Source organism: Haliotis rubra, unplaced genomic scaffold (genome assembly GCF_003918875.1).
Source record: "Haliotis rubra isolate DU_JTF1 unplaced genomic scaffold, ASM391887v1 Scf1854, whole genome shotgun sequence".
Classification (NCBI taxonomy): domain Eukaryota; kingdom Metazoa; phylum Mollusca; class Gastropoda; order Lepetellida; family Haliotidae; genus Haliotis; species Haliotis rubra.
In genome coordinates, this window is record NW_025765841.1 from 7,081 (window position 1) to 60,727 (window position 53,647).

Genomic DNA, 53,647 nt, shown 5'->3' on the forward strand with positions numbered 1-53,647 from the left:
ATGTTGTCTCTATTTTCAACTCGATAGTAATAATCGTTGATGACAGGCTGTGCGAGTTCAACACTTAAGGGGTAGTGAATGTGGTGTCATCCCTCGAATGCCTGGGCACTATCATCCACATATCATCCATAGGTATGTACTCTGCCATTATTTAGTATAAAACTTATATATTTCATTTTATATAACACCAATGTACGGTAGAAAACTAGATTTCCTTTCAGAAGGTCGAGAGAGCCTCTAGGCGTCAGAGCCGTGCACTTGATCCGGTGACCATCACCAACAATCCCAACAAGATAGGGCAGATTTAAACGCTGCTGGTTAGATTTCAAAACCTTGGTGAGAAATGACCTCATTGTACCAGACACGGCGTCTCGACTGGCGTTCAACCTCACGTTGGCCTCCACCAGCGACCAAACGCGAAACTAGGTGCGGAACGTAAGGTTGAAACCATTATCCAAAGAAAACCACCATCAGATCCAGCGGTACGCGGGTGCTGAGCATGTCGGCGACTTAATGGCGTAACACTGCTACGGGGATCTCTGGAAAGCCGTGAGGAGAAACGCGTGTGCGTAAGCGTGTACCAGGATATATATCAACAAATGTCGACCGGTTTAGCATTGGATACGGCTTCACGCAAGACCAGCTAGACAAGCTGTCGGACGTTGAAAAGGCCATGTCATGGCGCATTATGGGAACAGGTTCTGCGTGCGTCAGCCGACTTTTGAGTTGCTCGCGGACACGCTACCGCTATTCCAGGCGGCTACTGGGTGATAGGCTTGACTCACGAAGCCTCACGTTTACTCCACTACAACAGTAGTCGCGTCTGCGCCCGAATGGTGATGATGAGGCCAGTATGCATAAAGACATCTCTGGAGTTCGATGATGGTCACTAGCGGAAAGAGCTGGCGAGAGCAGGTTCGAAGCCAGTACTCTGGGAAGATATGGCCATCCTGTACGATCGCATACTGAGGCATAGATCAGTGGAATGCAGAGAAGAGCGACACTGTGTGGAATATCAACCTGAACGTGCCGTACTTGCGATCGTTGAAAGAGCATCCTGGTCGGGTCAGTGGAGGATTCACGAGCCGTTCCAGAGGACAACAGCCAGGAGTTTTCAACCCCGAGATTGAAAAGGTGAAAGTGACCATAGAGGGCGTGCTCCAACCAGCTGCACCAGTCATGGGTATGAGGGGCATACCAGCGGTGGGATGAGATAAAAAAGCTATGCGCCATCCAAACAACAACCCATACATAACCAAGGACCTGGACCTATCACTCCGTTCAGATCGGGTGAATACCTGACCGCGGCACGAAGGCCTGTGGTTGGACATCGATCCACGGATGGCGATAAACTTTACCGTTGGCGATTAGCGACCATGAATAGACGGCGGCAGCCCGAGGGATAACAATCCAGATTACCAAGAAAGAAGGCTCAACCCGGGCTGGGCAAAGTTGAAATACTATCTGTAGCGCGTGATTATGGACGCGCAACTTAATATAGACAATGGGAGATTCATGCAGGCCATCTACTGATTTGCCTACTGATTTACCCCGCGACCCACACTGCGCCATAGTGTGTGGGCAGACTGGTTGTGGGAAGACCGTTTTCGTGTTGGATATGTTGGAGGGTTACTACAAGGATGTGTTCGACAACATCGTTATCATGTGCCCTACTCTGAGCATGAATAAAACGTACACGGAAAGACCTTGGGTGATGACGGACCCGGACGTACACAGAGTCGACCCGGGAACACGCCTGGAGGACTGGTTGAAAGCTTACCATATGAAATTTAAAGGGGAGTCGACGCTGTTCATACTGGATGACTGCAGCGCTAATCGCGCGATAACAAAAAAGAGAGATATGCTATCGTACCTGGCCTTCTCCGGCCGGCATGCAAATCACAAGCGCCTGGGTGCTAACGCGAGAAGTTCAACTCGGTGTTGAAAGACCTCAGGAGCAGACGCGATGGGTGCCTTATTTCACTGCAAGGACAGAGATTCGTTCAAGGAGTGTTTGAGAGAAACGCATGTGATGAGCAAACATGATAGGGAACGTGAAGAAACAGCTCGCTGAAACTAAACACGCTTAAGCTCGTGCTCAAGACCCACCAACCCGTGGCCTATAGGTGTGTTTTAGCTTAGCAATGCTTAGCAATGCTTAGTAAATGCTTAGCAATGCTTAGTAAATGCCTAGCAAAAGCTAAGTAAAGCTTAGCAATGCTTAGTATAAATACTTAGCATTTAGTTATAGCTATGGTATTTGAAGTGTTTGTGCAACTTAACCTTCATTTCTCTGTGTTTAAGCTATATCGGTATATTATATAGTTAAAACTAAAACTTACTTATCACATTATAAGATGGAGTGTGAGGAATTGCTAGAGTTAACTGTTGAGCACACACTCACCACAGGTGAGTGATGACAAGCGAGAGAAACTGGTGGCGCGGCTGTTGGCGGCAAAGCCAAACATTACTTTGGAGACTACACTCGATAAAATTCACAAAATGTCAGCTGCTGAAGAAATCGATAAACTGTACGCTAGATACGAGTCCCGTCTCGGAGCAGAGATGACAAAGACAATAGGATCGGTTATGACTCAGATATACACTGGTATTGCATCATACTTCCTTCCCATCCCCCGGAGCCGAATTTTACCTGTGGAAGACCTTGAGAAAGACCCTTTATCGAACAACATGGCTTGAGCTCTATTAGCTGCGAGCTGCAAACCACAAATATGGTATGTTGTTAGCCCCGGTTACGGCTGCGATTATTACAACAAAGCATTGTCAATTTGAGGAGGAAAATAATAATAATAGTATATAGATGGATGCTGCACAGGAGGAGATTACACCACACCTGGGGAAACCCCAGTGGGAACCCCAACTGGAGGAAACCTCCGGGGAGACTCCACCTTCAGAGGTGAACCCTCCCGAGGTGAACCCACCCACAGCAACCAGGCAGAAGAATCCTAAGAGTAGCTGCCGGTAAAAAAACGGTGGTGTAACCAACATAAAATTATCAGGGTGACTCCACCCGACCGACTTCTTGTTGGCTGTAGGCGTAACTGCTGCCGCGGGTTATCTCGCGGGTTATATACACGCGACACAGGGATCCCAGTGAAACCCTCACCCACAATTAGAGAGTCAACCCACATATCATGTTATAATTTAATATTTTTATATCATATACATAATGTCTGAGGGGAAAACGTTCGTCAACGACGCATACCACGCCACAGTGGTCGCCAGTCTAGCCGTAGGATACGCTCGGTTGACTAAAAATGGTGCTTAAACAACCGACTATCAAGCTTAGATTTCAACCTGCAGGATATGGGTATGCTCATAATGAACCTTGGTATGGCGATGGCTACAAAAAGACATCCTAGTAAAACAAGGTATACTACCTGAAAATATTATGAAGTAAATATAGGATGGCTACGATCGCCATGATGGTTGGTGGGGCGTTAGTAAATGCCCTAGCATTTTCCGGGAGTAATTTCCTCTTCGAGAAACTACGAGAGTCACCGCAGGCTGAAATACAGGAAGAGCCGTAAAAGACGACCACCTCGCCATTGAGAAATTACAGCCCGCCCAATCCGAGTATCGCCAAAAAACGCCTCCAGAGGATCGATTACATTAACGAGCAACTGCGCTCAGGCGTGAAAACCATGCCGCTTCAAACATTTCCACGATCAATCGACGACGCGAGCCGCAGAGAATACTTCTTATTAACAGGTAAACGGTTGCAACCGCTCAATAAACCCACACATCGCTCAGTACTACACACCATCCAAAGGGCAAATGGACCGTGAACTGGTATTCATAAGTAGCTGGGTATAGCAGCTTACCTGCGCTGGTTGCTAAACAATTAGACTAAATACTCATATAAGTATGCTAAACATGAGACCTGCTCCATACCGATGCGAATACATACTTATGGGGAAGAAAGAAGCCTGTGATAGGAGATGCAGGACTCAGGGTACTGTTGGTTCCACATGGGAAGCCCTAACTTCTGGCGTGTTCTGTGTGTAGCATAGGGTTAAAGGGCACTACTGCTATGTAAAGCTCACGGGCTTAACGTAGTCAGACATCACCTCATCTCACGAGAATAAAAGGCCTACATAAAGAAACGAGGGCGACTTCTCAAGATAGACCCCAATTAGAGATTATACACACCTCACGATAGCTATGTTTGTGGAAATTGACCCCAGGAAAGTATACCCGGCATCGAATCTCTGGTTAAAAACATACTCAAGAGGAACTGAGCGACTAGGGGCGCTTCAGATTTCAGGTCATATTGAAGTGGCATGGATTAAGGAGGGTGTTAGTATACTCGCCCCTTCACATGTGAGGGGATATCACGACTCAATACCAAATCAATTGTTTTACAAGTATACAGGAATACATGTACAACTTCAAGAATACTATATCCAACAGTGTAAGTACTGGATTGAAAACGGCCCATCTAGTGATTTTATGATTTTTTTTCCTTTATGGCTGCCCAATTAGAGATTGATCTTCTTAGGTGTGTAATTTACAAGCAACTATGACTACTGTTAGTGAGCTCAAACAAATAACCGGACGCCGTGGTGTTATCGGGTATTCTCGAATGTGGAAGCCAGCCTTGTTGAGATTACTAGGTTTAGAAGCCCCTCCTACGGTAAAACAATTAAAAGCTCAACAAAAACAGCTTGGGCTCAAGGGTTATTCAAACCTGGGGAGAGCTGGGTTAATCGCATTGTTATCACATGCCCCCGTAGCGCAACCTCCCACTGTAAAACAACTGAAAGCCGAGGCACGTAATTTGGGTTTAGGGGATATTCCCCGCGATGATGAAACCACAGCTTGTAGAACTATTACGCAGAATAGAGCTATTGACCTACAGTTCGTGCGCACTGTAGCTTGTAGGTAACTATTTGAGAGGCTGGCGCATGCATGTTGATAGGAACATAGACATTATAGATATCAAGCCTCCCTGATAGCTGATAAAATAAACCAGGAACTAAACAGTCTGGGAGGTATCAAATTTCAGATCACAATGAAAATGTCACTCGATAAGAACGTGGGGGGAGGGGTCACTGAGTACGTTCAGCCTTACTTCAGAGGTAAACAAGAAGTCGTGACCCATATAGAGACCATAGACGCATCAATCGATACTAGTTTTCAGCAGATCTGAGAATACCTAGAGCGCCTACTACACACTTGGGGTCGAGGTGGGCTGTAGATAAAATCGATAATGTCTATCTAGACATAGCTAACTCACGATACCGTTCAGAGGTGGTCATACCTAGACTTGCCCTACTATAGGAAAAAACATGCCATGGTTAACGTCAGAATAGAGGAAGACGATTGCCTGAGGTTAGCTATCAGGTCAGCCTTGTTTCCAGCTGACACTAATTCGAACAGGCCTTCTAGTTATCCCCAAGACAATGGGCTCAACTGGGATGGTATAGATGAGCCCACCCCCATATCCCAGATAACTAAAATAGAAAAACAGAATAATCTAGCTATAAATGTCTTTGGGCACGAAGGTAACACAACAATAGTGCACAGGGTCAGCCCATCGTTGGGGAAACCCCAAAACCCCCCTCGCGTTATCAATATATTCATGATCCAGCGAGGTGACAAGTAGAACTACGCGTGGATAAAACACTTTAGCAGGCTGTTGTATGACCAATCGGCACACAGAGAAAAGACCCACTTCTGCTAACGGTGCCTACATGGCTTCACTACGAGCTGATTTATTAGAATCCCACGGGAGGATTGCCAAGGTGTGGGGCAGGACGGCTGCCTCTGAATCGACATGCCTAAGAAAGGTGACAATATCCTAAAATTCGGTAACCACAAGAACCAAATGTCTGTGCCTTATATCATATATCGCCGACTTTGAAGCCTTGGTCAAACCTGTTGAGGCTGTTGGGGGGTACCCCAACCACACAGAAACACAGGAGCATGAGGCCTGTGGGTTTTGGATCTTTGATGGTTGATCGTTGTGATGGGGAAGCGAAAGCTCCGGTAGTGTATAGGGGTCCCGACGCGCTGAAAGGTTTCTTAAGTGTTTGCGGGAGGAAGAAAAATTATTAGGAACGCATTACTGTATAGAGTCGCTCCCATGCGTATGACCCGAGCCAACAGGCTAGCTCACGCCTGTAGCACTAACTGCCACGTGTGTGACTCACCACTTACACCGGTGATTCGTTGAGAGATCACTGCCACGTAACCGGTAAAGTATAGAGGCTGCCACAGCGCGATGTAACCTCAAGCTTAGAATCATCCCTAAGACAATAAACATCCCGTGGTCTTTCCCTACTTGAGAAGTGCGACTCTCACTTAATCATGCAGGCCATCGCGAAAATCGACGGTAATATAACGCGTGCATCCCCAACAACATGGAGAGATACATCTCCTTCAGCTTAAGCGGCCTTAGGTTCATAGATTCAGTTCAATTCTTACTGTCTAGTCCACTCGACAGTCTGGTCAAACCAGCGATGCCTTCCTATTACCGATCGATACACAGGCGCTTGAGAGACTAGACCCCTGCTGATGAGAAGAGGTGTGTACCCCTATGAGTACATGGATGGCTGGGCCAAGTTAAGCTGAGACCAGACTACCCCCATCAGAGAATTTTACAGCAATCTGACCGACTTCGGAAATATCCCAAGACGATTACTCACACGCTATTAACGTATGGAATAAACTGGGTTGTGAGAATCTGGGTGACTATCACGACCTGTACTTGAGGACAGATGTACTGCTGTTAGCCGACGTGTTTGAGACGTTTAGGCGGACGTGTTTCAAGCAGTATAAACTCGACCCCGCATGGTATTACACCAGCCCAGGTCTGTCGTAGGATGCTTTGCTTAAAAAGAGGGGAGTTAAGTTGGAATTGCTTACAGATTATGACATGCACCTAGTCATTGAGAAAGGCTTGCGAGGTGGGATCTCCATGGCAACCAAACGATACGCGAAAGCAAATAATCAATACGTGAAGGGCTACGACCAACAACCTGTACGGCTGGGCTATGAGCCAGTATCTACCCACAGGGGGATTCGAATGGCCATCACACGAGGTCGATGTTATGAGCATCGCACCAGATTCAAACAAAGGTTATATCCTCGAGGTTGACTTGGAATACCCCAAGGCATTACACACATCACACAACAGCTACCCCCTAGCCCCCGAACGTATAAGGGTTAACCCAGACTGGATGTCTGAGTACCAACATAACTTGTTAGGTTGGCGGGTGGCAGACGTTGAAAAACTCGTGCCCAACTTAATGAATAAGACCAAGTACATAGTTCACTATCGCAACCTACAGCTGTACCTGTCGTTGGGTATGAGGCTGACCAAAATACACAGGGTGCTCATGTTCGACCAGAGCCAATGGATGGAACCCTACATCAGAATGAACACAGACCTCGAAGCTTGCCACCAGTGACTTTGAGAAAAACCTCTATAAGCTCATGAACAACTTGGTGTTGGGTAAGACTATGGAGAACCTGAGGGAAACGCTGCGGACCGTGAAGCTGGTTCGGTGAATGAGGAAGACAAGCTCAGGAGACTGATAGCCAGTCCGCATTCAACCGTGGCAAAATATTCACCGATGACCTAGTTGCCCTACACATGAAGAAAAGCCACATAAAATTCAACCGCCTGTTTACGTGGGGATGAGCATCCTCGATTTATCCAAACACCTGATGTACGACTTTTACTACAACGAGCTTAAGAAACAGTACGATGACAGGTGTGAAGTTCTGTACACTGACACGGATTCCCTGCTGATGGAGATTCGAACCGAGGACGTGTACGAGGACATGAAAAAACACCTCGATTTGTATGACACCAGCGACTACCCTAAGGACCATGCCATACACAGTACGGTAAATAAAAGGTCCTAGGTAAGATGAAGGACGAGTGTGCTGGCACGCCCATAGCCGAAAGTACATAAGGTTTGAGGCCTAAGATGTACTCCATACTGAAGGCCGACAATGGTGAGATTCGGAAGGCGAAGGGTGTTAAGAAGTACGTGGTGAAACAACACATCAAACCACGCCAGATTCAAAGGAAGCCCTGTTCAAGACCCGTACCTTTAGACATAAAATGAACACACTTAGAAGTGATGGCCATAGGATATAATGGATTGACAATAAACAAGACGTCCCTGTCGCCGATGGACACTTAACGTTGGATAGCTATTGATGGGATAAAACACGTACGCTGCATCGGGCATGAGAAAATTGAACCAAGAACATCGATATAAATAAATACCCTGTCGGACGACATGTCACGGAACCAGAGAAAGTTTGAGGCTATTTACTATAGCCCGCGTGGGTACTGGAAAGGAGCTAGCGCTGTAGATAAGCTGGCTAAAATGGCGCGAGTATCCCCGGAGGAAGCCAAAGCGTGGCTTGAAAAACAAGCCCTGTGGCAGATCTATTTGCCGCCACCACGCTACGTGCCTAGAAGGAAGTTTGGAATTAACATACCTAATAACGTTCACCAGGCAGACCTACTGTTCCTACCCCACGACCAAGAGGGTACAAGTATGCCTTAACCGTAGTGGATCGAGCCAGTCGCTACTGAAGGAAGCCAGACCCTCGACCACGAAGATTCTGCCCAGGTAGCCAGAGGATTCGAGCATATACATAACGCAGTCCGCTGACGTGGCCAACAGAGCTGCAAGTTGACCCTGGGCGGGAGTTCATGGGTGTCGTGTCACAACTGCTAGCCAAACACGATACAAAGGTCAGGCGTGGCACGGCTGGAGCCCATCGCAGCCAAGCCATAGTTGAGAGATTCAATTTAACTTTGGCTGAGCACTTATTCCGACATCAGTATGCTAGGGAGATGGCCAACCCGGGGAAAAGATCGACTGAAAGGGTCGTGAGGCTACCCAAGGTGGTGTCGGCAATCAACCATGAAGCCACCCGGCTCACTGATAAGAAACCGGCAGACGCTATCAAACTAAAATCAATAGCGGCAGAGTCGGCTGCTCCATTGCATGGGAAGGAGAAACAGATACCAGATAGGGCCCTAGTTAGGTATCTATACCAGCCGGGGGAACATGAGGGTGATAGCCGTAAGCGAGCCACCGATCCTATATGGTCAGTCAAAACTTACAACATAGATAAAGTGGACATGAAAGCCGACGAGCCTAACTTGTACTACTTGAGGGATGGGCCAGGTAGGGGGTTTGTAAGAGCAGAATTATTGATCGTACCGTACGGCACAGTGTTACCTCCAGTCAACACGGCATAGCGGCACGATGATGCAATCCCAGGATAGACCCGTTAAACCGACATACTTCAACCATGCCCCCGGTAGCTCAGTCGGTTAAGTGGCGCGGCTAGGAGGTGTAACATTGGGCGTTCGCATTCCGCTAGCGTCCCAAACTTTTTCATAGTAGGGGTAATGGCAGCAAGAGCTAAGGATCCGACCAAAGCCTTATTTGGGAAATAAGGCTTTGCAGAGGCTTTTGTTGAAAGTGATCCAAAAACCCCATTGTATATACTACTCTTCTTATGAGACATGTCAAGCTTCATCAGTATGTCAGAAGATCAGAAGAACACATACTTAAATGCATGGTAAACGTACAGAGATGAATAATTGGGAAGGTCCGAGTTTGCGTTTGAGTTAGTATAATTAGTCCATCTCAAGAGACAGACCCATTTTTAACGTGCTGCTTTATGTATAACATTCAGAAGAAGCTGGTGAATTCTTTCACACGACTATTAGGCCATGAGCCAGACAATTTTTCGGAACCGCTCAGTGGGACCAAACACGTTTTTTAAAGTTGTTATGGTCTCTACAAATAAAAAATGTATGATGGCCATATCGGTTTGGTAGCTCAAACTCAAAACGAGGCTAAATCCAAGATGGCCGCCCAAAAAAACCATAAATTATAAAAAATGTCAATTCCAAACTCTAATCGTGAGTAAGGTTCAACAAATAGGTTGGAAATGATAAAAGGGAGGCAAAATAGTGCTAACATGGTTAACATGATTTACTTGATATTAAGTTGTGTTATTTGATACCTTTAAATCATATCTTTCAGAGAACTTTTTTTGAAAACTCACCATTACATTTATTCTGAGGACAGCTCTTTATTTCCAATGAATGAGAGCACCTTCAAGTTCTTTAAATTGGTTAGTGATAGTCACTGTTCCGCATCATAAACATCAGCTGCATCCGCAGTGTCACTCTTTGTTATGGCATGGTCTTTGCATACCATGCTGTCTGGTTCCGACATGTCACAGTGCATTTCAGTCCATTGGTAAGGCATTGATAACTTGGCAGTTTACAGACTGTTGTGCACTTACAAGAAATGAACTCAAGAACAGCATCTGGAGCAAGAAGTCCTGTCATCCAGCAAATCTCTATGTGACCATTTTCTTCCACCCATCCATGACCATCTGTTGCCCGTTGTGTTGGATATTCAGCTTCCAGAAAGTTGTTCCATATTGCAGCTTGGTAGTTTGCTCTCAGGATGTACATAGATAGACAATATAAACAGGGTGGAAATTGTCCTGATTCAATTGCCCCTTTTTTCACTTCAAATAAGTGGTAGCGCCAATGATGGGCATCCCTTATTTAAGAATCTGAGGCAAAGAAGTTTGAATGCATTGACCTTCCCTCTGCCTCCAAAAGAACTGACAGTATCACATACAGTGTATGTGTGTAGTCCAGGAAGGGCCATGCAAACGCTTGGACCAAATGCCGCAGCAACTTTCTTGATATCAATGAATCTTTGTGATTTTTTTTGTACCAGTGTTAATGTAAATATTGGTTGCAATGTCACTGCTCTTTGCTAAGGACAAGACGAAGACATCTGAGTCATCTGAGGAAATGACAACTGATGAGGATTCCAAAGATGCATGTTTAGTATGCAACAGCATCAGTGTGTCTTAGTTGACAAGGATTCATCTTCAGCTGAAGATTCAGAGGCCATTCTGTAGCACTTGCTTCCACATGTCACATACAGTATTCTGTCTTCAAGTTTGGCCCTGGAATGAGGAAGCTGTCAGTCTTGAACAATGAACTGGATGATATTGGTTTTGCTTTATGATGAAGTAAAAAACTGCCTCCACTGTTGTATCTTGTGTCCTGAAGCAATGTTACAGTCGACTAGGCTGTTCTCTGATCCCCGGCTATCTCACTCTGCTGACTTGCTGGAGTTGTTATGGTACACTTGAAATGCCACATTGATGCGGTAGCTTCCTGTTCCAATATGTATTACTGACGTTAGAAGTGACTGCGACAGTTCCCCGAGGGTCTTGTTCTCGCCATGGGTTTTCTGTACTAGATTCATTCCATCTATGATGCATGTTGAGGGTCCAGGAATTACCTCTGGCAATGAAATATATCTTTTAAGATGTCTTGCTAAAGCTGCTTTGTTGACCTTGTTCATTGTCCCATCACAGTTAGCTTGTGCCCATGGTAATAGTCTGAGGGGCAAAGATAGTACATGTACCTTCTGGCTCTCAAGTCTTTTCATCAGAGGCTTGAGAGCCAGACAAAGAAGTTTACGATCGTCTTCCAAAACAAAGTATGAAAACATTTACTCAAGTCAACAACTGCCAAAAGAAGAAGAAAGGGTCCAACACTACAACAATGCTGCAAGCAGATCACAAGGTCTTTGGCTATATGATACTTGTTTCTCAAAGCAGGAAATTGGACATGCAAAGGTACAAGCTTTGCCCCTTGGATAAGGAAGCTACCGCAGGTATGTGGTATTTGAAGCGTATCATAAGAACTTCATCAAGTCAGCAGAGTGAGTTAGTCGCGGATCAAAGAATAGCCTAGTCGACTGTAACATTGCTTCAGGACACAAGATACGGCAGTGGAGACGGCTCCTCACTTCATCAGAAAGCTGTGGCATTTGGTCCAAGCGTTCGCATGACCCTTCCTGGACTAAACACATACACTGTATGTGATACTGTCAGTTCTTTTGGAGGCAGAGGGAAGGTCATTGCATTCAAACTTCTTGTCAACAGCAAAGAATATCAAGAGGCTTTCCAAAAACTTGTGAATGGGTGGACTGTGCCACCAGGTTTGATTGTCTCACTTCAAGCATTCACATGTATTCGCCTGTTTGCCTCAGGTTCTCAATGGCGCTACCAGTTATTTGAAGTGAGAAAAGGGGCAATTGAATCAGGACAATTGCCACCCGGTTTTGATTGTCTATCTATGCACATCCCGAGAGCAAACTATCAAGCTGTAAACTGCCAAGTTGTCAATACTTACTAATGGACTGAAATGCACTGTGACATGTCGGAACCAGACAGCATGGTATGCAAGGACCATGACACGACGAAGAGTGACACTGAGGATGCAGCTGATGTTTATGATGCGGAACAGTGACTATCACTAACCAATTTAAGGAACTTAAAAGGTGCTCTCACTCTTTGGAAATAAAGAGCTGTCCTCAGAATAAATGAAATGATGAGTTTTCGAAAAAGTTCTTTGAACTTACAATTTTGACTCTTACAAAATCAGGAAAAAATATGATTTAAAGGTATCAAATAACACAACTTCATATCAATTAAATCTTGTTTAATCATGTTAGCACTATTTTACTCCCTTTTATCATTTCCAACCTATTGTTGAACCTTACTCACGATTAGAGTTTGGAATTGACATTTTTTTTAAAGTATGGGTTTTTTTTATGCGGCTATCGAGGATTTAGCCTCGTTCTGAATTTGAGCTACTGAACTGACGTGGTGACACGCCATACGTGGATATGGCTATAAAGGTGGTGTCATATACAGTCAAGTCTCATTAATCTGACATCGTCCGTTGAGCAGCAAATTGTCGGATTAATGAGGATGTCAGATTTTCAAATTCTGAGGACAGATCACGATTCATATCAATTATGATTCATATCCCCGAAGTCACTGTAACTTGACTTGTCACCTCATAACAGTTGAGATATTGGTGGATCGGTATTTGCAGGGCCTCAGTGTCATATATCTTGCAAATGCACAAAATATAGTATTATTCCGAACAAAGCGCTTACATAGTTACTCACCTTGATGTGCTTCTGCAGCTCAAGTGACAGTCTTGATGATAATGTAAGGATTCCCCACTGAGATACCTTCAAGGACCTAGAACATATAGAAACATGCACATATTTATATCCCTAATTAGGTAGAATGTATATACGTAAATGAAAAATAACTTAAGTACATATGTCATGTTTTGATATTTACATCCATCACCCAGCAGGGAGTTGAGTGCAGACCACATAGGCTGATACAGACATACTGGTCTGGCATCTTAACCGTTTATACGATGGCGTTCCAGAAGCTCAATATCGAGCAGTGTCGAGATGAGTCGCTCGTCTTGTTTGAACATCAAAGTAGCCCCCAACACCTACTGATTTTGCAAACAAAAACGTTTCTAAATTGTTTCCGAAGTATTTCAAAATTACATAATTTCGAAAAAGTAGCAACAATTGTGTAACTGAGTAGTTTGTTCCATCCCTTGTTTGACTTTATCGCCCTTGTATGCCAAAATTACTTCCGAGTAGGCAACAAACCGTGACTTTTTATCAGAGTGGCGGGTTTAACTGGCATAGCGGGGCATGCATACCCCAATCAGGTGTGGACGAGGTACATTTATCTGTTTTTACCATTAGTTTCATTTTCATGCAGATAATCTAGACGGATAAACGATGGCACTGACGTTTTGTATCTATATACGTCATTATGAATATTACACTACCCAAAATGTGTGTGAGTTTCCAAGAACTCTTCTTTGCCTAGTGCCTTTCAGGACGGCATTACAGAGATATATGGGAACATCGAGATATATCTCTTGCAGTTCACCTGAAATGACTGTGATCTTTGAAGAAATTGTCTTCATCTCCAAGTGCCTCTGTCAAGGACTGGCCCTTCGATATAGCCTCCTGACCTCGACACTTGACAATGATGTAGCCCTTGGACAGACTGAACTCCATGTTGTTCAGGATCCTCATTACACCGTTCTCGGCTCCCTTGTCCAGCAAGTCCGGCTTTGTTAAAACCCCTGTTTAGATTCATTTTACAATATATCGAAATCTTGCTATCATCACACACATAAGTAACCAACGAGATTTGCAAAACAACCAGTATTTACAAACAGACTTGGAAACGATAAACCAAACGGAAAAACGCACCCAGAGTTCTGCGACCTTCTTCATCAAATTCCTTTGCCATTTTGAGCGCTTCACACGTGGCAATATCCACATTACACTGTAGAACAGCAAGGATGATGGTCTCCTGGCGTCTAATATATTTACGGATCATATCTTTAATCTGAAAAAAATATTATTGACTGATTCAATGGCACCGTAATTCATAAGTGATAATTTACACAAAAAACTAGTATTCTGGATTTGTTAGAAAACACTTGACTTGTATTGGTTTCGTATATGTTACTTGCACCTTGTAAATATTATCAAGATCGTGGATAGAACCTTTGCTTGTCGTTAGAGACGACTGGAAGGTTGTTTAGTGCGATGGTATACAACTAACAACCAAACTAAAGTTCTCACGTATACTCCCATCTTTCGACAACACCTGATATCAGATCATGCAAAACGCATGCTAATCTTCATGATGTCAGAATCACACAATGGACCCTTTTTGGACGCGTGATTTCTCTTTATTATGAAATCACCCTATTCGATGTGTGTTTCATAACATTATCTAGGTGCATAGTGCACTTGAAAATATAATGATAATAATTACCTCAGAATGAAACAACTGATATTGTTCCCGCAAACCTGCTTGACATGATTGTCACATCCGATACCTTTCTGTGTTTTAATTAATCACTAAAATAATCTTTTCTGAATTAGTAGTTTTACAAGGTGGTGGCTAGAAATGGATCACAAAAAGGCAAACTCAGGAACACTGCAAATTGTATTCCAAATGTAAAATTAGAATGGAGTGTTTTCAAATGAACAACAGTGTGATGATGTCTTACCCTCTTTTCGATATCAACCGGCTGACCCTTGACGGCGTTTCGTGCTATACCTGGCAGGTCAATGAGAGTAAGGTCAGGGACATCTGATGACGTCACTTCCAGAGTAATGAGATCATCACTAATTCCCTTCTCACAGTCTGTCATTTCATCCTGGGCTGCAAGCATGGTACAGATTATACAACAGCATGTATCAAGAACAGAGCCTTCATTCAGGTTAAATTCATGTTTAAACAAAATGCAAAACTTATCAGTCTGATAGATCAGAAGATAGTTCTTGTGCCTCTTTTCGAAATATATGTTTATAATTATATTCAACTATTTTGCATTACAGGCAATGACAATTCAATATTCTTAATTGTTACATAAATTCCTTTTCAATTTATAATATTACAAGTACACAATCATCTCCGTTTTAATAGTTCACAACCTTTCCGCACAAGGTCTCCGACGCTCTCTCTGTCTTGGATATCTTCCTTATGGAGTTCATCATGCTTGTCCTTATACATTATCTTTCCCTCCCACTTGTCCTCATCCTCTGAGTGCTTCATCCGCATCTCCAACGGGCACCTTGTCACAATACCTACAAACACGAATGCACAACATGCGTTTTTCTTTTTCAATGCTAATATTGTAATATGTAAGATAACAGGCAAATGTCCGATTTTTAAAGGTCACATGCAACCAAAAAATCAAACATAATTAAAACACAATTATCACTTATTCATGACATATAATATACATTGCTGGTTAGGAAAAAACATATAAACAAAATTATAAGCGTACAATCGCAAATCAAAAGTGCAAAATTGTGTACTTCGGTTTACTTCCCAAGAAACGAAGCAGCCGGGATACCGAACCCAGTCAGAGCGGGTGGGTGTGCACTCAAGTGTAACGGCTGGTTCATTTGCAGATGCCGCCCTCACGGGTCATTGTGTGTGTATATATAGAGCTGTTGGGTTTTGTAAATACATGCTCATTTTTTGTGTATAACATTTTGCAATCAACAGATATCATAACATGTCATGTGTTCAAGTATCACACCTGCCTGTCTGTGTAATTACATAATGTGACAGAGACCGAACTCGGGCCATAAATCAATGCATTTTGTTTATGGTGTATAGCCTGATTGGTGTTAAGTTCAAATTGCATGTGGTCAGTGATAGCAGCTGTGTATTGAATATTGTCATTAGCAGACAGGCAGGCAGACACACAGATGTCAATAAAACAAGACACTGAGTTTAGTCTCTGACAACGACATATCTATATCACAGTTGGAAATTCTGTCAACGCTAAATAATGGCATTGCCTTTAAGTATCGAACTGAGAAAGTGACTCGGTAAGAAGAACGTGTGGTGAAATAGACAAATGAAATTATATAAACAGTTAATTTACTGTCATAACATATAAAAAGCTCGCGCCTGTGAGATATCAACAAAACATTAGAAAAATAGCTCACACCAAAGCCTTCACCGAGTATTCACCAAACAACCGCTTCCAAGCTGCGCCAACCTTCTTCACTGCGCACGTGCTATAAGCGCAGCCCAGCTTTTGAAACCCGTTTTCCCCAGAAAAGTCTGGGGAAAATTAGTGAAACGTTTGAACTCCGATTTCGCGCGGTTTTTTTCATCGCGTTATTTTTCAACTTTATAAGTTGAATTTGCATTTTTGACGATTTGTTTCGGTAAGTCCATACCAAAAGGTATCAGAATCTGCAAAGTTGTGTTTTACGTTGCTTGTGACCTTTAAGTGATCTTGTGCAACCCCTGTTTGTCGTAAAAGACAACTAACGTCATCAGAATGTCAAGCTCGCTGTAATGGTACCCAAAGGGTCTAGATAGTTGTTCATTATGTCAGGTACTGATTGTCTGGTTATGCCTTATGCTGTACAGACCACGGTCACCTGGCTGGAATATTGCTCAGTGCAGCGATAAAAAAGGTAATAAACGATCTGAGTGTGGTATTTAGTGATAACCGAGATCATTCATGGATGATAAAACTGTTCGACCTATCCAGAATTCAAGAATGAATATTTGTAAACCAAACATCATGTTATGAACGATATTTCCAAGTGATCTAGTCATCTTTGGGGGGTTCACACAACATAAAACAGTAACATCATATAGGAATCACATGACATTGTTTTAATTAAGCATCGCCTGGCCAAACTGGGTCTTTCATATAAATTGTACAAATGGAGGCAGAAATGACTGCGCAACTGGCAAAGTTTTAAGTCTGTCAGTAAACTGTCCAGAGAATTCTTTAATCACATAAGGCTATTTTATTAGGATTTCAGCTTCATAAATAACGACGTTTCAGATTAGATGTTATAGCACTGAAAGTCGTATAACTAGGTCACAATTCCATAATATGTACCATACTGCGTAGCTGCATAGTTCATAATACTAACTGTCGAAATGGCAGGAATGGTATTTCCATTTGCAACATTTACATCTTGCCATATTTCCAGTTGGATGGCAATTTTGTGAGTCATGTTTGGAGACACCTCAACCAGGATTATTCATGGAAACTCTCCGTTTCAAGAGTCAAGTGGTTTCAGAACTGATATCAAACATGCATCAACACCAGGTATGTGAAGGTTAAAGCTGTCCAAGACTCTCCATATGCCTTAGCAGTAGCATACGCTATTCTACATGTATCGGAATTAATGCATTTCAAATTCTGTGATATGACATATAGTACAAATGAAAACGTTAAATTTGCCACAAGTAAACCACTTGTTAAAATCGCAATTCATTTTTCTCCCAGATTCTAAAAGCATGCTTCATCTAAGACACAAGTACGATGAACACTTGTCGAAGGACGTTCAATACATTTTTTCCATACATTTCCTTGGTCTCATGGTGTGCGTGTTGTTCTGAAAGTATATAATTGCCTGAGAAACGTACCCGTTCCTCTTGGAAGTTGGACGCCAGAGATTGCTTCAAGAACAGAGCTCTTGCCGGCACTCTGGTCCCCGATGACGGCGACGGCTGGAAGGTTGATGTCTCTGTCCAGACCATACCCACGTAGTTTGTCGACCAGGTCTATCAGTGGGCGCACCTCATCATTGAAGGACAAGGTTAGGGATTTCATTTTTCGCTCTGGGGAATGTGAAGTCTTTACTCCTGTAGAAAGGTTGACATGCGTAAGTAAGGAATGTGGATTGTTTTTAGCAGTACTTCAACTATATCATACCTTGATGACAAAAATATATGCACCTCCGGTTTAATGACACTACTTCAGACTTTTGGATGAATGTGTCTAATGCACTATAAGGTTTGAAGCAAATTGCGACCCGTCTGTATCTGCAATAATAACGACATCTTCAATCTATTACTACTTCAAAACTGGAATATGCCATGTCTTCAGTTACTATAACAACAAATTGTAATCACTTCTGATTTAATGTTCATTATTCACGGTTTGGGAGAAAAATGACCAATGTCGTACATGTTAAACACAAGCTACATGCCTTAACTATCAATTTTTAAAGGTTCCATTGACTGCGTGTATGACGCCCTGAGCTTTTATCTTAGCAAATGTAAACACATTGTCAAATAAAATGCCAATATCATCATAATCAAACTCGTAACACCTTCTTCAATATTTGAATGACATTTGAAATCTGTAAGACACTTTAGAACCACTGAAAAAGTGCTACGTATGTGTTATATTAATATACTGAACATTGCTAGGTAATGTATTCCGTTGAATTAACATCATACTCTCGTGTTATAACATTAAGATGTTGTGTCCTACTTCATCATTTGATGGCACACATTGACATCTTATCCAAGCGATGTCTACTTAAGCCTTTTGAGGATGTCCATCTCACATTGAATGGCGCTGAAATTCTTAATGTTTTTCATGAAAGGAAGTTATTTTCCAAATCTGTGCCGATTTCAAATAGACCAGATTATATCTTAGTAATCTCGTTTCTCCTCAACTCTCCTTTAACTCCTTTATCATCCATATGGTGTGGCAATCGTTGACACATTTTATGCACCAGTACTTTAAAGTTACTCAGTACGGGTGTTACCTAATAAATTTCCATATGTATATAAATGTGTCCAAATTTCCCAACCTAACACGAAGCACAGTCCTTAGTTTACTGATATATGGTCCAACTGCGAGCAGGTAATATTGAACGGAATATAAATAATACACCAACATTATAGTTCAAGCGAAGTCCAAAACTATTATTAACGACCATTAATCAATCATGTTTAATAACAACTGTCAAGAAAATAGGGTGATGGACCACGTGATGTGAGATAATCAGCTGTCAAGTGGCATTGTCATTTATACCTGTGACATGAATATGACACCATGCTCAATTATCAATCAGCGGTTTATCATAACATGTTTGAAATGTTTATGTATAAGATATAAATCTAATGATGTTTGAACCATCCTTTTTGTGAACGACATCTCAACGTAGAAACAAATTCCATAAACTATCAATCACAATAATCAATTTTTCCTTACTCTATCTTTATGATACACTGATCATAGTGAGTGTCCGACACCGCCATTGTCATACAATCTTATCTTACCTTCTTGTAAAATACTTTAATTTCATTGGTCAATGACCAATGCTGTTTCTGCATGGGCAGTTAAACAATTTGAGCGAAATTACATTTTTCATCCAAACACTGCTTGAACGTATAGTGACTTGATAGTGTCACCATAAGAGACATTAACCTGTAAACATAGAGCCATATTCCAGGAAATGCATATCGATCATACGGCTATTCTAATGACGACGAAGGTAGCTGCACGTAGCTCTGCATGTTTCACCACGCAGCTTGTTAGACATGTTGTAGACTGTGAATGGAGTGCAGTCTATGTCAATATGACCCCACAGTGCAATACATAGATTGGCGGCCGTTCTGGCCCGATCCCACTATTTTATAGTTGTCTAAGCTGATATTTTAAGCTTATTCTATCCGATATGTCTTGCCTATTATCTTTAGAAGAAATTCACACGAGATTTAACATGACGGGCAATTTACCTAGATTTCATTTAAGTTAACCAAAGTTCACCAAATCTACCCATCGCTTACTTTTTCTGTCCGCCGGGGGTGTCGCCGGACTATCACGGCGACCCTTCGTCTTGTGTCTTGACATCGTATCTACCAGAGTTTCGTCGGGCTGTGTCTCTTGCGCTCAACACCTTTAAGCAGACTGTATATGTATAACTTGAATGTGTTCGCTGCTTCTCGGAAAGAACGTGTCCTACTTTCGTTTTGATCAATGTTCGTTACCTGTCTTCTTGGAAAGGTGAGACGCATTAGTGTCTTTCCGGGAATGCGTTTGTATATGAATGTGAATGCGTTTGTGCATGCCAATATTGTCTTTGTCCGACGTTTCGAAATACAGTACAACAAGCTATGGCGTCCACTAACTTTGTGTAATTCTTTGTCCTTCATTACATTTGAAGACATCTATAATACTCTGTTAATAATGTACCGTGAAATGCCTCTACACAGCAGATAATAAGAACTAAGCTACATACTAGTTGAGGCTATCCATTTGGCTATAAGGTGATTTCTCATGCCGCATGATGTCAACATATCTTGTAATTTGTGATACTGCCATTACGTATCTGTGGATCTGTGTTTTGGGATAGTTTGGTTCAGACTGAACGAAACCTCACGAAAGAATAGTGTCCGTATCCACAGCAACTTTCTCCAAGTGATGCCAAACATTAAAAAAATCGTCGCTCCGTGCTTTTATTTACTGGTTTTTGACGCATAGCAAAATTTCGGACCACACTTCAAACCGCCTAGTATAAGTAATTGGACTTGAATTTATAACATCGGATAGGAAATTTAATACTCAACATTCAAGTGTCATTTCATGGCTACAGGTAGATATAGGGTCGCGCGAGCGCAATTCTCCAGCAACGTTCACCTTTTTATGCCTTACATTAAGTATGAAAATGTGCGCTAGAACACATTCCTTGGCCTATAGGGAGTTCCCGTTGCCGATAAGTCACCTTCTAATGTAAGGGTGACGAAAGGTGCAACGGGCGTAACGTTGTGTCAAGGTCACTAAGTTAATTATTACTAAAGGTTGTAGCCATGTTGATATTACTAGAAGCGCCAACCTTAGCCATACTGAGGTCGGGTCGAGTCGGACCAACCTGAAATTTTCACCTTAACTAAGTCTACCTTAGTGTAAGGTAGATTCATGCAAGTGGACGTCAACCTTAGCAAAAGCCTAAAGTTAAAACCTTAGGGGGAAAAGTGATCTTAGCACTCAGGTTGTTTTGTACAACGGCACCCTGTACGTTTGTCTATCATTCAGTGTTTGTTTGGTCGTTGTTTAACGTCGCACTCAGTAATATTCCAACTTTATGAAATCAGTCTGTAAATAATCGAGTCTGGATCAGAAAATTCAGTGACTGACGTTATGATCATTGATCAAAGCTATTGAAAGTCGTCTACCCAACCCTATTAGCCACCTCTGTAGACAAACTTTCGGGTTCATGACATGATCCAAATAACACCATTGTATTCACAATTGAATATATGATATTCAGACACGCAAAGAAATGTTACTGCGCTGTGTGTAATATACACAAAAGCAGAATACTTGCAAACATAAAATGGTTTTTTTTCACAACTACATGTACATGGCGATAGATTCATTTCTGTTACAGTTATACATTAGGGATTTGTGGTTTTAAATAGTGCCGCGACATATTGTGGCTAACATATTGCAATATGTGAAGGTGAAGAAGGAAGAACGGAACACATAATAAAGCCAGCATGATGAGAAGTAAAGCTACTCGCTTGGTCGGGCAAATGTAAAGAAGAGTAGGCGAAAGTGCATTGTGAATTGTTTTATTTAAATTTAAAAAACCCAAAACAACTAACTCCAGTGTTAAATCCCTCGACTAGCTGAATAATTCGCTATTGTACTATATGCCCGTGTAACCGTGCAGTAAGTAGTGGGATTGTTTCTGTGTGGGTAAATGGTTTGATCCGGTTGCATGATCAAAGAACAAGGTATAATCAAGATCAAAATCAAGACTTCGCATTCAACTACACAACCCCATTATCCGCTATTACCTACACAAATACCACATTTCAAGCCTGATTTGGTGACCACATTATCTGATTCGAACCCTTGGAATTCGTCTAAGTGAAGTCAATCACGTGAAGCTTCGTTGTTCCAAAGGTCTCCGAGAAGAGGATGTTCACACGTCGTCACTGCTGAAGACGGCTCAGCTGACGCTGGTCAAGGAGGTACCGACATCCGCTCACTGAATTAGCATTCGGGTGACCAAAAATGTATATTGGCTTCGTAACTTGTGCTAATTGTTATTACTTACTCTTCCCTCATACAGGCGCTACCTGTTATGAATTATCTGATGTTGTTATTGTTGCTTATAGCATACTATGCATGCATGCATACATACATCACACGCATCCATGAATGCACGCACACACACACACACACACACACACACACACACACAATTTCCAAATAATAAATGGACAGCGAAATAATCCATTCGTATGAGAATAGTTCTATATTTTTCAGGTTGCATCGGTTCAAATATATTTGTAATATACAAATGAACACACTACAGTCAAAACCTTCACACAGTGTACTGAAGCAATGGAAAACGATAAACCTTACCCATTTATCGAATGTAGTGTATTATCTCCACCCTTTTGGCACTTGTAAACATTTGTTACTTTTATACGGGCATAAAGTAAAAGTGCACACACTAATGATAAATATGATGCTATAAATAAGTAGTTTACTAACTTTTATTCAAACATTACAATATAAATCTTGAAAATTCTAGCTTTGGTTTATGCTTAAACAAAAAATGACTAACATTTTAAACTTATTCTATGGCAGGTAGCAGTGCTACTGTGTTGTGCTGTCTAGTCAGACAGTGATAAATGTAGCACCGTACGGGGACGGAATAACAACGGACGAATAACATCAGCACACAGCAATTCTTTCATTTGAGCAGATATTACAAATTTACCATTTTTCATCCGTTATTTGAGAGATTTCGTATTTAAACGAGATACAAACTGCTTTGGCTATACAGACTGTTCTGTTGTTACATGTGATATATTGAACCAGGATTACTCGTCACTGAACAAGCACCAGATACTTCGGATAAATCAGGAAAATAATATGAGAGCTTTTGGCGTTTGTGTGATTCTCAGGCTCCATGGTACTATACGAACATGAACCGGGATTTGGTTGATACATCCCTGATATTTAGGAATTCATAATCCAATGAAGAAAGTTATTAAACAAACACATAAACAACAATTATTATATCCCTTAACGTGAAAAGCAATAAATATCCCAACTGGAATCTGTGTGCTATATGTTGACCAGAACATTTTTCAATTGTACAATGAAAAAACAAGATGTCGTTTCTTGTCATTGTTGTTTGAATAAAGTGCATTGTACGATTCTGTACGATTGCGACTGTATCAAAGCATGTTTTTGAATTAAAGAAATTACAAAGACAATATAAATATGACAGAAACAATGAAAGTGCCAGGAATGACATTGATGAACGCTAGATTTTGTCCAGCTCTTCTTCCGCTAGAACCAGTCTCTCGTGACGAGACTTGCATTCAATCCTCTTATAAGCCATGTCTGCATCTTCCTGGATATTATCCATGGTTCTTTCATCCGAAGCAATTTCCATGAGCTGGATCCGCATTTCCTTGACCTGTTCCCGGAACACGTGCAGCTGTATGATCATGGGGATGACGTCACAGAGACGCCGTGTAGCAACCTGAAACAATTGTACACATGGATTGGTATTTAGAAAACAATCTTCTCTCTCTTTGATTACATGAAATAACTTCATGAAAACTATCAAATGCGTTGAATTTAAAGGAATGCATACGTGTTCCTCAAACTTGACACAAATCTTTGTTGCAGCTGACAGTGTGAAAAGATATTTTGAACTAGTCATCAACGGATACAGGAACATTTTTAAGAAATGTTACACATGGCCTTTTAAAGGAAAGGTATATCGTATGACCTAAACATACGGAAACATATGGAAATAACAGTGACGGTCAGATTACAGCAGACCAAAAGGTATCATGGTGCTGGGGTGGGGGTTGGGTTGTTTGAGATAATAATAATAATTCATTTCATAAATGTCCTCCCATATGTGTGTTGGGAAAATTATTTCAATTCGTCAGCTCCTGTTAGGGTAGAGTATAGTGTGTATCAAATCTGGCGGAACGGATATCCTATCCTGCGATTTACTAAAATATTTAACATATGAATAACGTTGACATTTAACATAACAGGTATTGAAAGAAACGAGAATGCTTCATTTCCAACTGGCAAATCTCTGGCAAATGTTGAAAAAAATACCCAGGGCGATCGAAATCGAAAACCACGTATCAATGTACCAGGTAATAGGAGTTAAGACTCATCAATGCTTTGTCAACACCGTTCACCTCTTCGTCATTTTCAGAAACTGAACCTGAAACATGAAACACTCGTGGGAAAACGAGACGTATATATCCAAAAGTTAAATGAAAGTTATGTCTATATGCATATTCAGTATCATGCTGTGGAACATATTACAAGAGTAGAGTGTTTAAACAAATGCCATATGCTTAAGATGTATTACTGTGACTACATTTACATTTAAATATGTTATAACAACACTGCATGTATTGGTTTGATCAACATGAAAGGGTGAAAGCAGACAACACAGTCTAATGTCTTAAATGAAACCTTCTTTCATGGTAACCCTATCAATACGCTAGTACCTATCTGAATGTGATATTTTGCCGCGTTCTTCTGTTTCCGTTTCTTTTTCCTCTTCTTCTTCCTTTCGTTTCTTCTCCTCCTCTGTTCCTAGAGCGGATAAATATGACTACAGTCAGTTTCATAAATTGTGATGGACCGAATGTGGCTTTCTAAATCGTTGGCTTGCAGACACAAGTACCACAACCAGATATGTGTGTGCGTGTGTACGTGCGGGCGTGCGTGCGCGCGCGCGCGTTTCGCTTTCGGCAGTGACAAAACTGGAAGAGTACGAATATGGCCTTGAATTATACCTTCACATTCCCCATCTTTGAACATAACCATAGATTATGAATGTTATCACAGGAATAGATCCAAAAGCTTCAGAAATAATACGAATGAAGGAATGGTAAAATCATTTGTACCTCATATTATTCGTCTAGAGGCATAAAAAAATTATATAGATTTAGAGATCGTATGTTGTTTTTTATTAATAAGCTCATTTCCTTCATATATTATTCTAAAGAAGGTGAGCAGTGAGAATGTTTAAACACATAGATTTTGATAAGTGATTTATTACTTAATGTATAAATACATGTATGCTCTGATGGGGCTGTTATTGGAACGATTGCATTATTCGATTTGACCACTCACGAAATTCGACGCCATAGGTTTTGTCCTGCGAGTACACCAGATTCTCCATTTTGAAATATCTCTGTATTTCGTCTTTGCACTCACTGTTGGTCTCTTTCCGCGTCTTCATTATAACGTCCTGAAACATGTAAAAATGTAAACATTATATACATTTTACGATATCATATACATGGTATCAAAATCGCATATCTGATAAAATAAACAGCTACATAACAGCTTTGATACGATGAACCAGGGATACAATTCCATCGATATCCTCCGCAGCCAAATTATTGCAAACATCCGTGCATGCAGTTTCGCCTTGCTGAAAACCATCGACAATCATCTACCCCCGAAAGTTGAAAGCAAACTTCTGAATATACAAAGGTGAATCGTATAAACACTGATTCGAACATTCACGAGTCATCTAAAAAAACCTACACACTAAGAGGAAAATAGGCGAAGGGCCCAAAACATTTCTAAGTATGCGTGCGTGTGCATGAGTGTGCACTAGAGGCAAAAGTGGAGAAACGCTGACAACACCAAACAGACCCATGTGTGTGTGTGTGTGCGTGCGTGTATGTGTGCGTGCATGCATGCACTTATGCATCCTTCTATCAATCTGCACACTCACAAACTTGTAAATCATAGTCATCATAATACTGGCATCCAATCAGTCTGTCCATATCAATCACCCATTAGCTCTTCTTATCGTGCTTGTTAAACCCAATTGGGCTTCAATGTACATCAATTAGGCTTCATATTTTATGTGTTTACATTTCACCTTGTATAAGCTTCTACTAATCAAATATAGAGAAAGTTGTATGTCCACGGAATTATCTCACTTGGATATATATGTCTTTGGCGACAAAAATCCAGATAAAATATTGCTGACAGTGACGTAAAATAACAACAAACACACATAATTCGTGCAATGCAGATGGCTCGGTTTAGAGGAACGTTTGCATATTTCAGACACGATTGCTAATGTGACACATGCAGAATCTATGTTGTGAATCTGCATGACAAATTGTAAAGCTAAGTCGAATATGATAGGACAGAAAAACGAAATTGACTGGATGAATATATTCATGATAAAGATTGTACAACATGATGGTTTATATCGCTCACCTCGTGTTTATAGTGTGTGCGTACATTTCATACATTCAACGTATCTCGGTGAACGCAAACCGTCGAGACTCACATTTCATACATTTAACGTACCTCCGTGAAAGCAAACCGATGAGACACACATTTCGTACATTCAACGTAAATGTACCTTTGTGAAGACTATCAATGAGGAACACATTTCGTACACTCAACGTACCTCCGTGAATGCAAACCGAAGAGACACACATTTAATACATTCAACCTACCTCCGTGAAGGCAAACCGATGAGACACACACTTCATACATTCAACGTACTTCCGTAAAGACAGACCGATGAGACATTCATTTCATACATTCAACCTACCTCCGTGAAAGCAGACCGATGAGGCACACATTTCAGTACTCACGATATGGCTGAAATATTGCCGATGTGACTTTAAATCTTAACTCGCTCACTCACTCACACATTTCGTACACTCAACGTACCTCCGTGAAGGCAAACCGATTAGGCACACATTTCGTACATTCAACCTACCTCTGTGAAGGCAAACCGATGAGACACATATTTCGTACATTCGACCTACCTCCGTGAAGGCAAACCGATGAGACACACATTTCGTATATTCAACGTACCTTGGTAAAGGCAAACCGAAGCGATACATATTTAATACATTCAAAGTACCCCCGTGAAGGCAGACCGATGAGACACACACTTCATACATTCAACGTACTTCCGTGAAGGCAAACCGATGAGACACACATTTCATATATTCAACCTACCTCCGTGAAAGCAGACCGATGAGACATACATTTCGTACATTCAACCTACCTCAGTGAAGGCAAACCAATGAGAAACACACGTTATACATTCAACGTTCCTCCGTGTAGGCAAACCGATTAGGCACACATTTCGTACATTCAACGTACCTCTGTGAAGGCAAACCGACGAGACACATATTTCGTACATTCAACCTACCTCCGTGAAGGAAAACTGATGAGACACACACTTCATACATTCAACGTACCTCCGTGAAGGCAAACTGATGAGACACACATTTCATACATTCAACTTACCTCCGTGAAGGCAAACTGATGAGACACACACATTTCATACATTCAACGTACCTCCGTGAAGGCAAACCAATGAGACACACATTTCATACAGTCAACGTACCTCCGTGAAAGCAGACCGATGAGACATACATTTCGTACATTCAACGTACCTCCGTGAAAGCAAACCGATGAGACACACATTTCGTTTATTCAACGTACCTTGGTAAAGGCAAACCGAAGAGATACATATTTAATACATTCAACGTACCCCCGTGAAGGCAAACCGATGAGAAACACACTTCATACATTCAACGTACCTCCGTGAAGGCAAACCAATGAGACACACATTTCATACATTCAACGTACCTCCGTGAAGGCAAACCAATGAGACACACATTTCATACATTCAACGTACCTCCGTGAAAGCAGACCGATGAGACATACATTTCGTACATTCAACCTACCTCCGTGAAGGCAAACCGATGATACACACACTTCATCCATTCAACGTACCTCCGTGAAGGCAAACCGATGAGAGACACACTTCATACATTAAACGTACTTCCGTATAGGCAGACCGATAAGACATTCACTTCGTACATTCAACTTACCTCCTTGAAGGCAAGCCAATGAGACACACACTTCATACATTCAACCTACCTCCGTGAAAGCAGACCGATGAGGCACACATTTCGTACTCACGATATGGCTGAAATATTGCCGATGTGACTTTAAATCTTAGATCACTCACTCACTCACACATTTCGTACATTCAACGTACCTCCGTGAAGGCAAACCGATAAGGCACTCATTTCGTACATTCAACCTACCTCTGTGAAGGCAACCGACGAGACACAAATTTCGTACATTCAACCTACCTCCGTGAAGGAAAACTGATGAGACACACACTTCATACATTCAACGTACCTCCGTGAAGGCAAACCGAAGGGACACACATTTAATACATTCAACGTACCTCCGTGAAGGCAAACTGATGAGACACACACTTCATACATTCAACTTACCTCCGTGAAGACAAACCAATGACAAACACATTTTGTACATTCAACGTACCTCCGTGAAGGCAGACCGATGAGACACACATTTCGTACATTCAACGTACCTCCGTGAAAGCAAACCGATGAGACACACATTTCGTATATTCAAGGTACCTTGGTAAAGGCAAACCGAAGAGATACATATTTAATACATTCAACGTACCCCCGTGAAGGCAAACCGATGAGACACACACTTCATACATTCAACGTACCTCCGTGAAGGCAAACCAATGAGACACACATTTCATACATTCAACCTACCTCCGTGAAAGCAGACCGATGAGACATACATTTCGTACATTCAACGTACCTCCGTGAAGGAAAACCGATCAGACACACACTTCATACATTCAACGTACCTCCGTGCTGGCAAACCGATGAGACACACATTTCGTACATTCAACGTACCTCCTTGAAGGCAGACCGATGAGACATATTTTTCTTACATTCAACGTACCTCCGTGAAGGCAAACCGATGAGACACACATTTCATACATTCAACTTACCTCTGTGAATGCAAACCGAAGAGACACACATTTCATACATTCAGCGTACCTCCGTGAAGGCAAACCAATGAGACACACACTTCATACATTCAACGTTCCTCCGTGAAAGCAGACCGATGAGACATACATTTCGTACATTCAACGTACCTCCGTGAAGGCAAACCAATGAGACACACACTTAATACATTCAGCGTACCTCCGTGAAGGCAAACCAATGAGACACAAACTTCACACATTCAACGTACCTCCGTGAAGGCAAACCGATGAAGCACACATTTCATACATTCCACGTACCTCCGTGAAGGCAGACCGATGAGACATATTTTCCGTACATTCAACGTACCTCCGTGAAGGCAAACCTATGAGACACAAATTACATACATTCAACGTACCTCCGTGAAGGCAAACCGATGAGACACACATTTAATACATTCAACCTACCTCCGTGAAGGCAAACCGATGAGACACACACTTCATACATTCAACCTACCTCCGTGAAAGCAGACCGGTGAGGCAGACATTTCGTACTCACGATATGGCTGAAATATTGCCGATGTGACTTTAAATCTTAACTCACTCACTCACTCACACATTTCGTACATTCAACGTACCTCCGTGAATGCAAACCGATTAGGCACACACTTCGTACATTCAACGTACCTCCGTGAAGGCAAACCAATGAGACACACACTTCATACATTCAACCTACCTCCGTGAAGGCAAACCGAAGAAACACACATTTAATACATTCAACGTACCTCCGTGAAGGCAAACCGATGAGACACACACTTCATACATTCAGCGTACCTCCGTGAAGGCAAACCAATGAGACACACATTTAATACATTCAACGTACCTCCGTGATGGCAAACCAATGAGACACGCATTTCATACATTCAACGAACCTCCGTGAAGGCAAACAGATGAGATACAATTCAGACTGTTCAAACAGAACAAGCATTATTTGGTCAATGAATAGTGAAACATGTCTTGAACATTATTATCAACATGACATTACAACATATGTCTTGTACCAAAAATTAAGCTTACTCGAATATCTTGTAACCATGCGGTAGAGAATGAATTACAATCAATAATGTGTTAAACACCTTAGCTCTCTGTGCAAAATCTGGAAATTTCTCGAAACATTTTTCAGCTACAATCTTCAGGATTTCTGTCGTCATACTATGGACGTCACTGAAGCATTGAAGTGCAGGTTCTTCCAGTTTGGAGATGTATTCCTGAGCACAACTTTCCACCAGCTCAAATTTGCCCAGAAAATTACAAAACTCCCGACCTCGGGAAGCTTCCATCCTCTTTTGAAGGTCGGTCCTCAATTTGTGATTTTTGGTATCTAGAGAACAAATATATATATGCATATGCCTGTCCGTGTATTCCTCTCCGAGGTTAACCTTACCATTTGAATAGACACACGAGAATTTCCTAAACAAATATAATCAAAGGACACATGTTTCGAATGGTCTAGCCAAGTTAATGCAAGATACACAGTGTTTGACTGGTGGGCAAGCGGGCTGCATCGGCGTGATTCACATACACCTCGTGCATGGACGACACCCTTTAAGAAATATATGTATCTGTCTCTTCGAGGAGTAGTTCATTAACTTGTCCGTAACACAGATGTGCCCATGTTGATGAACTTCGGGACAAATATCATACCAAGAGGTTTTTCGACAAACGAAAATCTACTAAATGATACATAAATGCACTCTTACAAAGGCAAGGGCTCTGGTGTGTGTTTTTTCTATTTGTTTACTTAAAAGAACAGATGTGGAATGTATTCATACCTGAGTAACCTTGAACAGGGCCTAGATTTTCGAAGCACTCTTAGTCGTAAGTGCCATACATTATCATTAACTTACGACGATCTTAGCGCTAAGAGAGCTTCGAAAATCTAGGCCCAGGACTTTTATAGAACTCTGCCCGGCTATTATGTAATTGGATGGTCTGTTGATCAACGCCGCACTCAGCAAAATTCCAGCCATATGGCTCTAAATAATGAATCCAGTGATCAACATCATGAACATCATTCTACGCAACTGGGATACAATGATGTGTCAACCAAGTCACCCGATCTCGTAAGTCGCCTTTTACGACAAACATGGGTTACTGAAGACCAATTCTAACCCGTATCTTCACGTGTATGTAAAATATTTTTAAACGTTTTTTTAAACGTCAAATTGTGCAATCTACATACCCGGTTGTATCTCTTCTGCGGTTTTGATCAGCTCTGTGAAAGACCGTCGAGCATCGCTATAGAGATTGTTAATTATTGGTGGAAACTTGGAGTCATCACAGCGTTGTCCAGTCGTCAAGGCAGTGACTATGTTGATAAACTCGGTGACCATCTGTCAAAAGTATCTCCTTCATAAAGGAAATTGTTTTACTGAACAATCTAGTTACACTTATAAGATTACGTATATACATCATTTGAGCTAAATGTAGCAGTAAATCCGACTGTATATGGAACGCCTTCCACAGCATTGTCCCTTTCAGGTGGCTATTTCGTTATTAATATTTGTTTATGTCTATTCCTGAATTACAAAGCTCAATTTATCTTGTATGGCAGGAATATTGTTACGAGTGCAGTTAATCCCCATTTTCTGATGTACCTGCAGAGCCATCTGACGCTTCTCTGAGGCTGTTTGTGGAGGATCTTCTCCGAGATCATGCAACTGCTTCTCAGTCTCAAGGAGTTTGCGGCGCACATCCTCCTTCAGTTCCGGTAACAATTTCTACAACATGTGGTCGCAGAGAAGAAAATGATGAGACAAATGCAGACAACTTCTAAGCACTGTGAAATGAACCTCGAATTGGTTGAATCTCTGGGATCCATTTCATGGAGCCAAGTTTGAGATTCATCGACTTTTGACCTGTGTTGTTGACTTACTGCGACCTACGCATTTCCAGTCTGATGAATAAGTATATCATTAAATCAACAACAACACAAAGAGATTGTTTATGTGTTACTGTGGGGGATTAAGAAAAGTATCAAAATCAAGAATAATCCTTGTTGAATGAATTCCATAGTCCACGTGCAATGTTTGGGTGTGTAAGGTTTGTGTTTCGAAATCCTACGATCACTGGTTGTCCCTTTTCAAAGCTGATCTCATTAACCATATCATTTATATTGAAAGCTCGTGGTCCTCAACTGTCAAGTGAATCTAAAGGCCTGGCAGTGTAGTTATGAGGAACGGTGTGTAAATGCGTGAAGATATATATACCCCTAAAATTATACACACCTTGATGTGTTTCTTCAGCTCACGTGACAGCCGCTCGGATAGGTTGGGGATGCCCCACTGAGAAGGTCGCATTGCGCTGGAAAATATGAAAACATTACAATAGCTCTTTATTCAATCAAATGAATGTTTCAATACGCCAGGTGTTTCTGTAAATGGCAGCGCCCTGAAAATAATCGAGTCTGGACCAGAAAATCCAGTGATCAACAGCATGAGCATCGATCTGCGCAATTGGGAACCGATGACGTGTGTCAAGCTAGCCAGCGAGCCTGACCACCCGATCCTGTTAGTCGCCTCTTACGACAAGCATGGGTTACGAAAGGTTCATTCTTACCCGGACCTTCACCGGTTATACCCGAAATGAAACGGAAGTAGACAATAAAGTGCAGTCACACCAAGTGTGGTATAGGTATAATGGTCTGGCGTCTCTAAGCCGTACATGTGTTTTAATTCTAGATGTACAAAGTCGACATATGTCGCATTTTACTGGTATTAGTACACTACCTGAAATGTCTGTGACTTCTGAAGAAATCTTCTTCTACATCCAGTGCATGTTTCAAAGACTGGCCTTCCGATATAGCCTCCTGACCTCGACACTTGACAATGACGTAGCCCTTGGACAGTGTGAACTCCATGTTGTTCAGGATCCTAATAACACCGGTCTCGGCTCCCTTGTCCAGCAAGTCCGGCTTAGTTAGAACCCCTGAAGAGATTCATTTTACCCGTTTGCTACATATCGAAAGCATGTAATCAGCACTTGTAGACGAAAGTGAGTGAGTGAATGAGTTAGGTTTTACGACGATTTGAGCAATATTCCCGCAATATCAAGGCGGTGGACACCAGAAATGGGCTTCCCACATTGTACCCACGTGGGGAATCGAACCTCCTTGCTTCGGCGTGACGTGCAAACACTTTAACCACTAGGCTACCCCACCGCCCCTGCAGACGAAAGCATCAAGATACACTAAACATAATCAGTTCGTAATTATAGCTCTGAAAACAACCAAAGCTTAAACCCATCATCATCATATTTAAAATATATCAAAGCATATAGTCTAACGTAGACATCAATGTAATTTTAAAAAAATAGATCGGCCTTTTACAAATCAAACCAAACGGCATGACGTACCCAGAGTTCTTCCACCTTCGTCATCAAATTCCTTTGCCATTTTGAGCGCTTCACACGTGGCAATATCCACATTACACTGTAGAACAGCAAGGATGATGGTCTCCTGGCGTTGAATATATTGACGGATCATATTCTTAATCTGAAAAGTAAAAATAACTGAATTATTGTTGCCGTAAATTATTGATAATTTAAACATTGAACTAATTTTGAATGGATATATTCCCTTTTTCTTTTTATTGCTAAGCGGATGTAGATAGAAGACGCGAGGATGGGCAACTATTCATATGAAAATTATTCTGATTGGTTGATTAGATGTTCAAAATGGCAAAAATAATGAAACATCTCATATAATATTCGATTCAGTGGATTACATTGTCACTTCGCCATAAATAGTCACATAGCTTCCCATGTTTTAACAATCCTTTAAATAATATGTTCTCAATCAAATTTCGATAACAGTCGGCAGGAAAATGTGTACACTATAATTCGCCTGATTGAATTAAATGTTTTGAATATGAGTATCACTGTGATGACATCTTACCCTCGCTTCGATATCAAACGGTTGACCCTCGACAGCGTTTCTTGCGATACCTGGCAGGTCTATGACGGTCAGGTCAGGGACATCTGATGACATCACTTCAAGCGTAATGAGTTCATCACTAATTCCCGTGGCACCATCTGTCATTTCCTTTTGAGCTACATGCATGGGACATAATTAAAAGAAGCCTCTAGACACTCTGTAGATTCTCATTTGAACAGACGCAAAGCCAGAAAATCGCAGTTACATAAGCGTTATGTGAAAAATAATGACATCGTGAGTTCAGTCTCAGCTTTTGTTACTGCATTTAATAAATCTAATTTCAATAAATTCAATTAATTTTAAATTAATGCTGTTAAAAACACACTCAGAACAATATGTTTATACAACCTTTCCGCACAAGGTCTCCAACACTCTCTCTGTTCAGGATGACTTCCTCGTGGGGCATATCGTGCTTGTCCTTATACATTATCTTTCCCTCCCACTTGTCCTCATCCTCTGAGTGCTTCATCCGCATCTCCAACGGGCACCTTGTCACAATACCTACAAACACAAATGCAGACTATGCGTTTTTCTTTACTTAAAGTTCTTTAATTTTCAGATGAACATAACCTAACTAGTCAATACACGTCGCGAAATCCAAGATATTTGTAAACAACATTATGTGATTTTTAACGTTCTTCATACTGACCGAATTACTTGCAAGTTATTCTTCCAGTTGCTGGACTTTGGCCTCTTCAAACCCGTTCAGTGGGCTTTGTAGGAAATCTGGCCTGAGGTATCAGATATCTGAAGGATAGCTTATAACTTTTGGTAAACTATCCACAAATAATTCTGTTCTCTATGTCGTTATCACGTGAAACCAGGCTTAGTCTAAGTTTATATACAAGGGTACATAGGTACTTTCCATATACTGATTTACCATTTGACGTCATTGCAGGTGTGTTCTTTGTAACGACCTGACCAGAAACACAACTTACCCGTTCCTCTTGGAAGTTGAACGCCAGAGATTGCTTCAAGAACAGAGCTCTTCCCGGCACTCTGGTCCCCGATGACGGCGACGGCAGGAAGGTTGATGTCTCTGTCCAGACCATACCCACGTAGTTTGTCGACCAGGTCTATCAGTGGGCGCACCTCAGCGTCGAAGGACGAGGCTAGGGCTTTTGTTCTCTCCTCTGGCGACACAATAGTTTTTGGCTCTGTGGAACGATTGTAAATAGCGGAAACTGAATAAAAATCAGTAAGAGATTACATTTAACGCCAATTAGCACGTGTAGCTACGTTAATTACACAATTATAAGGCCGGAATGGTTAATGTCGTTGCATCTGTATTGTAGACAAAATACAAAGCAATTAAGATTGCTTCATAAGAAAACTAAAATTGAAGCATTTCTTATATAAAGTTTTGGCACAATGTTGAATGTCTTACAGTTTACAATGAAATGACAACGGGGGTAGTGCAGCATTGTTTGGTGACTTTCTAATTAAGGCTGATTAAGGAAAACCCTTATATTTAAATGAATTGACAAAAATGTTTTGGCGAACCGCCTCCTACTTTCCTCAGAATTAATCATTTCCATATTTATTTCATCTCCCATTTAAATAACTGATTCTATTTCTGAACCGCCTTCTGTTCAATGGTGGTCTAAGGGAGCTAACTCGGGTAAAAAGAAGCGTCAGTGTAAAACGATAGTGTTCAAATCAGGGATAATGCGTGGCTGCTTAGTGGAGTTTCGTTTCAATGTTTTTGATTTATGAACAGCTATTTGATGGACCGCCTAAATTGTGTGACAGTCCTCGGTGAATGGCAAGGTAGATAAACCACGTGAAAGAGGTATAGATTTGATCCCCACACATCAACGTGCAGATTTATATATGTTACAGGAAATATGTATAATCAATAAATACACTAAACGCTAAAGAAACGTTACCCTCCTTCCTTAATGACGGAGGTACCTATCTTCAGCTGCCGTTGCGATGCGTGGACGATTTCTTGGTCTGTCTAGGGTGACCCCAGTCTGTCTGAAGCCCTGAATTAGTCTTATAACCGTGATACGGTGGCATCCGAGGGCGTTTGGCAACAGCATTGTATGTCAACCCCATCTGCACAATCCCAAAGGCTCTTTCTCTCCCCTCAGCTGTTAATCGTGGCATATTTCTCGTACTTGTGTATCAGATCATGTCTTCTAGCCTCTCTTTATATCCTATAGAATCATTCTACATGTGAAATGGATGTAAATACTGCTTGAATATTGCTGCGTTTTGGCGATTGATATTGCTATGTGTAAACAGAAAATGGAAAAATGTGACTTTCCAAGCAAAAATGGTAACAAAGATATTTTTAGATGTTCCTAAACATTTTTTCACAATATCAAAGACAGGTTTTACTTGTTTTCACTAATGCAAATCAGCAGAACATGTTTTAAAAGACTGAAATCATAGGAATGATTATTTTACAACTCTACAACAGTTGTTTGAGCATAATATCCAAGTATGGAAAAGCGCAATACAAATCTACTATTATTATTATTATTTTAATAGTTTACAAAAGGTGACTGTAAATGGTTTATCATTTTCCCAAAGCAGAATTGTATTGCAACCTTTCTTTTGGAGATCAAAATTACTGTTATTGGTTTATTTTGGCATGGACGAATACAGGAAAATTTAACTCTTCTGAAAAGATGCATTTCACTTAAATATGAATGCATTTGAGAATTGTTTTCGTGATTTGCATAAAGCTGTGTTGTTAAGCTTTCTTGTAAACTAATACCTTCTAACATATCTTTGATAGTTTTTCAGTAATTCATAAAGGTAGGAGGGTAACGTGTCTTTAGGCATCTAGTGTATGTATAATTACTGAAATTTTCAGTAATTATGTATAATGACTGATTCACTCAGGAATTGTGTTTATTTACTGAAATTTTCAATAATTATACATAATTCCTGAAATTTAAGAAACAAAATTATACATATTTACTGAAATCATTTGAATTACTGAAATATTGATATTACGCTTAAAGTCAGTCAGATTTTCATAGATATGTCTTCTTATGGTAGATAAAATACAGCAGGTTCAAAGATTGAGTGTAGTTCAGTCACAACATAATCATACTTATTTAACAAAAATTCATGAAATCAATGTGCTGTACCTTGTTCCTAAAAATAAAGACATATCTATGAAAACCAGACTGACTTTAAGAGTAATATAAATTTTTCAGTAATTCAGAATGATTTCAGTACATATGTATAAGTTTGTTTCTTAAATTTCAGGAACTATGTATAATATACATAATTCCTGAGTGAATCAGACATTATATATAATTACTGAAAATTTCAGTAATTATACATATTTACTGATTATACATATTTCCTGTAACATATGCACAGGTATATGTGTGGGTACCCGTGACGGCTGAGCCAGGCGAGCAGGACAGCTCACCGACAAATTATATTAAAAGATAGTGCAGTATCATGCGGGGTGGGAAGTCAACATAATTTGATAACCGTTAATAAGAATTCGTAGATACACTTCAGCATACAAAATGTATTGTCACAATCAATACTTGGGTGTTCGATTCAAGTGGATAATTTCTTAGAATCATGAGGCCATATTCCTGGAAATCTATTGACGTCATGCCGCGTTTCACCGCCCTGGCAATGGTTGCTACACGGCAGGGCGTCGTGACATGAGCAGGTCAACTATTTGACAGCCAGTGCACCTGTGACTGTAATCCGATAGGGCACTATGAAATGCGTTGACATTCCATTGTCACCAATGTGCAGGTGTGGTTGGCAACGAGTTTACTGGTTAGGCTTAGAGACGTTGGGAATGGTTCACATATTTGAAAAATGATTCCTATAACAGTTACGTCTCATACATGCAAGGATTATGATGTGCAAATTATGAACGAATGGACCACAACTACTCAATCGAAATCGTTTGCCTCTATGTAATAAACCATATCGATTTTACCTATCCTTACCGGTATTATCAGCCGAGAGTGTCGTCGGAGTGGAATAGCCGTTCCTCTTTTTGGCTCTCCCCATTGTGTCTGTCAGAGTGTCTTCGGGCTGTGATTCCTTGCAAACTGGGTCCAAATAAAATTTACACGACGAAACTCACGAAGCTTGCGCCAGACTAGTTAGAGCGGGCACTTTGTCTCCTATAAATACTTGCTATTTTCGCTTCTTGGAAAGTCCTAGTTTCGGTTACTATATAAGGAGTAATGTATTCTCATTGTACGTTGTACGTTGCGCGAGTAAGATCAATCAATATCGCGGTTTACCGCTGCATTGACTAAGGGTCGAAGGTTGACGTGTGTACGAGCGGGTAGTGCGTGCGTGCATGGGTTTATATCTTTGTACCTTGCAGTGTTATTAACTCACACACACACACACACACACACACACACACACACACACGCACGCACGCACGCACGCACGCACGCACGCGCGCGTACACGTGTGTGTGTGTGTTGCTTTACACTAACACTAACACACACACTAACACGAAGTAGATGTGTGGCGACCGGGGATGGTTATTTTAATCTCTTTACACGTGTATGTATGTATGTATGTATGTATGTATGTATGTATGTATGTATGTATGTATGTATGTATGTATGTATGTATGTATGTATGTATGTATGTATGTATGTATGTATGTATGTATGTATGTATGTATGTATGTATTCATTTATGTAAGCGTGTATGTATGCGTGTATGTATGTATGTATGCGTGTATGTATGTATGCATTTATGTATGCGTGTATTGTATGTATGTATGCGTCTATGTATGTATGTATGCGAGAATGTATGTATGCGCCTATGTATGTATGCGTGCATGTGTGTGTATGTATGCGTGTATGTATGTATGCGTCTATGTATGCATGTATGTATGTATGTATGTATGTATGTATGCGTGTATGTATGTATGTATGGATGGATGTATGCATGCATTTGTGTATGTATGCGTGTATGTATGTATGTATGCGTGTATGTATGTATGGGTGTATGCATGCATGTGTGTATGTATGCCAGTATGTATGTATGTATGTATGTATGTATGTATGTATGTATGTATGCCAGTATGTATGTATGTATGTATGCGTGTATGTATGCGTGTATGAATGCATGTATGCATGCGTGTATGCATGCGTGTATGTATGCATGTATGTATGTATGTTTGTATGTATGTATGTATGTATGTATGTATGTATGTATGTATGTATGTATGTATGTATGTATGTATGTATGTATGTATGTATGTATGTATGTATGTATGTATGTATGTATGTATGTATGTATGTATGTATGTATGTATGTATGTATGTATGTATGTATGTATGTATGTGTGGTAGGTGTGTCATACCAATATGGAGGGTCGCCCGAGGTGATGCAGGGTTGCCGCTCTGATTAAACCCACCACGAGCACCTGGATGTTGATGATAAACTATGACACATAGTCGGGGCGGACCGGGATTCAAACCAATATATGTCCGGTGTTATGACATGACGTTCCGCTACATGTGACATGACGTTCCGCTACACAGCGAAATGCACCGCTTACTCGTGCCTACTCCTGCCTACATCAGTACTATGCCAGGAATATTGGAAACCTCTGTCTGCAATCTGTCTCGCTATTTACAATTTTGCCTTGGATATTGATGCCAGATACATGCATTTGTGTGCATTTGTGATTGTACAAGTATTCCTGTGATTTTAAATATATTTCGATCGTGTGTGGTTATTAACTGATTTTATAATGTAGTTTCGTACGTACCGGTTTCGGTGTTAACATTGGCAAAGTTCAAGTCCTTCGGCTGTTTCCTATGGTTTTTGTTTGGTTTTGGTTTTGCATTTTTTCCTGTTTATCCAAACTTGTTCATGTATATGAACTCAAGCACAACACGTTATCAACAAAGAAAACGCAATAAGCTGTCCATGCAATCATGTTTTCTTTGGCATAGTTGAGTGAGTGAGTGGGTATGGTTTTACGTCGTTTTTAGCAATATTCCAGCAATATCACGGCGGGGGACACCACAATGGGCTTCACACATTGTGTCCATGTGGGGAATCGAACCCGGGTCTTCGGCTTGACGGGCGAACGTTTTAACCACTGGGCTACCCTACCGCCCCCTCGGCATAGTTGAATCTAAGAATCGACGTAGTTGTTTACATTTCACAACTTATGAGATACAATCGGTATGTGTGTTATTTTAATGTTATGGTTAGATTGTCAAAAATTGCTGACAGCTGAAGGGATGGTGTAAATCCAGCTAGGGTCCATGCAGGTAACGAAAGTAATGTAAGTCCCCATGGTCCCTAGTATGGGGATCTACTTTCGGTTGTTGGCAATCTTTAGCCTGTCGTTATATTGTATTGTACTGTATTTTCATGCATAGTTAAAATGTTTTAGATTTAATTACTAGTTTTGAATTTCTATATGTGATACTCTAGATGTGTTACTGTCCTTCGTTGACAGGTTGTTATAATTTACCTTTAATTACTAATATTAATCTGTATAACTTGTATAACTTGATTTAGTCACGATATGGCTGAAATATTGCCAAAGTGACAGGAAATTTAACCCACTCACTCATCGTGTTATATAGTCTGGCAGAAAACTTTTCGTGTCGGTGTTTGGTCACTTTACTGCAATCCTTTTCTAATTTGACATGATGCATATAGTTGCTCTACCATTGTGAAATTTTAATTTCATGAATTATGATTGAATAATAAATAAAAGTTGTTTAACAAACTATCAATAAAATATTGACAGAGTTCACTATTTTTTTTTGTTACGAGGGAGGAGTGCAGAGAGAGGAACAGCCAGGTGTGCTATTGGTTCATTTAACTGTGTTAAACTTTTCTCGCACACGTGGCTGTTCCTGTGTCTGCACTCCTCCCTCGTAACAAATAGTGTGAGTGAGTGAGTGAGTTTAGTTTAGTTAATATTCCAGCTATATGGCGGCGGTCTGTAAGTAACCAGACAACCCAGTGATCAACAGCATGATCATCGATCTGCGCAATTGAGAACCGATGACATGTGTCAACCAAGTCAGCAAGCCTGACCACCTGATCCCGTTAGTCGCCTCTTACGACAAGCATAGGTTACGGAAGGCTCGTTCTAACCCGGACCTTCACGGATCGTAACAAATAATATATAGTGAACTGTGTCAATATTTTAATGATAGTTTCTTAAACAACTATTCACCTGAACGTGGGCTCTATACTAGATGCACTGTAATGTAACGTAACCTCAGGGCTACAATGCCATCGCTTTGCAAATGATTACACTAATTTTTTCATGACTGTTTTTATTATCTGCACCCCACTACTGTTGGACACCATTGTCCCTTCACATATTCAAGCACAACCTGAATAGTCTCCAGTACGCAAAGCGTATTTTATTAGCCATTGTTATTTACAGTGAACATTATGTTGGTAAAATATATATCATACTTGGATTCCTTTAATCTACCACAAATATGTATGAGTAAGTAACTGTAGTTTGATTTTATGCCGCTTCGACCAATATTCCAGCAATATCACGGTGGGATCACTACTAATAGGCTTTACGCACTGCACCCATTGGCCGGGCCATTGGCGTGATGGACGACCATTACGAGGCTAAAACACACACAGACACACAGACACACAGACACACACACATTATACGACGAGGCAGGGAATGGGTTTTTTTTTTAGGGGGTGGGGAGTCGTGTGTTTTTTATTGCTTTTCGTTTTGTTTTGGTATTTTGGGGTTTCTTGGTTTTTAAAACTTTTTGTTTGTTTTTTATATTGTTTTTGTTTGGGTGGAGTGTGCTTTTTATCGAGGGGGGGGGGGAGTAGGGGTCGGCTTTGAGTCAGCAACTAGAACGGTCGGTCTGGCGATGATAATCAGAGAAAATAAAAATGCTGCCCTTATGTATATATAGATAAAAAGAGTGCAATGTGTTCACAAAATCCTTCTTTCTCGCTATCCTAGAAATTCACAAAAGCAATCGAAACAGGTCTCAGTCATGTCGCCTTAATAAGAGAAGACAGCATTAACATACATTTAATGTCAAGATAAAAACATTCCACTAATACATTCGCGCCATCTCCAGTGTGACGGCATCCGTGTCTACTGCGTCATCACCAGTGTATAACTCCTTGGCAAGATAGATGATCCCAGGGTTGAAATCAACGGCAAGATTCGTTCTGCTGTTTGGCGATGTTACTTGAGTGTTGTGGTGCTCCTGTAATATATACCGTGTCAAGGTAAAGTGTCTTGTTACGGTTTTACTCAACCCCTCACTACCTGAATGAGTGAGTGAGTTTGGTTTTACGCCGCTTTTAGCTATATTCCAGCAATGTCACGGCGGGGGACACCAGAAATGGGCTTCAAACATTGTACCATGTGGGGAATCGAACACGGGTCTCTGGCGTGACGAGCGAACGCTTTAACCACTAGGCGACCCCACCACCCCTCACTACCTGAACATAAACGTCGTCAAATACATTTACAATAGAAAGTATATGTAAAAGTAAATGGCTACCATATAGATTTTGAAAGTTAGGGTTGAGATCTTGCATTACCTGGATTATATTAGGGTATTCATTTTACTAATTGTAAAACTATTACCACGCGGAGTTTGTTAGGGCGTCCCTGGTACGCATTCAAAACAAATAGTAAATACCTTTGAGAATTTAATAAATGTGGGGTTTACTAAAACGATGATGAATGAATACGTTATGACATAATACAATGTATGCCATTGTTCTTTTAGTATATCAATACAGGATCTTCATGAATATGCAGAGAAATGTATATAGTTATTAATGCATGTGACGTATCTTACTTTCCGTACCCTTGTCAATGATGCCCACAGGCGCTCTAGACCAAGGGAGATTACTCCAAGTCCAATTCCGACGCTGACGACAACGAAGATGCCACCGACAGTGTGAAATGTGAGACCGCCACTCTCGTCTACCTGGGAACAAGTCAAACTGCCATTCTTCCACCATTTGGTCTTCATTGTTTCCAGGATGGTCTCAGACTGCAGTTGTAATATCCTGGAATCTCAAGACCTGATCAAATTGTTCCAATCGTCATCTTTATAAACGTGAAGAATAGCTGATAAACGTGTGACGCTCTACTTATTGAAATGATGGTATATTAGCTATAAGAGATCAACAATCTGTTACTTAAACTACTTGAAATGTGTGTTTCTATATCTGAACCTTACAATACTGCGATGTATAGAACTATTGTGCGGACATTGCTGCACTGTCATCCATGTATTGCTAGTGTGGCATTATTTCTACTAAGACAATATACATTTATTTGTTATTTTTATCATCATTTACAATAAATGTACATAGATTAAATGCATAGGTTGCTTACACTGAAACGTAAAGTATTAACCTATCAAGGTTCGCTCGTATACGACATACAGCTAAACCTTTAAATTCAAGTGCAAAAGTGTATGGATGCTAGTTTGGGGCTAATACCTAGTCTCTGAAATGAAAATATTTTAATGAATACATATATTTATTTATCTTCATAAAATATATTAAATAGGACGTGAGAGACCAGCTAGCTATAATGACAGACCTGCATCGATCGTATTGGATATGTTTGTTTCTGGGTCGGTATGACAGGAGTTGCAAGCTTTGATCTGTGTACAAAGTGATGACTTAGACATTACTTTCCGTCACATTCGTGTAAAACAGAACATTCATATTCGTGCACATTCAGAAACGAGCATAGAGCTTGAAGTAAAATAATCACACATATGAAAGTAAACTAGTGTAAATAAGGCTGAAGGTACTCACGTATATGAGATGACACGGGTCAGCGGCGAACCTTCAGCCAAGGCAAATGCATATGCCCTACTGCTGAACTGCTTGCCAACAGCCAGCAAATCACAGTGCTTGGAGAGTTCATACTGTATCATCGGTGACTCACGGATGAAGGCAAAATTACCCGCCAATACCTTAGCAATGCCCTCACTGGAACTATTTAGCAAACCAGTGTTCTGGATGGATCTCCAGATCGTGAGGTACTTGTCCCCAAGTGGATAGTCCCACACCGCATAGTTTGCTGGTAATGTGTCAGAGGTGTCTATGTTCTTGGTATAAAAACTCATGCTCTTCCATTCTTGGTAAAAGTCTGATTCTATTTTAGCCATCCTTTGGAAGTACTCGTGGATTACAGTTCCTTCGACTACGGAATACTTGATTATGTTTTGCTTTGCGAGGTCACCTAGCGACTCTACGAAAGAAGGAACGAACGAATTCCAGTAAAAACACGAAAGATATTGTATAGAAGCAGAAGATACATGTACCATATATCCTGTAGATCAAAAGAAATATGTTGGTAATTTACTTCCGAAACTTACAGACACTCTTGCTTTTATTACATGAATTATAGGCTCGCTCATTTGTCATAGGTTATTGAATCAAACTATCAAAGCAACAACTGTTGGTCAGGAAAAGAAGGATGTTATTTTTCAAAGCACACTCTAGGATGATCATCACACGTACCATGGTGTAATTAGATGTACAATGTTCTAGTCACCTCATATGCTCCATTATATACTGAAACAAACATGAAAATACACGTGTTTTTCTATCTATTCCCAGATTTCCATACAAAATGCAATACAAAAGCATAAGAAGGAACCCGGAAAAGAGTAGGAACACTTGTACTCCCTGATTCGTTTCCATCAAAAATATAATGGATGTAATGTACTTCAAACTGTGGAAAGACAGGACAATGTAGCACTACACTATATCAGACTGTGCACTACCTATAGGTACGTTGAGCCTGGAGGTGGTGAGGTATATCAGACATGTGCACTACCTATAGGTACGTTGAGCCTGGAGGTGGTGAGGTATATCAGACATTTGCACTACCTATAGGTACGTTGAGCCTGGAGGTGGTGAGGAAGGCAGCCAGGTTAGCCGTGTATGTAGCCATCATAATGCTGCAGAAGAACCAGAATCCGCCCACCAACATACGAGTCGAGAACGTCCGGGGTGTGCACTCGGGACCTGCGATACAGTTATATAATAACCATCGCGTTTCGAGGAATTATCTCTTCCAAGCCTATGTTGTTACTTTTTAGTGTCGTTCTTACTAGTGCGGCATATAATATTATATCAAACTACACCAATGTAACGTTATGTAGATACAACTGAATAATCAGCATTGAGAAAATGCAAAAGATATTCCCTTCGATCTGTCTCCGAGTAGGTGAAATGGGGATTGTTTCAGAGAAGCACCAAATGATAAGAACATGATTGCTGGTCGGAGACAATATCCTGACAGGCCCTTTAATTCGGATCAATTTATAATTGGCATTCCTTAAACCTATAGCCATAAGGCAAACACCCTGAGACAGTCGCTTTTGTTAACTAATAAAAGTCATCCCCTTCTCTTGGAATTTTAGCTTGGTCAGAGAACAACCGTTGACTGTCATTGATAATCACAGACGGCGAACAATCTTGCCCAGACATGGACAGAACAAGGAGTAGGGACGGATAAAAAGAGTGGCTACCATTTTTGTTTTGAGTTTATATTCATAGACTGACCAGAGTTGGACGATTTTGAATTGGACGTCTTGATCATGACGTGAATGCCTTCTAAGACCTCGATCATAGATCACAAATCGTACACGCTGGTTTCAACAAATCAGAAAAGTATACAACCACACTATAAGCCAAACACACTGGTCAAATACCCTTACTGTGTTAACAACCGATCAATATATGGCAGACTGGGGTAACATGATGCCGTTTTTATGCACAGTTGGGCCAAAAGAACGCTATCGGGAAATGTATACAACCCTGACATGACTACTTTATAAGAAAATAACACGATAAGAAAATGGAGATCTTAACCGCAGAGTTATAAGCACCACTACATTCAATAAGTTCAGTTCATCAAACACAAAACAATCACATGTGATATATCTAATAATGAAAGTTCCAGGTGAACTTCAGCAGCTATAGGACTAAATAAGGTCAACAAATCCCAGATCGAATTGATATAGTGACATACCTGCTATGGGAAATGACGCCGTGACGAGCCATAGTCCCTCGGTCACCGTGAACTTCCTTTGATCCTTTTTGTAGAACGTTGTTGTAGGGGCTTAAAGGGCTCAACTTCTCGAAGACCCACACGAGAAGTCACGTCAACAGTAGGACTGACGTCCAGCATGCCCAGACCTCCCCGGAAAACACGTTAGCAAATGCCAACAGAGAGGTCCCCGCGTTATTGTTCTTGATGAGGATTTGAATCCCCCCGAACTCGTAGTATGGAGTTGTGAAATCGGCGACCTTGTCTCTCTCGGTTGTCATCGACAGGGATGCCACAGCTATGTCGGCGAACTGGGTGGGGAAACGTTACAATCTACAATCTGTATTGTTGTACATGTAATATCGTCACAAAAGTCGGAAGACACATAACACATACAGTATCATATATAACAGGAAGGATCTAACAATGTGGAAGAAAATATATTACAATTCTTACACTCTGAAAATGGCGTCGTGTCTAGATACTGGAACACCGCTTTCAAGTATATTTCACGCCGCTCAGTCTACATTTGAAATATTTGTATGTCAGGACAACAAACCTAAAACTAAACTGATCCATTTTTCATCGAACTGATTGATGGGTCTAGTTGTATAAATTGCTACGTTTGTTTATTTGTATTTATATTCTAAATGGGACATGTAAACAAAGTAAGTCCAAATGCTTGGGTATTCGGTGAAGCGTCAGAAAAATATACGTCGTTGCCAGAATGTCATTGAGAATGTGTTACTTCAGACTGGGAAAATGTCATTGTCTTTTCAATATTAATGTCTTTACGGTCGGAAGATATGTATATTCTGCTGAATACCAGATCCACTTAAGCCGACGCTTTTGTTTACTGACAAGCATCTTCGTTACACCATACTAAGTTGGTATACTGTATTACCTTATTATCCTATTACACTGTATTAGCTTATCAGTGTCAACACTTGTTGAACATGTTCAGTAGCATGTGTTTGTTGTATCAGTAAGGAATAATGATACGATTTTTAAGTTTTACTTCATGGCTGTACTACCATTGTGTTTTGACAAGATCGACACAAATGTGATTTCCGGATGCTGGAGTTCCACGGCCGTTGCTTCCTGCATGGCCAGAAACAAGAATCCAAAATGCTGGGCTTTTCAAAAAGGAAAACGTAAACACGTTTACAAGGTTCTTACATTTAGCTACTCGCTGGAAACCCTACTTATTTCGTGCAGATAACTTGTAGAACTACACGGCTTTAATTGTGATGGAATCGACACATGTGTAAGGTTCTCACTAAATTCTTAATCCGTCATGGTAAACAGACTGTAGATAAGGAGATATGTTAGTACATAGATATAATGTTGTCTAATCAATATGTTTTACTCCAGTAAGTATTTCACCCATCAATCCTGTCCACGTTCCATCCGGGTTCTGTTTTCCGTACTGTCCATCCTTGGCTTCGTAAACAGTGAAGTCGAGGTCAAGACGCCTCGCAATCTCATCAAACACATTCATAGAGTATCCGGTGTACTTCGTTCCATTCTCGGTCTCTTCGCGGATCACGAACGGGGGTTCCTGGAATTGGATGCCGAGAACATTGAGCGCCCCCAGAAAGGATACCGATTTTATATTTATACAACCCATGAAGATCCGGGTTAGAATTGGTCTTGTATCGGGTGGTCAGGCTCGCTGACTTGATTGACTCAGTTTCGTATATCAAAGCTCATGCTGTTAATCACTTGATGGTCTGGTCCAGACTCGACTATTTACAGACCACCGTCATATAGCTGGAATATTGTTGAGTGCATCGTTAAACATTTATTTATGCCATTGAAACTCCAAAGAACTCATTTTTGTGATTAAATTTGACCTTTGTCGATTTAACATTTAATAATTTGTTTTGTAAACTGTGATCTGTGCTAGATTTTTTTGAAAAAAATATATCAGGAATACTAGGATAGGAGATGAATCTGCAGCTTCATTGTCCCTACCATGTTTAAAATGTAATAAATCTGTGCCGAAATGGGAAATTAGATACTGTGTAAACATTGTATATCGATGCCTTCCTCTCTCTCTCTTTGTGGGTACGTAAGACCACATAATTCAATATAGATGTATCATTGCCAGAGTTTTAATCGTAGAATTTGTCATTTTAATTCGTGGCTAGCTTTTTCTATCATCGCCAATAGCTGAGGGGATGGTGTAAATCCAGCTAGGGCTCATGCAGGAAGCAAAGGTACTGTAAGTCCCCCATTCTCTTCCCACAGAGGTTACTTGTCATATCTTCCTACGAACCTCTGTTCTAATACGGCTCTTTCGTGGTGCGAGTGTTCAGGATTCGTCATTGGTTGCAATCAGATTTAGTTGTGCAATCAGCGACGTTGTTTCAAAAGTGATCATTCGCAAGGCCTCGGTAATATCCGTATGCTTCGGGAAAACTAGAACCTCTTCCCCTGCGCGATGCGCAAACGTTTCTTCTAGACAGAACTCAGTCATGTAATGGCGGATCAATGGCATCTCCATCGCCCTCGTTGACAACGGACACGCTAGCCTATAAATGTCTTGTGTGTCACATCAACACAATTCCCTGCAAATGGGGGACATTTGTGGCCCCACATTTGTTTGTATTAGTCAAGCTGGATCTAAGTCGACGTAACACGTGTTCTGATTGGATAAAAAGAAGGGAGATAATTCGTGTCGCGACTTTTTGCCGTTAGGGGATATTACGAGAACCGTGAAATATGGCCGTATTAGAACAGAGGTTCGTAGGAAGATATGACAAGTAACCTCTGTGGGAAGAGAATGTAAGTCCCCTTGTTTGGTGATCCACCGTCAGCTGTTGGCAATCTATAGCCTGTTTCATTTATATTGTAATGTTTTCTGTAGTTAACATATTTTAAAGTTACATGCTAGTTTTATATTCATAATTGTGATAATCTAGTTGTTCTACTGTCCTTTTGTGACAGGCTTTTTTATAATCTACATGTAATTATGGCGAATTTAAACCAGTTTTAAATTCGCCAGTTAAACCAGTCACGATATGGCGGAAATATTGCAGATGCGACTGTAAATATTAATTCATCCACTCTCTCTTTGTGGGGCAGTGGGACAGTTTCTCGTCACGCTGAAGACTCGGGTTCGATTCACAACATAGTATAATCTGTCCTTTTCTGGTGTCCCCCGCCATGATATTGCTGGAGTATTGCTAAAAGCGGCGTAAAACTACACTCACTCACCCAATCAATCACTCCACACTCACTGCAAGTGCATTCCTTAGCGTGTATGTTAATGTGCGCCAGCGTATCCTTTATAGACTGAGATTACTTTAGCCGACGTGCTTTAACGATTTGTATAATGTAATAGGGTTTTAACACTAATGCTTCTTAATATCAGAGACTCAGATACAATGACTGTGGTGGTATCATGATGTTGCAAATCAAGGGATAATAGATTCAGTATCAATGCTTACGTGTTTGGTTACAACAACCAATCTAGGCTTGCTGCGACTCTGGGTTGAAGAATTGTGTAGTTGCATGTTGGTTTGTCTTGACCATGTCCCTATCTAGAACAAACACGAAGAGAATTCGAGGGATTTATACATTAAGTTATGCCCGCTTGGGATATCATACATAGGCCATTACTTCATATATCAGGCATTCCAATTAAATATGGGTGGTGGGGTAGCCTAGTGGTTAAAGCGTTGACTCGTCACGCAGAAGACCCGGGTTCGATTCCCCATCTGGGTACAATGTGTGAAGCCCATTTCTGGTTTTCCCCGCCGTGATATTGCTGGAAAATTGCTAAAAGCGGCGTAAAACCATACTCACTCCCTCACTCCAGTTAAATATATCAGGTATTGCTCAATATGGATTGCTGGTTTGTACCTTAAAAAGGAGTATAGTGTTATAAGTAGCAGAGCTGATGCAGTCAGTTGGATGCCTCAAATACGGAAGAAAATATCTCAAGACTAAAACATAACTATATTAACTAAGGAGTCCTAATTATGAGAAATTGTTCTCTTCTTCTTCAACAATTTGCTTTAGTCTGCACAGTTTATAGGTATTCAGATTCAACAACAGATCAATAGATTTACTGTAATGAACCTCTATACATTCGTACTTACTGCTGTTGGGTTTGTCCTTAAATAATTATGCTGTAACAGCTCCAGCACCATAGTTTCAGTCCGCGAAGGCGACAACGATATATTACCAGTGATTCCAGGATACTGAAATGTGAAAGGATTTGATAGATTTGTAACCAAGTATTGACATCTATACACATTGACGTACAGGTTATTACCCGAGCGTGTTAGGGGATCGAACTTATCATGTTATAGAAATAAACCCTGTATTGGCCTGCTAATTACATAATGAATCACATCGTGACACAATATATAGAATCGCGGGAGATGGGTACGAGACGGGAAAAATCAAACGAATGTGATCAAGAAATCTAACTTAAATTTCATATATACCGATATCGCTCGATGATGGTTGTATAAGCCAGTTCCCTTACGCTGTTGTACCAATGTGAGCAACCTACAAACGGAACCAGGGAAACTTCACCTGTTTCCTATTTAGATATATAGATAACTACACATAACTCAGGGGCAGTGGGGTAGCCTAGTGGTTAAAGCGTCCGCTTGTCACGTCGTACACCCGGGTTCGATTCCCCACATGGGTAAAATGTTTGAAGCCCATTTCTGGCATCCTGGTATGTTGCTGGAATGTTGCTAAAGGCGTCGTAAAACCATGCTCACTCACTCACTATAAAGAACTCAAGGGAAACCACTAATTATACATTTAGTTCGTTATAAACGTAGTGCACGCATTGATATACAGCAAGTAGCCGTGAAGAAAAAAACACAGTTCGTTACATCCATTAGTTCGGTATAAGAGTAATCGCTTACCACTGCCGAAGATTCAATAACAAAGAAAGATCACTATTGCTGCCTAGCAAGCGGCATGAATTCCACTTTAAAAAATCCATCTTTCCCTCCACGTCGAGCAGCTCAAGTGTAAATTGTCGGTGTCTACATTTCACATATTTTGCAGGTATACTCAAGTATGATTTTTGTCGATGAATACAAAAAGCGTCATCCGAACAGTGTCGCATTTAAATACCCCGATGACGGCGACGGCAGGAAGGTTGATATCTCTGTCCAGACCATACCCACGTAGTTCGTCGACCAGGTTTATCAGGGGGCGCACCTCAGCGTCGAAGGACGAGGCTAGGGCTTTTGTTTTCCCCTCTGGCGACACTATAATTTTTGGCTCTGTGGAACGATTGTAAATAGCGGAAACTGAATAAATGTCAGTAAGAGATTGCATTTAGCGCCACTTAGCACGTGTAGCTACGTTAATTACACAATCATTAGCACGTAATGGCCAATGCCGTTGCATCTGTATTGAGGACAAATTACAAAGCAGATAAGATTGCTTCATAAGAAAACTCCTAAAATTGAAGCGTTTCTTATATAAAGTTTTGGCACAATGGTGACTGTCTTACAGTTTACAATGAAATGACAACGGGGGTACTGCAGCATTGTTTGGTGACTTTCTAATTAAGGCTGATTAAGGAAAACCCTTATATTTAAATGAATAAGCAAAAATGTTTCGGCGAACCGCCTCCTACTTTCCTCAGAATTAATCATGTCTATATTTATTTCATCTCCCATTTAAATAACTGATTCTATTTCTGAACCGCCTTCTGTTCAATGGTGGTCTAAGGGAGCTAACTCGGGTAAAAAGAAGCGTCAGTGTAAAACGATAGTGTTCAAATCAGGGATAATGCGTGGCTGCTCAGTGGAGTGTCGTTTCAATGTTTTTGATTTATGAACAGTTATTTGATGGACCACCTAAATTGTGTGGCAGTCCTCGGTGAATGGCAAAAGAGGTAAACCACGTGAAAGAGGTATGGATTTAATCCCTACTCAACAACCTGCAGCTTTATATACACAGGTACATGTGTGGGTACACGTGATGGCTGAGCAAGGCGAGCTGGACGGCTCACTGACAAATTACATTAAAAGACAGTGCAGTATCACGTGGGGTGGGAAGTCAATATAATTTGATAACCGTTAATACGAATTCGTAGATACACTGCAGCCTACAACGTGTATTGTCACAATCAATACTTGGGTGTTCGATTCAAGTGGACAATTCCAAGAATCATGAAGCCATATTCCTGGAAATCTATTGACGTCATGCCGCGTTTCACCGCCCTGGCAACGGTTGCTACACGACAAGGCGTCATGGCACGAGCAGGTCAACTATTTGACAGCCAGTGCACCTGTTGCCTGTATAAAAGTGGCAAATGTTTACAGGTGTCAAAAGGGTGGAAATAAAAAACTACATTCCATAAATGTGTAAGGTTTATCGTTTTCCATTGCTTCAGTACACTGTGTGAAGGTTTTGACTGTAGTGTGTTCATTTGTATATTACAAATATATTTAAATCAATGCAACCTGTAAAATAATTATATTATCTGAGACCTATTTGTTATTATATAGAACTATTCTCATACGAATGGATTATTTCGCTGTCCATTTATTATTTGTAAATTGTTGCAGGGTGATCTCGTGACTTCCCAACGATAGTAAAAATGTCTCCACCCCTACTAGCGCGTTTGTTGTGAAGAGTTGTTCACATGCTATGTATGTATAGATGTATTGAACACACAGATAATTTGATTCTCTACATGTATTTGTCACACCTTATGAGAATCACAATGATGGAGGGGACCTTATTTCACGGGGAGCAAAAACTAAGAGACATCTATTGTGTAGCAGCTTATTCTGCTTCAGTGATTTGCCCAACTAGAACAATAATAGGTGGTGGGTAAACGAGAAGACCCCCTACGCCCTTTCGGAGACCTTGACCTTATCCCATTGAAGTTGAAGTTCTGAAGACCAATAAGGTTTATACATGGATTTACAACTGTTTGAATTATTACTCGTAGGCTTTCCTACTGTAACTTTGTCTAAATCCGTGTAAATAAAACTTAGAAACTTTGAATAAACTGAATTAACATCATGTTGAACGTTAAGTTGTGATTCAAGCTTAATAATAACCTCATTAACCTGACCAAACACCTCGTCACCCTGAAGGAAAGATGCTGTAACGTTGCTACCGGCATAGCGTTTACACTCAAAACTAACGCTGTCGCACTCACTGCCACTACCTATATCATCATCTTTCTTCACATATTTACCCACAGGCACACACAATTCCCAACACAAGATAGAATGGTCAGGAAAGCATCTTGGCATATCAATACCGTTGGTGATTGAGGACATGGTAATCACATTAAAGGTTTTAAAATAATTCATATGTTCATGTGCCGTTATCACGTAATTTACTACCGAAGCGCCATTCTTAATGAAAGTTTAGTCTTGAGAACCTAGACGCCCATGCAACATGCACATATTACCTTCAATCAGAAAGTCGATTAATAGTCTTCCGTGTGCATTCACTGTCTGGTCAATCACTTCTCCCTCGGGTATCTTGTCCACTTCTTGAATATAGTCACACTCGTCTCCTACGCGCGCATTTAGGTCACCATATATGCACAACACA

The 53,647-nt window shown here is 40.8% G+C and overlaps 3 protein-coding genes across 3 annotated transcripts; all 3 read right to left on the reverse strand.

The window, feature by feature from the left end:
* Positions 1–12,896: 12,896 nt before the first annotated feature.
* On the reverse strand, positions 12,897–20,201 carry LOC124273896 (interferon-induced GTP-binding protein Mx-like). Its single transcript, XM_046709240.1, has 7 exons — positions 20,032–20,201; positions 17,872–18,090; positions 15,393–15,545; positions 14,966–15,120; positions 14,154–14,292; positions 13,825–14,023; positions 12,897–13,101 (listed from the first exon to the last, which is right to left on the reverse strand). Exons 1-7 carry the CDS (start codon positions 20,093–20,095, stop codon positions 12,960–12,962), a joined length of 1,071 nt encoding a protein of 356 aa, XP_046565196.1. The 5' UTR covers positions 20,096–20,201; the 3' UTR covers positions 12,897–12,959.
* A 1,599-nt stretch (positions 20,202–21,800) lies between these two features.
* On the reverse strand, positions 21,801–38,191 carry LOC124273895 (interferon-induced GTP-binding protein Mx-like). The gene is made up of 14 exons (XM_046709239.1): positions 37,998–38,191; positions 34,995–35,213; positions 34,405–34,557; positions 34,018–34,172; positions 33,477–33,615; positions 32,852–33,050; positions 32,351–32,426; positions 31,721–31,843; positions 31,306–31,456; positions 30,200–30,444; positions 25,385–25,502; positions 24,754–24,841; positions 24,388–24,461; positions 21,801–23,753 (listed from the first exon to the last, which is right to left on the reverse strand). Exons 1-13 carry the CDS (start codon positions 38,059–38,061, stop codon positions 24,449–24,451), a joined length of 1,743 nt encoding a protein of 580 aa, XP_046565195.1. The 5' UTR covers positions 38,062–38,191; the 3' UTR covers positions 21,801–23,753; positions 24,388–24,448.
* A 3,870-nt stretch (positions 38,192–42,061) lies between these two features.
* On the reverse strand, positions 42,062–50,320 carry LOC124273894 (ionotropic receptor 25a-like). The gene is given in 9 exon segments (XM_046709238.1): positions 42,062–42,257; positions 42,861–43,074; positions 43,837–44,356; positions 44,920–45,057; positions 46,067–46,130; positions 46,168–46,395; positions 47,454–47,645; positions 49,540–49,632; positions 50,194–50,320. Coding segments are annotated over 9 exon segments (1,656 nt in total). The 5' UTR covers positions 50,245–50,320; the 3' UTR covers positions 42,062–42,101.
* Positions 50,321–53,647: the final 3,327 nt, after the last annotated feature.

Coding starts and splice junctions, on each gene's coding strand:
- LOC124273896 (XM_046709240.1), bottom strand. CDS start 20,095: ATGTCAAGACACAAGACGAAGGGTCGCCGTGATAGTCCGGCGACACCC. Junction 14,293..14,965: donor CGGTTGATATCGAAAAGAGG/GTAAGACATCAT, acceptor TATTTTTTTCAG/ATTAAAGATATGATCCGTAA. Junction 14,024..14,153: donor AGAAGGTCGCAGAACTCTGG/GTGCGTTTTTCC, acceptor GAATCTAAACAG/GGGTTTTAACAAAGCCGGAC.
- LOC124273895 (XM_046709239.1), bottom strand. CDS start 38,061: ATGGGGAGAGCCAAAAAGAGGAACGGCTATTCCACTCCGACGACACTC. Junction 31,457..31,720: donor AGCGTCAGATGGCTCTGCAG/GTACATCAGAAA, acceptor TACTTTTGACAG/ATGGTCACCGAGTTTATCAA. Junction 24,842..25,384: donor AACCTATGGCGTCGAATTTC/GTGAGTGGTCAA, acceptor TATCCGCTCTAG/GAACAGAGGAGGAGAAGAAA.